General features: G+C 44.3%; 1 protein-coding gene across 1 annotated transcript; it reads right to left on the minus strand.

Moving 5' to 3' along the window:
* Positions 1–20667: 20667 nt before the first annotated feature.
* LOC139583989 (zinc finger protein 469-like) lies at positions 20668–34465 on the minus strand. Its single transcript, XM_071415490.1, has one exon. The coding sequence runs from the start codon at positions 34280–34282 to the stop codon at positions 21791–21793; it is 12492 nt and encodes a 4163-aa protein (XP_071271591.1). The 5' UTR covers positions 34283–34465; the 3' UTR covers positions 20668–21790.
* Positions 34466–72089: the final 37624 nt, after the last annotated feature.

The following is a 72089-nucleotide window of genomic DNA, read 5'->3' on the forward strand; positions in this document are numbered from 1 at the left end:
CAACATACCTCGTTGTTGTATAATTGACTTGTTACGTTATTGATCAAGATGAAACCCCTATTTGGCTACATGTTGCTACATGTTGCATGATTATGCTCAGTCTTGAATCCTCTGTAATCTTGCTGAAATGGATCTTGGTCCTGTTTTTATGCACCTGTAATTGTCCTTGGCGTGTTTTATACAAAATATTAGAGTATTATGTTCAAAAGGGAGTTTAGCTGTATTCAGATTTTCACCATGCAATATAAACAAGGTTAACATCTTGTGACATGCTCAATTACGCTCCACACAAAACAATAGAGCTGTTGAACCTAGGCTACAGCACCCACCATGAAGCAGCAGAGACAGACAGACTGAGAGGGAAGGGAGATACGTTAAATTAGGCAGAGATGTCTTTCTGTCTTCCTGACAAGTCCGAGACTAGCCGGAGAGAAAATTGTAAAAATTGTAAGAGTACAAGTCTGAGCGGACTTCACAAATACCACTGCCCCCCCCCCCCCCCCAACCCCCCAGGGGCAGCTTAGTCCGAGGCCTGTCAGTCACAACCCCCCTCCCTGCTCTGTAATCCGGGGACGGCACTGAGAACCCTGCAGGTCTGATAAAGCACTAAAAAAGATGACCAGACACCAATCCTTGGCTCTCTGGGCCCACTCTGGGGTAGGGGGATAGGTAGAGGGGTGAGGGGGCAGAGAAATAGCAAATGTTCCCAAATTGATAACAGCCCAAGTCCTCAGTCTGGTTCCACCCAAACTCTCTCAACCCAGACCAGCAAATCCTCCATCCCCTACTTCCCTGTCTGTGCCCTCGTGCCCACTATCAAGCACAACCACATAGCACAAGCAGAATGCAGGGTGAATCCACAATTGTCTGGCCTCTGCCTTGCTAGTAGAGGGAAAAGTGAATTTGCTTCTTGTTTTAATGAAGCGTGTCTTCCCTGTGCCCGTGAGGCAGCTACTATGTGGGGAAGATACCAGTCAGTAATTAGGGGTCGCTAGGTTCAGGTGTCTTTCAACAGAACACCACAGAAGAAGACATTATACAGCCACATTTCCATACAACCCTGAAGGCAGAAAAGGAGCTTAATGATAAATATTCATGCAAACAGTGATAAATCGCATTGCCTCCAGGTGCTGTGGCACTTTGAAAGCCCTTCATGCTGTCTCTTTTATCAGAGGGTGGCCTCTCGACTAAACCCTCACAGACCACGGCACAGCATCTGGAACAACCAAACTACCAATTATCATCTCAGATCATTTACTGATTATGCTGAAACAAACACTGCTCTTTTAAAAAGCCTTGTGTTTTCTAATGACCCTCTCAAGGAAGACTGGCTTGATTGAGTTTATTGGGTTGTTTTTGCCATCAAAGTTGCAATCACTTATCAAGTGATATTTGAATACAAATCTAAGAAAGGTAAACAGTCCTTAGTTAAATTGCCATTATGCTGGCAATCATATAACAGTCTGCATAATGGTATGCTTTTGATCAGGGGTAGGCTACTAGATTTCTTGTCAGAGCGAATCATCGGGGGGACGGAAAACTATAATAAAAGTTTGTACACTGCAAATTGACCACAATTAAGCCTAAAAAAAGATTATATTTGAAAATGACAATCATTTCATAAAACTGGTCCGCGGGCTGCCCGTTGCCAACCCCTGCTTTAGGTCCAGTGAAACTTTGCAGTTTGCACATCAGTTTCAGTATGTAATAGAGGCAATAAATGTACACTTGTCATCTTGTTGAATGTGTATACTTTGGCGTGCTGCCTGGATGGTTATGGGAAGTCACGATTGCGTGTGGTGGAGAGGTCGAGGTTGGAGGGATAGAAGGATGACGGGGTGGAGAGACTGATGGATAGAGAGGGATGCAAGTATGGATTGAAATGGAGAAAGACCCGAAACTCTGGGACCTGCCGAAGCTCCTCTCCTGGATCAAAACATTGTATTTATTGGACTAATTAAAGGTATGTGGTGGAGCAATCGTGTGCTGGTCCTACTTTATTTCTAGAAGTTGTCGTTGGCCTAGCACCCCTTAACAAGTGATGTGTGTTGACTATAAAGACTATTGGGCTGTGGACTGAGCAGCGGCATGTTGAGAAGCAGCCCCCGACGGGTGATTCATACCAGCCTCATCACGGGCAACAGACAGGACATCCAGGCCTTTATTACCTCCATCCATCACCATCACTTCATCAATCTAGGGCCCTGTGAGCCAGCTCTCCTCTCCAGCCAGTCCCTTAACAGCCATCCTCACACGCTGCCGATGGAGAGAGATTTACACACACGCACGCACGCACGCACGCACGCACGCACGCACGCACGCACGCACACACGCACACACGCACACACGCACACACACACACACACACACACACACACACACACACACACACACACACACACACACACACACACACACACACACACACATACACACGATACAGAGGCCATTCTGCAGCCAGGCATGGTGTGGTGCTAGCCCCCTAAGGGCCTCTCTCTGACAGACCATCCGGCATTGTGGAAGACACAATCCAGCCACACTCATAAATACTCCCTACTGTTATTAAACAATGTGTCTGTTCTCCTCTGCGATATGGCCAGTATGGATTTGATTTAGGAAAGGCAAGGCACAGTAATATGTAAGATGATAGGATTTACTTGACTATTTCTGATAGTATTTGTGGTGCACAGTGGTTTCATTTTACATGTGCGAAAGAAAGTTTCCACTTGAATTAATATATTTCTGAATTACTGTCTGACTTATTCCTTCTTGGTATGGAAATACATATTTCATTTCAGATATATGCGAAGGGGATATAAAGGACAAACAGGAAACCAATCACCTTTGGAAATCTATGGATGCTATTATATGTCTCCAGTGTGTATTTTATTTGTCCAAACTGGTTTGTCTTATATATTTGTCCCTAAACGGACATACATGGAATATCATTACAATGCATAACTGGAGTCAACTGGAGAGTGGTAAATCAATGTTCTATTTGGGGTGGCAGGTAGCCTAGTGGTCAGAGCGTTGGACTAGTAACCGAAAGGTTGCTAGATTGAATCCCTGAGCTGATAAGGTAAAAATATGTTGTTCTGCCCCTGAACAAGGCAGTTAACCTACTGTTCCTAGGCTGTCATTGTAAATAAGAATTTGTTCTTAACTGACTTGCCTAGTTAAATAAAGGTAAAATAAATAAAACATTTGGAGAATTATTGTATTTTCAAACTAGAAGCAGTATTGAATCATGTACTGTACCACATAGTGTTATGTCACTGTTATTTTAATATACGTTTGAGTGAATGAATGCTGAATAATATGAACTTTTCCTTTTATCTTATTTGAGTCATCCAAATGACTAAATTGATCCTCATATATGTATGGGCTTCTCCTCGGGAGATTAAACATTGGGCTGTGAAGTTTACACAGGTGCTTTAACAGAACTGGACTGATAGAAGGAGAGAGGGATGGGGGAGAAAGAGAGAGAGGGAGAGAGAGAGCGAGAGCAACAAGGAGAGAGACAGAAATACAGAGGGAAGGCGAGGCAGAGAAAGAGAGAGAGAGGGAGGGAGGGAGGGTGGGAGGGTGGGAGGAATGGTAAAGAGACAATGCTTTTAATGTGTCTGTCAAAGTGGAGATGTTTGGGTAATGGTGGTTTCCCTTGCGTCAAAGCAAACAGCAAATACATTGACGCAGAAACTTTTTGTGCTTTCAGAGCGTTTTTCTGCTTGGAAAGTTGAGATTGCTGTTTCTTTGTTTACTAATGCTCCCTTGAGGTCTGTTTGGAGATGGATTCCCTGTGTTTTGGTTCACAGTCTCTCTGTGTGTGTGTGTGTGTGTGTGTGTGTGTGTGTGTGTGTGTGTGTGTGTGTGTGTGTGTGTGTGTGTGTGTGTGTGTGTGTGTGTGTGTGTGTGTGTGTGTGTGTGTGTGTGTGTGTGTGTGTGTGTGTGTGTGTGTGTGTGTGTGTGTGTGTGTGCGTGCCAGCGTGTGTGATTTTGTCAAGCTATAAATATCTAAGCTAGAATAACTAAACAAGTTAATAATAATTTGTTATGCTGACAACTGTTCAAACTTACACTCTGCTTCACAGTGTCATTATACAGAGCAAGCATTATTCTATTATTTTCTGACAAATGTCCGGGGTCTTGCAAGTGATACAATTTATACTAAATTCATTTTTGTGTAGTTAGATAAAGGAGCAATGTTATTTTGCTCCGGAGAGTTGTGATTATGTGCAGCTCACCCTGCACTAACATAAATAACATGAGCATGTCTACTTCTGCTAAGTTCCCAATAAAGCAATGAAAACAATCAAGCATGCCAGAAAAGTGCTAAGAAATAGGCCACGTTACAGTTTTTTCCAACTGCTTACACACAAAATCTTTTCATGTCACATGATTTTTGAAACCTCTCACTCAAAGTGCAAAACTACACACCAAATATCCAAAACCATAAGCTATTTCTCAGCCTTTGACTCAGTTGTCAATTGCATAAAACACTTTTTTCAAAACACTACACACAATTCTCTACCTAAAACACAAAAATCTAACAGGAAGTGACTTGCTTTCCTTTTCCAAACACAACCAATCAAAATGCTACACTTATTCACCAGGTCACACACACACTCCTCACATGTGCAAACACTAATAGCTTAACTGATCACTAACCAATCACTGCTTTACTGTAGTATAGGCCTATAAATAGGTCAAAGGTCAGATTACCTGTTTTGAACAATGGATGCCAACAATGGACAGAGAGCAAGAGGAGTAGGAGGAAGAGGAAGAAGAGGACGAGGGCAAAGATGAGAAGGAAGGAGAGCCATCTCTGATGAGATTAGGGCAACACTTGTTGATCATGTGATCAACCACGGTTTGACCATGAGAGAGGCTGGACTGAGAGCCCAACTTGAGTCGATTTACAGTGGCGTCCATAATTCGAACCTTCAGAAATGAGAACAGGTATGCAACTATCTAATGACTATTTTAGCATTACAGTAATGTACTGTAAAATACGTATGACTGCATAGTATTGCATAAACTTTTGTAACTCTAAGCCATCCATTTACTGCACTGCATTGAATGAATGAGGTTGGTTATCATGCTGTACTACACTTTTTGGTACATTGTTTACAGTTCCTATGCTGAACACATACTGTGTTTGAATTCTGTACAGATTGGAAAGGCAAAGACATCATGGAGGACGAGGATGCTTGTTTACAGATGTACAAGAGACTGCAATTATAAATATGGTTTTGGCCAACAATGCAATTAGGATTCGAGAGATAAGAGAGCATATCTTGAATAATGACACCATATTTAACAACATCAATGCTGTAAGCCTGTCGACCATACAACGCATCCTCCAACGGCACCGAGTGACGATGAAACAACTTTACAAGGTGCCATTTGAGAGAAACTCTGACAGAGTCAAGAATATGCGACATGACTTTGTAGAGGTATGTACGCAACACTACTTCCAGTACTTCAGACATACCATATTTACTCATCTGTATATCCTTTTGTCTGTTACAGAGAGTATTGGAGCTGGATGCCCATGTAATTCGCCATGAATTTATTTATGTGGATGAGGTTGGCTTCAACCTCACCAAAACCAGGCGCCGCGGAAGAAATGTAATAGGACAGAGGGCAATTACCAATGTCCCTGGACAGCGTGGGGGTAATATAACTATGTGTGCTGCCATCACTCAAAACGGGGTCCTCCATCACAATGCCACACTGGGTCCGTACAACACCGGCCATATGCTCACTTTTCTGGATGCAATTTACACAATGCTTGTCCCTGATCCAGATCAGGAGCCTGCTAGATTTGTGGTTTTATGGGACAATGTTAGTTTTCACCGGGCTGTTCTGGTCCAAAACTGGTTTGCCACCCATCCACAATTTGTAGTTTTGTACCTACCCCCATATTCACCTTTTCTAAATCCCATAGAGGAATTCTTCTCAGCCTGTCGCTGGAAAGGTTATGATCGCCAACCCTATGCCCGCATGCCGCTTCTCCATGCAATGGAGGACGCATGTGGGGACATAGAGGTTGCCTCTGTCCAAGGTTGGATATGCCATGCTAGGAGATACTTCCCTCGATGTTTGGCAAGAGAAAACGTATCTTGTGTTGTGGCCAGACCCAGGCCGGAGAAGAGATGAAGCGTAGCTTAGCACTGGTGACTGCCCCCCTACCAATTCCTCGACTGCCCCCCCGGGGCCCCACACACACAATTGTGTTCTTTACTGTATTCTAAAGAATATACTTTTGGTTTACATATGTTTATGGTTTTGTTGTATGCTACTGTATACAACAGTAATGTTTGGCCTAATAAATATTTTCTGTTTCTACATTGCATTGGTGTTTACAGTGTACTTGTTACCCCTCTCAGCAGATTACTTTCACTGTAGAACATTGTATTGAAATGTAGATATAAGCCTATGAAAGACCAAAGAGCTTTAGATTTAGAACAACAGTGTTTACATGGTATATCCAAAAATGTACTATTATGAAAGCAGTGTTTGCCATTTGATGCAAATGCTTCATTCTGACATGTGTTTATGGCATTTTGAATGCAGTGTTACATTTTGAAGGAGATGTGAGGCATTTTGCATTTTGTGTGTGCAGTTTTGGGAATTGTGTGTAGAGTTTTGAAAAAAGGAGACAGTTTTGAAAACGTGTGTAAGCAGTTGGAAAAAACTAACATATGTAGCCTAAGAAACAATGTTCATAAAATCAATAATTTGCTAGTAACAGATGACATTCATATTCTGACAATCTCTGAAACTAATGGGGATCGTTAATAAATACATATGATATCACTATCTGTGTTATTTCTACCTTCTCTTTTCTACCAAACTTTCTCTCAGTTTATGGCCATCGACTTTTGTGCAGGTATGTAAACATGTAATTGTTCAGGTGTGTGTGTGTGCCCTTGTGTGTGTCTGTCAGTGAGTGTGTGTGTGCACCAGCACTGCTATCTTCTCGTCATTCTAGTCATGTCACAGGCCAGACACTCCATTATCAGGAGATTCTTTTATCTGCTGACTTCAGATGTGCCTGTCATCCAGTCCAATTATACACAGAGAAATAGGTATTGTTACACTCCGGGGATTGATTCAAGACACAATAGAAAAGTGGAGAAAGGACTGTAGGCTGCAAAATGATCTGTAGACACATATTCAAGCACGCACACATGCAGAGACACCCACACACAGACAAACATACACGCATGCACACATACACCTGAACAATGATATGTTCACACAAAAATCTTCAATCAATACTGAGGGAAGCTACTGCATAATTAGGAATGCAGATAGTGATATGATCATTGTTTAACTTCACTAAACCTACTGTAGTTGATGAATACTGTACCTACCACCCATGCATGGAGTGTCTGCATGACCAGAAGGCTGAATCTTACAGCCATACACTGTCTTATTGGACTTTTTAGACAGTTAGACACAGCGTTTCCCAAACTCGGTCCGGAGAACCCCAACAGGTGCATTTTGGTTTTGTCCTAGCACTACACAACAGATTTAAATAATCAAAGCTTGATGATGGGTTGATAATTTGAATCAGCTGTGTAGTGCTTGCCTGGCTACCCAGACCCCTTGCTACGGCCAAACGCTACGCCACGCCCACAAACATTAGTCTCTTCTTCGCAATGAGTCTGGATCTGAGTACCTCCTTGACTCTTCACCGAATACGAACACATTCGTGGCCGTCTGATTGGTCCAGAAACCGATGGGTTGGGCCAGAGCCTCACACTGTTTGGGATGGTGCTTTTAAAGAGATGGCCAGGTGGAGGAGTGGGAAGTTGCTGTATCTCAGATAGAAAGTCTGAGTCTGCCCTGCTGTTTGGATTGCAGTTTAGACAGTCATCAATCAAGACTGACACGAGCTGTCCTATTCCACTGCTTTTCTCTCACTCGGTCTCTTTGATGAACTGACAGTTCATGTCAGGAACCTCCATTTACCTACTTCTACCACTCAAAGAGAAAATATCAAATTGAATACAATAGCACAGCTGAATGTCACATTCAGATATTAGACAGCTTGCTGTGCAGACTAGTTTCTGACAGCACGAAATGTAGGGAAGAGTTGACAGTTTCTTAGTACATGGATTTGTTCATTGAGGAAATTACAGCGAATTTACAGTGTAGCCCTGACTGGAACTCAAACCTGGGTCCAGCGACTGACAGTCTAACATCTTAGCCGCTACGCCAAGATACCCGAACGTCTTGACAAGGTTTAAGGTCACTGTTATATCATGCATGATAGACAATAAATTAATTCTTACTGGAAATTACTTAGCTCATAAATCATTCAATTACAGATGTCAGGTGTAGCAAGAGCCCAATTTTGTGACATGCCAAGAAGGTGGACGTCTCCGTTTAGACCATACTGCCATGATTTGTCAACACACTGTGTCACTGATGGCTGCCGCATGATGTCCTTGCTCCTGATATTGATTCACTGATGTGGAACCTGGCTGGCTGAGATGGTGGGGGCTACATGGGGATAGAGGATTTTCTCTCCAGTTAAGCTTTTTCTCTGTGCATATTCCTACTGGGCCATGAGCAGAGACGTACACACACGTACACGCACACGCACACGCACACACACACACACACACACACACACACACACACACACACACACACACACACACACACACACACACACACACACACACACACACACACACACACACACACACACACACACACACACACACACACACACACACACACACACACACACACACACACACACACACACACACACACACCTACCTACCTCTTTATCCCCAGCCAACTGCCTATGTTTTCTAACGTGACTCTTCCCAATCCACCCAGGTAGCCTACGTTTGAAAGTGAATAAATTCCCTCATCCAACACTGATCATGAATAATTAATTAAATTGCAGCATGCTGTCAGTTTAGAGTAGGTAGCACTATCTAGGTAATAGTTCTGCTGATTGATCCCTTGAGCCAGAGGATAAATATCGGTTTCCTGGATAATTGCATTTTTCTTAGATTACTGTTCATTAAGTATGTAAAGAAATGCTGTGAAATCGTTAGGATGGGTACAAACCAGACCTGGGTTCAAGTACTGTTAGAATTTTTTTAACATTTGAGCATGAAATGCCAGATCAGCAGGGTTTGCAGTTTAGGGACTATTCTGCTGGTCCATTAAGCCAGGCAGTCTTAACCAAGCACAGATAAAGTTTTTGAACTGATTTCAAATAATAATAGTTTTTTACCGGTTTGGTACTATTTTAAAAAGTATGTGGTACATTTTTACAACTCAGTACAAAACTCGAAACTGGTCACACTTCATTCAAAACCTGACATTGTGCATTCATTTGGATAGTAAACATCTCTCACCACACAACTATTGATTCAACATATATGTTTATTTTGAAACGTAATGAGTACATTGGTTTAATCACCAAAACATAATGATATCTTTTCAATTTAGTCGTTTTAACTACCAGTTCATCTAATAGCAAACAATGCAAGATATGTATTTCAAATCGCCCTTAGACAGTACAGTACTGTAATTTACAATAAATGACACCGTTTTCACATTAGACAATACACAATAGACAATACATTACCCAACAGAATTGACAGAACATCGATAATTTCCATAATACAGTATCTTTCCAATGTGTAATCAAAGGTGTGATCAATGAAGATATCCTCTACAATATTTCATGCAATATTTCATTGTATTTTTCAGATATAATGTAAGAAATTAAATTAAACAAATTAAAAGAATGAAAACAAAACATAACGTTTAGCACACATTCATTTGCATCAAGCCTTTCTTGAGCATTTGGCCATAAATTCTCATCCACATCACAGTGACTGTCCTCATTGTTCATGCTCCTAAGGAAAAACCTTTTGGCATGGTGAATCCAAGCTTGACTTTGGTCTGCATTGATGTCGTCGCATGCCTCATCCATGGCCAGAAGGAGGGTGGGGGATTAAGATCGTACACACTTCCACCTCCATGCTGAAAAAAATCCTCAATAGGGTTGAGGAAAGGAGAGCACGGGGTCAGGTATAGGGTCAAAAATCGGGGATGGGACAAAAACCATACCTGAACTATCTCTGCATGGTGGAACCTGACATTGTCTCACACAATGACATAGGTGACACCTTCACCTTGACTGGCCTGCTCAATTTCATTGAGAGACACAATGAGGTGTGCAGCACTGAAGGATCCAAGTAATGGCCTACATCCTACCACACCATCTTCAGAGATAGCTGCGCACATGGAGATGTTTGCCCCACGTTACCCAGGCACCTGGATGGTCGCCCTTTGGCCAATGAGATTCCACCCACGGTGCCGAGTTTTTGGCCAGGTTGAAGCACGCTTCATGAACAAAGATATACTTGTGATGGTTCACAGCAGCATCAAGCACCATCACCCTCTAAAAATATATTTTAGTCAGTTATTTTTACAGTATAGTTCCAACATGATATTGTGAAGTAGCATGTGCATCAAATGGTAACAGTAATACAGTATACAGTATAGTGCTGTACCTGAACATACTCGGCCCGCAGTTGTTTTACCTGGTCACTGTTTCTCTTAAAAGGCACCAGGTAAATGTGTTTCATAGATACCTGGTGCCTCTTCAAAAGGTGGGCGATTATTGGTAGGCTGATGGATGCCACATTGTCGAAGGTGTCATCGTTCTCCTCAATGGCCTGCTTTATTTAAGACAGCCGTATGTCATTCCCGGCCCTCACCATTTCCACCACTGCCCACGGCCACCACCACCATAGGGTCTTCTGTCAATTCTGAGGATAGAACAGTAAGAACGCTGTAACATGTTTTGTGAATTTACATGCATTACAAAATGTAATTTACTGTAAATGTAATGGTCAAGCATAATGCATATCCTGCAGACTTACCGGTTTTCTTGGAGAAATGTTCTCATGATCGAATTGACAGTTAATCTTTTCAGATTGGGGTGAACTAATATGGCAGCCTCTGCCATGGTAAGGCCTCTGTTTATCACATGGTCAACGACGATGGCTCTGACTTCATTAGACACAACAGTTCCCTGCCGTCTGCCTCCCTCTCTCTGATGTCCACCTCCTTGACGGGGCCCATACCCACCTCTTTGACCTCTTTGATGGGGCCCATGCCCACCTCTTTGACCTCTTTGATGGGGCCCATGCCCACCTCTTTGACCTCTTTGATGGGGCCCATACCCACCTCTTTGACAGGGCCCATGCCCACATCTTTGACCTCTTTGACGGGGCCCATGTCCACCTCTTTGACCTCTTTGATGGGGCCCATGCCCACCTCTTTGACAGGGCCCATGCCCACATCTTTGACCTCTTTGACGGGGCCCATGTCCACCTCTTTGACCTCTTTGATGTGGCCCATGCCCACCTCTTTGACCTCTTTGACGGGGCCCATGCCCACCTCTTTGACGGGGCCCATGCCCACATCTTTGACGGGGCCCATGCCCACCTCTTTGACCTCTTTGATGGGGCCCATGCCCACCTCTTTGACCTCTTTGATGGGGCCCATGCCCACCTCTTTGACCTCTTTGACGGGGCCCATGCCCACCTCTTTGACGGGGCCCATGCCCACATCTTTGACCTCTTTGATGTGGCCCATGCCCACCTCTTTGACCTCTTTGACGGGGCCCATGCCCACCTCTTTGACGGGGCCCATGCCCACATCTTTGACGGGGCCCATGCCCACCTCTTTGACCTCTTTGATGGGGCCCATGCCCACCTCTTTGACCTCTTTGATGTGGCCCATGCCCACCTCTTTGACCTCTTTGACGGGGCCCATGCCCACATCTTTGACGGGGCCCATGCCCACCTCTTTGACCTCTTTGATGTGGCCCATGCCCACCTCTTTGACGGGGCCCATGCCCACATCTTTGACGAGGCCCATGCCCACCTCGTTGACCTCTTTGATGGGGCCCATACCCACCTCTTTGACCTCTTTGATGGGGCACATGCCCACCTCTTTGACGGGGCCCATGCCCACCTCTTTGACCTCTTTGACGGGGCCCATGCCCACCTCTTTGACGGGGCCCATGCCCACCTCTTTGACCTCTTTGACGGGGCCCATGCCCACCTCTTTGACGGGGCCCATGCCCACATCTTTGACGGGGCCCATGCCCACCTCTTTGACCTCTTTGATGTGGCCCATGCCCACCTCTTTGACCTCTTTGACGGGGCCCATGCCCACATCTTTGACGGGGCCCATGCCCACCTCTTTGACCTCTTTGATGTGGCCCATGCCCACCTCTTTGACCTCTTTGACGGGGCCCATGCCCACCTCTTTGACCTCTTTGACAGGGCCCATGCCCACATCTTTGACGAGGCCCATGCCCACCTCTTTGACCTCTTTGATGGGGCCCATGCCCACCTCTTTGACCTCTTTGACGAGGCCCATGCCCACCTCTTTGACCTCTTTGACGAGGCCCATGCCCAACTCTTTGACCTCTTTGATGGGGCCCATGCCCACCTCTTTGACCTCTTTGACGGGGCCCATGCCCACCTCTTTGACGAGGCCCATGCCCACCTCTTTGACCTCTTTGACGAGGCCCATGCCCACCTCTTTGACCTCTTTGACGAGGCCCATGCCCACCTCTTTGACCGCTTTGATGGGGCCCATGCCCACCTCTTTGACCTCTTTGATGGGAACCATGCCCACCTCTCTGATGGGCCTCTTGTATATGAGCTCTTTGATTTCTTCCTCTCCCTTGCTGTCTATCCTGCTCCATGTTGAAAGAAATCGCAAGTGTTCACACACACCCTTTTATATGGTGACCAATTGTGGTTTCTACTATGTGAAATCAATTAGCAATATGGAGTAGTCGTTATGTATGGTTATCATGTATCATACATATCATTTATATGTTTATACTTTACAAACACACATTTTATTTCTGTAGTTCTCTAAATCCATATATAGTAGACAAACCAGTTTGAAATCTATAGGTTTACCAAACGGTTAAGTGATGAACCATTAAGCCCAGTTGGATTAAGTGATAGTCAAATGTATTTAAATAAATGAGAAGAGAATCATATGAAAAGTATTGTGAGCATTGCATTATGAAAGGTATTTTGATTTGAAATCAGGTCTGGTACAAACACACACACACACACACACACACACACACACACACACACACACACACACACACACACACACACACACACACACACACACACACACACACACACACACACACACACACACACACACACACACACACACACACACACACACACACACACACACACACACACTCACACTCACACTCACACAAAGGAGGAGAAGTGTCACTATGGAAACGAGGAGGAGAGGTTCTAAAAGCTACCTCTTGAGAGGAGAGTTATTACAACAAAAAGCAGTGTACGGTGTGACTGGCAGAGCAGCCAGCAATAATATTCAGAAGGTCATCTCAGTCTGTCCCTCTGTCACCCCCTTAAACACCAACATCAAACCAGACCTGTCAGGCCCTCACTGCCTTTTTTATCTGTCTACTCCTTTGTGTGTGTGTGTGTCTCTCTGTGTGTGTGTGTGTGTGTGTGTGTGTGTGTGTGTGTGTGTGTGTGTGTGTGTGTGTGTGTGTGTGTGTGTGTGTGTGTGTGTGTGTGTGTGTGTGTGTGTGTGTGTGTGTGTGTGTGTGTGTGTGTGCATACACATGCGTGTGTGTGTGTTTGTGCTTCTGAGAGAGAGAGTCTGTGTATGTGGCTCTGTGGGCAGCTGTGTATGTGGCTCTGTGGGCAGCTGTGTATGTGGCTCTGTGGGCAGCTGTGTATGTGGCTCTGTGGGCAGCTGTGAATGTGGCTCTGTGGGCAGCTGTGAATGTGGCTCTGTGGGCTGCTGTGTATGTGGCTCTGTGGGCAGCTGTGTATGTGGCTCTGTGGGCAGCTGTGTATGTGGCTCTGTGGGCTGCTGTGAATGTGGCTCTGTGGGCAGCTGTGAATGTGGCTCTGTGGGCTGCTGTGTATGTGGCTCTGTGGGCAGCTGTGTATGTGGCTCTGTGGGCAGCTGTGAATGTGGCTCTGTGGGCTGCTGTGTATGTGGCTCTGTGGGCTGCTGTGTATGTGGCTCTGTGGGCTGCTGTGTATGTGGCTCTGTGGGCAGCTGTGTATGTGGCTCTGTGGGCTGCTGTGAATGTGGCTCTGTGGGCAGCTGTGAATGTGGCTCTGTGGGCTGCTGTGTATGTGGCTCTGTGGGCAGCTGTGTATGTGGCTCTGTGGGCAGCTGTGTATGTGGCTCTGTGGGCAGCTGTGTATGGGTGAGTTTTTAATGTAATAGGCACCACACATTCCTGTAATAGGGCTAATCCATTTTAATCCAAGCTGCCACTGTTACCTTACCATGATGAATGTAAGCCTAAATGAGTTGCGACATAGAGAAATGCACGTTGGAAATAGGGGAGGTTGTGTGTGTGTGTGTGTGTGTGTGTGTGTGTGTGTGTGTGTGTGTGTGTGTGTGTGTGTGTGTGTGTGTGTGTGTGTGTGTGTGTGTGTGTGTGTGTGTGTGTGTGTGTGTGTGTGTGTGTGTGTGTGTGTGTGTGTGTGTGTGTGTGTGTGTGTGTGTGTGTGTGTGTGTGTGCGTGCGCGCGCATGTGCATGTTCATTAAGGCTCTGCACCACCTAAAACAGGTTTTCTGCTAATTGGTGCAGGTCTGTGCAGGGTCACCACTGTCCTTCCTGATGTCTCCTTCAGCTGTAATCAGCACCATGGACAGCAGCACCACTAGAGTCCCCCCCCCCCCCCCACAATGGCTGAATCTAAATAGTCTACACAGGTTTCTTCTTCAGGGCTGAATCTTAATAGTCTACACAGGTTTCCTCTCAGGGCTGAATCTTAATAGTCTACACAGGTTTCCTCTCAGGGCTGAATCTTAAGTATACACAGGATTCCTCTCAGGGCTGAATCTTAATAGTCTATGAGGCTTCCTCTCCTCAACTCTTGTCCTTCATTCACACTGATTTGAAAGATTAAGAGAAAACAGGTTCTCTAGTCAACTTACCAACCTCCCATATTGTTTTCATCTAACCTAGTCATTTTTAGATTTCTGCAAATGGCAGTTAGGATTTAGGAGATGAGGAGTGGAAGTCACTTTAGACTTTTGAGGTAATATCCCAGACATGCTCTTCTGTATTTTAAACCTGTGAGCTATTAGACTACTTTAGGAAAGCTATGCCTCAACCATTCAGATGACTGGCTTAAAATACCTAAAAGTCTGACAGGCAGTGTAAAGCATTGGTTTAGTGTACCACCTGCCTTGGAAGACTTAGTATTAATTTTTGCGCCATTGTGTCTCACAGACTTAGGCTTTGTTAAATCTGATGACACTGAGAAAAGAGCATAAAAGAGATAAAAGGGGAAATAGAAAGTGAAAATACAAGGGAGAGAAAGAGAAAGAGAGAGAGAAAAAGAGAGAGAGGGAGAGAGATGAGAGAGAGAAAGAGAGGGGTGCAGATAACGGGAGGGGAAAACCTCCTCACCAGTAAAGATGATGTCAGTCTCTGCAGCTGAGCCCCCAGTACCCGACACACAGAGCTGAACACTCCAGCCCCAGTCTGACACACAGACAGAGAGAGAAGGAGAGGAGAGAAAAGGGGAGGAGAAAACCGGATAGACAGAATGAATGGAATCAAGCAGGTGCGTATACAGAGTCACTGTCTACCGGTATTTTATTTTGTGTTCATTCATTGACATGAATGCCTTTTGTTTGTTGTGTGTTGATGGTTTGAAGTTCTCAGACCCTGGCACAGATTGACAGGAGTGGGATCTGGAATCTGCCTCATCTATGTTATCTTCAGCGTTACTGTAATTATTTTCTGTCACAGTATAGCATTGGCTTGTGTGTGTGTGTGTGTGTGTGTGTGTGTGTGTGTGTGTGTGTGTGTGTGTGTGTGTGTGTGTGTGTGTGTGTGTGTGTGTGTGTGTGTGTGTGTGTGTGTGTGTGTGTGTGTGTGTGTGTGTGTGTGTGTGTGTGTGTGTGTGTGTGTGTGTGGGTGTTTGCACATGTGTGTGTGTGCATATACAGTATGTGCCTGTGTGTGTGTATGTGTTTTGCACAAATGAATGTGTGCGTGTCTGTGTGCTTGTGTTTGAGCTTGTGTGTGTGGCTATTCACCTTAGAGTTAAGGGCACTGTCATTAACAGAATGTTTTCAATTAACATATGACTCATTTGCCTCTATTTCAATCCTCTAAGGGGATTAAAGAGCTTGAATAATTCATGTCTAATCAGATACAGAGTCTTAAAGCTGAAAAAAGGACAATGAGAAGGATATCATAGCCACCCATGCTGTGTGGTATTTGTAAGAAGGGGATGGTTAGTACCAGAGCCTTATATTATCTATCAAAGGCTCTGGTTAGTACTGTGAATGTGCACCAGTGGAGGAGAGTGGATTTTAGAGGTGTTGTGTCACAGAGCGTGTGCCGTAACAGGTCGTGGATGTGTGGGGTGAGAGAGTGCTGTGCGTTGTGGGATACTGCTGGTCAGACAGGTGTCACAACTGTAGTGGTGAGTCATCTTGTTGCACATGGCATTTCATCCATTGCTCGCAGCCTCTCCTGCTACAATTTCTGTTTGCAAAAGTTTGCGCCTGTTCGAAGCATATTGAACGTATTAAACATAGACTTGGGAAATCTCACAGTCAGCCAGACAGTCAGTCAGTCGTCCATTCACAGTGTGTTGGTAAACCATTTAGTTAGTCACAGCATACAGTACATTACACTTTCTGAGAGGCTCGGAGAGAGATTCACGCGGAAAATCCTATCATGTCACATCACATTTCCGATCCTTTGCGATTCTCTGTGACGGCCATGGAGAAACAGTGAACAGAGAATGTGGGTTGTGGGTGCCGACGGTAGAGTGGTGTGTGAAGGGAGGAGGTGAAAGGGGAGTGGAGAGGGGTGGGTGGGTGGGGCAAGGGAAGAGGGGTGGGTGGGGCAAGGGAAGAGGGGTGGGTGGGGCAAGGGAAGAGGAGTGGGGGGTACAAAGGAAGAGGGGTGGGTGGTGCAAAGGAAGAGGGGGGGCTGGTGCAGGGATTGATGTGGGCACACTGACCATTAGCGCAAGTAATGAAAAGGACAGAAGGAATCCCAGTTGTCATTTAATTGACATAAGACAGTCCTGTGTCAGTTAATAAAGTGTAAATACGCATATGCACATTTTGAGTAACATCACCAGTAGTGGTGATAGTGGTGATGTTCTAAATTTGGAGGCTTGTATAGAGGTTCTAGACTGTTGAATTATCACTAAATACCAGTAGTGCTAGCCTAAAGGGGAGAAACTTTAAGTAAATATTCAAGAGTCATCCAAACATGGTTGTTTTGGACAGCTAAACTGTTAATAAACTATTTTAGAAACTTTTTAGAAACTATGTTGGATTAACATATTAGAGCAGTACTTCTGTTTCAGTCAGGCACACACACACGCACGCACGCACGCACGCACGCACGCACGCACGCACGCACGCACGCACGCACGCACGCACGCACGCACGCACGCACGCACGCACGCACGCACACACACACACACACACACACACACACACACACACACACACACACACAGAGGCCAGCTGATGTGCAAGAATATTGGTTTGTTTGCATAGCCCCTGCAAAGGGACCCCATTTATTTATCCTGCTAAACCTGGAACAACAAACAACCACTAGTAGCTACTGTGCACCGTCTGTTCCTCTGCTGTAAGTAACTGACAAAATAAAAAATAAAGGCCACATAGGCAGTAAAGGACCCCAGGCTCCCCACTGAGAAGATCCAACAGATATCTGGCTGGGCTCCAATGTGTTTTATTATTCTGTGTTCTAAGAAACTATGCTGACCTGATGTTGCTCCATTTTTACAACCTTCGTCTATTTATTAATCTCCTTGTTCATTTTGATGCTGTTATACTGCTGTAAACACCCTACTTACTTTGAATCCTATTTTCAGACGTGAGTCCCAACGGAGCTTTTCCTGTGTAGTTACTCATCTACTCCCTCTGTATGAAGATTTTACCGGGGCAGAGCGAGTGTTTTGATGGTTGTTGAGCTGAGTTCGTTTTACGTCTTGATTTCAAAGACTCCTTTGTCTCCTTTGTTCATGCCGGGGGAACTTGTTAGTATTGCATTATTCATACTTTATTCTTTGTGTGTTTTTAATACACTGTAGTGATTTCAGAGACATCATCCTTGTAAAGAAACATCATAAACCTCTGTGATGTAGCACGGAGGGTTCTCCCTTATGCGGAGAATGATTTGCAAATCGATCGTTCAGTTCATTCGGTCCTTCACGCTACAGCTCTCTCTCTCTCTCTCTCTATCTCTCACTGTACCTGTAAAAGCTGGAGCCCCAAAATCCCAATAGAGGCGACCTCTTAGCCCTTCAGCCTTCATGTCATTACCGCTGACCAGCAGCTCGCCTCTATCTAGCCCTGATCTCCCGACCTCCCTCAGTGGCAGCCAGCCAGCAGCCAGCAACATACCACACCACACTGCCAGAGAAACAGGAGAGGAGAGGGGGAGAGAAGGGAAGAGAAAATAAGAGGGGAGAGAGAAGGGAGAGATAGAGAGGGTAGGAGAGGAGGGAGAGATAGAGAGGGGGAAAGAGCGATAAAAGCGAGGTGAGTACGAGACGAAAGGATTAGGAGAGAGAAAGGAGAAAGAGGAGGAGAGAGGGAGTGGGGCAAGAGGAGGAGAAGGGGAGAATGAGTGAGGAAGAGAGCTACAGTAGAGAGAAAGGGAGATCAAGAGAATTGGGAGAGGTAGAGAGAATGACATACTAAGGGAGATAGAGAAAGGTAGGGAGAAAGGAGAGTGGCAGATCAAATGAGAAAGGGAAAGACTGAGCGAGCGAGAGACAGAGAGAAATATCACGCTATTTCAAGGCCATGACTTACTGATAATGTCACTCTACTTCAAAGTGCAAAGCGCTCCTGCATGACTGCGCCTGGAGAATTCCCTTCCCTCCTAGTTCAGACGATACCAGGAAGCCTGACAACAGGGGGTGTGGTGCTTGCACATTCTATTTGACACGTTTCTAGGCTAAATTGTGATGAAAAGTACTTGGTTTCTTTTTAATTGTGTTTATCGATCCACAGATGATACAGAGGATACCTGTAGATGCCTAATGAGTCCAATGAATCCAAAGAGGTAATACAGTGAGTAAGTATATTGTATATACATATACATTTACATTTTACATTTACATTTACATTTACATTTAAGTCATTTAGCAGACGCTCTTATCCAGAGCGACTTACAAATTGGTGCATTCACCTTATGATATCCAGTGGAACAACCACTTTACAATAGTGCATCTAACTCTTTTAAGGGGGGGGGGTTAGAAGGATTACTTTATCCTATCCTAGGTATTCCTTAAAGAGGTGGGGTTTCAGGTGTCTATACACTGAGGTAAATACAGACCGACAAAAATAACAGCCGAGTATGACGCATGTCAGTGTCCTGCTGTTACAATTTTGAAAGCTCAATTTGACAAACACATTTCCTTGAATATAGTTTTCGTCTGTCTTGTTAAATTACTCAAGTCGTGATGACATTCAATATAATTTATGTTTTTGTGTGGATCATTCCTTATTAACCTTTGGATACACCTACACATAGAGAATGAATTACTCGGCATTCTGACTTTGCAGGATTTTAATGCTATTTTAAGATAGAGCATATTGTTATGTTTTGAATGGACCACCTGCAAAGTGAAGAAGGAATGTTGAGACGAGCACTGATTGAGTTCATATGACTCACTGACCTACTGAGAATCCCATTGGATGAATGGTAACAGTCCACTTACAATAGGGACGCATACCCATAGACAATGGATTGCAATCCATCTAAACACACTGACCTTCCTGCTCTTACTCCTTACGCTGTGAATGTCTACGATGGTAAAGTCATCACATTCTCCTCTGGGACACATAATGGTGTGTGAGAGAACCATAGCCTCTTTAAATTGCTCAGAAGCATTTCTATTGTGTTCCCCAGAAGCTAGCTCCTTGAGCTGGAGATCCTTGAATGAGAAAATAACCTCTCACTTTTCTCCTTGTCTGTCTACCTTCCTGCCCTCCATCTATCTATCATGATTCTCTCGTTCCCTCTACACTCTCAGGTTGCTGGGTAATTCCGTGGATGACGTGAGGAGGTCAGAGGAGCCCCTCTCCACCCCGCCCCTGTGTCCCTCTCAGCCTATCTGCCGCTGTGTCCTATGGCTTTTTATTCCTATGTGATGACAGAATGGGCTCATGTAGGGATAGAAGCCACTTAACACACGGCGAGAGAGCTACATGAAAAAAACTGGAAGTGATCCAGTCCTAGTTGGCCCATCCCATTCGCCTGGTACATATGGTTTGATTAATGTTTCCTGCTTCTGATTTCATGTTCCCTGAAGTTAAGCTACATTTGTGCTCATCATTCAGATAACGAGTTAGCTCATTGAAGTGCTCAGAGAAGAGGGAGTAAGACGCTGTTATGGTTGTCAGTGCACCTGTTTTTGCTTCCAGGCACAAACAGCCATTCCTGTTTCCAATTTCTGATGCGTTGGTGACAGCGGCGGTCTCCAGAGATGGATGTTGAACATTTTTCAAAATACGTCATAAACCAAAGGAAGAAACAAGCAAGGAGAGACCAATGCAGATTTTTAATAACCACTTTAAAAGAGGCACTAAGTGAACCACTTTACAATACAAGAGGCATTGTATTTCCATTTCTTTTCTCTCTTTCTCTCCCACTTTGATTCTGTTGCACATTATTAAAATAAAACTTTAACATTGAGCATTGCACCAGAAAATTATCTACCTACAACAACATACTATATAAGATACATATAAACAAGATAAAGCACCTTTTTTGTGCTAGTAAATAATATTCATAATTAAACAGTTGGAGGACAGACACGGAGGACTGAGTGTGTGTTTTGTGTGTGGTAGTATCAGTGCATGGGAGGAGCTCCTAAAACAGGTCTCAGGACTGTGAATAGTCCTTGGATGCACCTGAGTTCGTACAGATGGAAGCTTTCCTAATTTCCTTTCCTAAAGACCTACAGATGAATACTTTGTTGGAGGAGGTTTTACACAGTCGTTTTACCATTCTTTTAAAAGAAACTACAGAGAATCAGCACAAACAGTTGGCTACAGATCTCATGTTCCCTTCAGATAGAGGACATTGGCGTTCACATTACAATAACAAATAACATAGCACCAGTTAATGTTTATACAAAGGCTAATACAATGAATGTCAATGCAGTACAGTAAGGTAAAAATAATACAAAAGGAGTAATTTTTTGAGAAGCATACACAAAAGGTGCACTAACATAGTTTAAATCAGTTGGGATGAAATTTGGTCCTGTTGCATTAAAAAAAACAATATCCTCCATGAACACTTTGTGATTGTGAAACTTTCATGCATTATTTTTGAAATATTATTAAAAGTAAGGTTTTATTTTCAAGTATAATTTTTTTCTTTCATTTTCCTAATGAAATATAATCTCTGAAAAAGATAATGTTCAACATAAGAATAGCAGGGATTAGTCAATGATTTGCTAGCATTTTCATTCTAGATTCATAAAATCATCTCTGCCATTAGTCCTCACATTTGTGTTATAACAACACATTTACAAGAGAAGAAGACATAAAGTGACAACATAAGTATTTAGACAAACATTTCACAGAGGAGATCCATGCAATCTCATTCATGGTCATGAAATGTCTTTTCAGTCTTTTAGTTTTTTTCCCTACATCCCCCCCCACTCAGTTTATTGGTTCTGAAGTGTCCTTCCTCAAAGGAATCTTAAAGCTGGTGAGCTTTTGGCCAAACAGCTGGCTCAGAAGGTTGTTCTGAGACTCTGCTGTCCTATAGGAGTGGCTCTCCATGGACCTCACCCCTGTCCTTGGCCTAGACTTATTCAAGGAATTGTTCATAGGAGGCGCTGACACTTTAGAAACTGGGGAATGAAGAGCCCGTCCAAGAGTCCCCTTTTTGGGTTTGTAATCCCCATGAAGATGATGCACGATCTCTGCTTTCTTTGTCGTGCAGTTATCGAGGAAGCTTCTCTTTGGTTGAAGGCCTAAACTCCCTGATGTTTTGTGCTTAGAGACTATTTTGTTGCTGACCACATCATCTCTAACGGAAGAGAGCACCGGGTAGTCACTGGGGCCGTCTGATTTCCTGTGAACCGCCGGACTCTCGCACTTGCTAGGTCGGAACTTATTTCTGGCCTTGACGTCGACACCAAGGTTCTCCCGTGTGGCAGGAGAGGAGACCCTCTGTAAACTGTGAGGTGACCTCATCTCCTTTCTCTTCTTCTGTTCTTTTCTCACAGAGTCTTTGTCCTCGCTGGAGGCCAAGCACTGGGAAGTGAGCTTGGTGTGGTGGACTGGTGTTGACTCCATGGCCCTGGGGCTGTTGTTGGAGCTGTGTTTATTAACTCTTTCACTGGGCTTGGGTGTGGAGGCTTTGTCCTTTTGCTTGTTGTCATGGCTGTGAGTGCTGGTTGACTGTTGCCCTTGCTCATCCTCCCTCAGTTGGTACATCACAATGGTAGATGCCTTATGCTTTGTAGGAGGATGGTGGAGGTCATGTGAATAGGGTGTCTTTGAGCTAACATACAACTCCTCATCCGATGCTGTGGCATCTCTCCTCTGTATCCTTTTCCCTTCAGCTTCTGCAGTGCTAGTCTGTGTGCTGCTCTCCGGAGTGCTCTGTTTATCATCTGCGAAACACTCCCTCTTCTCTTCAGGTGTAATGCTCTCAAGTGGATTGTCCTCTTCCTTCACATCACATTGATCTGTGAATGATTTGCCATCCGCCTCACCAATGTCTCTAACAGGCAGCTTTGACGAAGGACTGGGAACAATGTCCTCTGTTTTGGGTGTAGCAGTGGAGAGACCTTCAGAGCCCAGGTGAAACGTACAATGCTCCAGCTCTACCAGCATGTCAGAGTAGTCCTCAGCCATTTCCTCAGTCTTCACACTGGCATCATTTTCATTGTGATATTCACCTGCACTGGTCTGTGTAGAGCCCTCTGTTGTGTGTACAGAGGGTTTCAGAACTGGCATCTCAGCACTCCGATTTAAGTGCAGTGAGGTTATGCTGGCGATGCCACTGTCAGAGCTGTTCTCTTGTAGACTGTCAGTGAGAATCTTTCTCTTTTTGCTTGCTGGCAATTCACATTCATCGTTCTCTTTGGAGGCAGATGTTTTGATAGGTCTGAGAACTCCTCTGAACTTGAAGATCTTATTCCCTCCTGACAAGTGCTTTTCCATGTGTCGGTCAAACTGCTCTTTCTTAGAGAAGGTGTAGTTGCAGGTGCTGCAGATGAAAGATTTCTTGATCACATGCATGACGTCTGCACACAGCTCACAGGTGTAGAGGGTTGTATGCTTTGAGTCAAGCTCATCCATCTCTTCATGCTCACTTTTCAGATGTTCTTTTAGTTCCTGTGGCTCTTGGTAGGTCACTGGGCATTTGTGGCACAGGAAAATTTTACTTAAGTTGTGCACAACCAGATGTCTCTGAAGCTTGAAGGGTTTGGGGAACTGCTTGCCACAGTGGTGGCAGTCTCTCGAGGGGTCTTTACAGTTGGGGTGCATCTCCACATTCTTTGGCGCCATCTCTGTTTTGTGCAGAACCTCAACTGGCATCAGCATGCTAGATTTCCCCACTTTTTCAATGTTCCCTTTAGGCTTGCCAACTTTGGGCTGAGCTACCTCTGTAATTTTCACCTCCTGCCCAGTGGTTTCTACTGTGGCTGGTTTCTCCTTGTTGGAGACCTTATTGGACTCTCTGCTGGCCTTGCTAGGGCGGCGTTGCATGATGGAAGTGATGAAGTTCTTCACGGCTGACTCCTGCATGCCAGAGCCCGGCAGACTCCCCAGGATAGCGCTGTGTGACTGGCCCTTGCGGGCAAACTGCGTGGCATGTTCCCGTAAGTGCTCATTGTACATCCACACGTCCGATATCTCCTTCAGGCACATACCACAGGTCCAGATGCCGGCCTTGTTCTTGGCGTGTTTCTCCCTCAGGTGGTCCCTCAGCTGCTCCCGGGAGCTGAACTTGCGCTGGACGCACATGTAGCAGGTGGGAGGTGGAGAGGGGTTGTGGGATAGCTTGTGGAAGTTGAGCTCCCCCAGGGTTAGGAACCAGGTGAAGCACACCTTGCACTTGTAATGTTTTTCCTTGATCTTTAAGCCGCCCTCTTGTCGTTTTCTTCCTCTGCGCTCTGTGAGCTTCTTGGGCTTTGCAGTGTCTCTCGTCTGTGCATCATCAGTGCCAATGGGTCCAGCTAATGGGATGTCCTTGTTGGAGTCAAATAATTGAATTTCGGGTAGCTGGAATGTGGTATTGAGGTTTGGGATGTCAATGCTGTGGAAAGAAGACACGTTTTCTGTAGCACATGGCTCTTCGGGATAAGGTGCAGAAGGGGCTATGATAGGAAGAGGACGTTGTGGGGTTGGGACTTCTGCTTTACAGGATGTTGGGTCAGAGGAGATCACAGCATCTGTAACAAGGTCGTTGGAGGCACTCCATGCCAATGATGCTTTGTCGATAGTGCTCTCAGGTGGGCATAGGAAGTCACTGCCAGGCTTCACAGTATTCTCATGAATGTCTTTGTGATCTGTTGTGTCTGGTTTCATGTTACATACTTTCTTGGAATCACACTTTAAAGTGCTATTATGACACATGTTCAACATGATAGCATCATCAATGGATATTGTTTCATATTTACAAGGTTCATTTTGATTGTTGACAAACGTTCGGTCCAACTGATTTTCTCTATAGTCATCTTTCTTTTCCAGATACAGGTCAGGATGGTCTTGAACTAATGATGAATCGGGTGATAGTTTCTGCTTCTTGTTCTTCTTGCCATAAACCTTTGCACACTTTTTCCTTTTCAGTTCCACGTTTCTAGAGGGAAATAACTGTGAGAATGTGCTTTCATCATCAAGGAAAGCATTCAAATTAGGGATTAGTCCAGGAGGGCTTGCAGGAGAAGATTTAAAACAGGTGAGATTCTCCACCTCATCTGTTGGGCCACTGTTTTTCTCACATTCAATCTTTACTGCAACCTCTCCCAGTATCTCTGTGGAAAGACTCTGGTCTGAAGTCTGTTGCTCACATGCCTCTTTTGTGTCATACAAATTCTCTCTAGATGTATCATACTCCCTACTAATATCCTCACTTACAGATACTCCATAATCGCTTCCAACATCCATACTAACTTCTGCTAGGCCATTGACGATCTCTGACAAATTTGTGCCTTTCCCCTCTTCTGTATCAGTGTTGCTTTGAATCAAGTCCATATCTTGGGTGAGCAGATTTGTAACCTTTATTGGAGTCATGGGTATCTGTTCAATGCCACTGTTACTTGTTACAGCAAATGGGACTTCCTGTTGCTCTGTAACTTTGTGTTTAACACTAGAATTGATTATGTCTTGTTTCTCAGGTGACTTGCAGTATTCTTGCTTTAGCCGGGTTTGGAATTCAGGAGTAATTGCCTGTACTATGTCTGTTTTCTCGTTCACCTCATTGTTTTTGTTCTTCTGTGGTTTGTAGCTTTTCTTGGCTTTTGTCAACTGAGGAGGCATTTGCTGAACTATGTCATCAACTGACATTGCCATATTTGTTTCACCCGTGGTGTCCTCCAGGATTACATCTGTTTCTCCTTGTTTGGTTATGAAGGAGCTGTTACTTGTCTCAGAGCAGTGATTGTCAGAGACATCATCGCTTTCTGTTTGCAAACAGGTCTGTGGAACCAGGAGCTCTAGATCATCTGTATTTCCTGTTTCTATAGACTGGGATGTTTGGTAACTGTGTAGACTCCCTTGATGATTAGCATTTTCCAAATGTGGGCTGCTTTCAGTCCTGATCAAATGTTTCATAGCCTTGTGTCTCTTTAATCCTGGCACCGTCCGGAAAAACATGGCGCATATCTCACACAGATTTGTCTTTTTCTGTGTGGTTTCTTCCTCTTGCTTGTGGGTTGCTGAGCACTGACCTTCCTCCACTGTTAGAGATTCTGTTTGGTCTGATGGTAATGGGGTTGGCTCATTCTCACAGATGATCAGTGGTTTGGGAGTGAGCTGATCATCTGAGATCCCCTTTATCAAAGGACAGGTGTTCTGCTCACTATGGACCTCAGTGACATCTAGGACTTCTGGCAGCACCTCTCGATCCACTCTCTTTAGCAAGTCAACATGTAAGTCCAAACAGTCAATAGTTTGAAGGGGAACCGGGCAAATGTCCAAATCCTCCTTTATATCGCCAATGGACTGAGCAGTGCTCTGAGAAGGGAGAACCAATAAAATTAATGGAAATGTTATGTCATTTTGGATGCTGCTCTTGTTCAAAGATTCATCTGGTGGACTTAGCTTGGCTGTATGGTGTGGACTCATAGGTGACTCTGTGTATATGTCACACATTCTTTTGTCTGACGTCAATGCCGTGTCATCGCTTAGATCAATGTCACACATTGTTTTGTCTGACATCAATGCTGTATCATCACTTAGATCACAAGGTTCACAGTCATCCTTGGGCCTCTGCTTGGTGGCTGGCTCATCCTCATCCACGTTGGCTGGGGAGATAGGAGTGTAATGAAACTGACTCAGTTGTGGAGGCTCATCTGGAATGTAATTGTAGTTCAGTGGGCTTAGTTTGAAATCATACAGTGATACGGAGACTCTCTTCATAAGGGCCTCCATTGCTTCAGATGGCTCTGTTGTAATGGTCAAGGGTAGGGGAGAGGGAATGCAGGCTTCAGTGCTAGAGATGTTATCCTCTGTGATTCCCAAGTACAGTTGAGGAGGACTTACTAAAGAGTACTCCATCTCAGCTCTTATGGTCAATGGGTTATCAATATGCAGTGCTTCTTCGGCATTTAGGTCATCACAGTTTTCCTTCTTAAGAGATTGTGTGTCATGGATTGAGGCTGGGATAGTATCCATATTATTGCATGTGATTGGCTGTGATTGTTCTTGTTCTTGTGTGTCAGGGTTCACCACAGGTGTGTGTGGAGAAGCTGGTAGAACAGGACTGGATGGAGGAGCATCATCTGGAATATTATCCAGCCTTTCGTCCATCTGCAAATCCTCTTTGCATGGTGAGTGCTGGGAAAATGCCATGAGATGTAAAGGAACTTGCTCCTGAATGTTTTCAACATCTGGAATCTCTTCTATTTGTCTGTGGTTGGCCTCACATTCAGGTTCCTTTTCTGTTTCTGCTTTTTCCTCAAGTGTATGTTCCATGTGTGCATCACTGTCAAGGTCACTGTCATGCTCAGCAATGACCAACATGGTGCTTTCATCATCTGACTCAATGTTGGAAAAGGTTGAGCCGTGGTTACCATGATCTGTATTGGTTTCCGTCAACAGTGAACTGCAAGGCTTATCTGTGACAGTCTCCAAGAAGACATGGGTTGATTGATTGGCAATGCCATTCTCAGGGGTGCTACACCTCAAATAAACTGTACAGCTTATCACCTCATCCTGTATTGTACTGTCAGATTCAATGTTGTCTTCCTCTGTTACACATGCTGTATTGTCCTCCGTCTGTTCATTTGCAGATGGCAAAAGACATACACTATCAGAGTGACTTTGGACATCTATGGATTGTTCCTCAGATGCATTTTCTACCTCTTCAAGCATATTATCAAGCATATTATCCAAGTTATCATCCATTTCCTGCTCTGCTATGTTGGAACCGTTGGAGGGCTGGCTCACATACTTAGTATTACAAGTGATGTCCTCCACTAGCTCTTTTGGCTCCTGATGCTCATCAATGGTAGTGTCTAGAAGCTCTGTATGCTCATCAATGGATGTATATAGAAGCCCTCTATGCTCATTAGTGGAAGTATCTAGAAGCTCTATATGCTCATCAATGGAAGTATCCACAAGCCCTCTATGCTCATCAATGGGAGCATCTAGAATCTCTGTATGCTCATCAATGGTAGTATGTGGAAGCTCTGGAGGCTCATCAATGGTAGTATGTGGACGCTCTCGATGCTCATCAATGGTAGTATGTGGACGCTCTCGATGCTCATCAATGGTAGTATGTGGAAGCTCTCGATGCTCATCAATGGTAGTATGTGGAAGCTCTGGAGGCTCATCAATGGTAGTATGTGGAAGCTCTGGAGGCTCATCAATGGTAGTATGTGGAAGCTCTGTATGCTCAAGGAGGGCCCTTTTGGCGTCAATGATTTCATCCCCACAGTCCTCTAGCTTCTGGTTCTCAAAGGTCTTCTTAGTCATTGGTGGATTATCCATTTCAGTGTTTGAGCAGTAATCAGTTTCTATAACACAACTGTCTTCAGTGACTTTGTTCCTGATTGGCAAGTCTTTTAATTCTGACCCACTGTCATTGTAAGGTATAGACTCACTTGGCTGCAGAGAAACAATCTCTTTTACAGCAGGTGGGAGCTCTGTGTTTTCAGAGAGAGGAGGCTGTAATTCGAAGTGTGTGGATTCAACGTTCGCCTCATCAGGAATAACCTTTTCATTATGATCTCTACTCTCAGCAGCATCAGCAGATGGAGCTTCGCTTTCATTGAGTAAGTGTTCTGGGCTCTTAGGTGAGGTGAGCTTTGGCTCCTCCACTTCAGGTGTGATGGGATCGTTTTTGAAAATGGAATCTGATATCACCTCCAGGCTTTTTGTCAGGTTTTCTGCATAGGTCTTACTCTCTAAAATCTCTTCAGATTTCTCTATGGCAGTTCTCTTGTCAACACCCATGCCTTCATCTTTGTGGTCGTCCTGTTGCAGTTGCTCTTTCTCTGCATTTGAGGTTGTGGTTATCATACTGTGTTCACAGTCATCCATCTCTCTAAACTGTTCAAGGATACTGGGTACAGCATGGGTTGGAGTATGATGACCCTCCATCAACTCAAACTCAAATGGACTGGACCATGGTAGACCAGGCTCAGCAAAGACCTCTGAATGTGGGTCAGATGGCATACTTGACATGCTTTGCACAGGGCAGCCCATATCCAGACCAGTGTCTTCATTCTCAGATTTGTGGTCCAGTCGCAGAGGGCAGAATTTTCTCATCTTCAGCTGCTTTGGAGACTCAGTAAGCAGAAGCGGACTACTCAGCTTGGCTGTCTGGAGCTGATTTTCCAACTCTGTCACAATCCTCTTTATCTCTAGATCATCTTCTGACACATAACTGTTGAGATTCGCCCTGTAGTCCATTATTTTGTCTGGCAGAGACAAAGGAACATGATTATAATCTGATTTCTTTTCATTTGATTTATCAGAATTGTCTTTGTATTGGGATATCTCATCTGGTAACATGGTGAAATCAACCATTAGGCCCCAGTCCCTCTGTTCCAAGAAAGGAGAAAGTAAGGATGATGAGCTAAACACCTCCTTTTTGTCATTGGTGGTATCTAAGGAGTTGAAACCTTCTTTGTGTAATGGAACGTCAGTGTAGAGGCCATTGTCATATCCTGCCTCTGAGAGGTCACCGAACATTGACGATGTGTCAAATGAGAGTGGAGACTTCATAAGACTCTGGTCTTGCTCTAGGGGGTATGGGATGAGATGTGATGTCTCTTTCTGCGTCAGAGGCTCGTGAAATTCAGTTGGAGACAGGCACACTTTCAGTGCCCTGAAAAGAGGTGTGGACTTGGGGACTACCTCATTGTTGAAAGTCAATGGGTTTTTAATGGAATGGACACTCTCATTGTGTTCATCAAATGTAGAAATGTCTGATATCTTTGAATGTGGCTGTGTAGATTGCTCTTCTATTCTTTTGTGTACTGATTTTTCATTTGAGGTTGTTTCATTCTTTCTGAATTTATTATAAGAATGTCCTTCCTTGTTGTTTGTGGCAGGATGTGATGATTGAAGCTGGTGTGATTTGAGATCAGAACTAGTAGATTGAAAATATATTGATTCCCCTTTGGAGGTCTTGTTGGCTGTCCTTAGTGGTGTGTTTTTGTCAGAACTTGCTATTGTGTGAGTTTCTCTATTAAATGAATAATCTTTCTCCCTTGAGGGCACATCTGTGTTTCTGCATTTCTCAAGGTTTTTGACTGCACTCCTCACCTTTGGTAGTGCTGATATTGGATCAACATCTTCAGTATGTGAGTTAGTGATCCTTGAGGCCACTGAATTGTCTTTGTTAGTAGAGTGGAGGGTCTTATCAGCGCTATACCTCTGAGTAGATTTGGTGAATGTCAGTGCTAGTTGTGTGCTAGTCTCTTTGCATATCTTTTGTGGAGATCGCTCATAGGTTCTCTGCTCGGAAGAGTCTTTCCTCCTGATCTCCACTCTTTTCTCCCAGTCTGAGTCTGTGTGGTCAGTGCTTTTGGGGCTATTGATGCTATCGCTGGAGAAACTCACAGACGTGCTGACTTCACTGCTTGTGGATGACCTGCTGCCTCTCCTCCCAAGTCTCTGGTTAGAGCCAGGTTTCTCTGGAGATAGGGAGACTTCTTCAGTTTTCTTCACCTGAAAGCATTCTTTTGACTCGTGCCTCCATGCTGCACTGTCCCTGTCGCTCCTAGCCCGCCATTTGCACTCCTTTGTGTAGGTGTACTTGCAGCGGCCACTTTGGCTCAGGCGACCTTTGCTTGCTATCTTTACAGGCTCACACTCGTTATCTGAGTCTGAGACATAGTCATACTCCCCAAACATTGGGTTTGGCACCGTGGGCGTAAGTCTCTCCATCACCAGCGAGAACTGGAGGTTTTTGGTGCCTTTTACATGGAGCTTGTTTAACTTGTTTTTCTGTTGAACTATTTTGTGGATGAGTTCTTTGCTCCAGGTACCGGCACCGGTCCTTTTCCTTTTACTCTCCCTTGCTGCAGTCCTCTGGGTTGGGGAACTCCTGTTTGCAGAGGAGACTTGGGAAGAGGTTGAGCCACTCAACAAAGAGCTATTCTGGAGATTTCGAACTCCACAACGTTCTGAAAATTTGCTGGATAAGAGGAACCTTGGAGTGTTATTGTTTTCCTCTTCACTTTTGGAGTGTTTTCTTATATCTTTCACTTTATTTTCTTGCTCCCTCGGTTTCTCCCCTGAGGTGATCCTTGAATTTTTATGAGACACTTCTTTTTTTATGTTAATTCTCTCTTCCTGCTCAAAATTCAGAGAAGTCTTCTCAAGTTTGCTTTCTGTGTGCTTGCTGTCTGTCTCAAAGCTCTCAATGTCTGAGTCATAAATATATTTTCCTTGTGTCAGAGACCTGTCATCTTCAGTAGATTGTTTGCTTTTGCTCTCAAAGACCATTGAGTCTTTGGTTTTTAGAGTATGCCTGTTCGACGATACTTTGACAGTGCTTAGGTCATCATCTGCAAATGCATCAATGAAGCTGCTGTCAATCTCTGCATTGTCTGACTGATACCCCAGTCCATTTAGAGCCTCAGTGATTAGGCTATCTAACTTTGCATCCTCTATCTCCAAGTCAGGAAGTGAGACAGGAAGGTTACCTACCCCAGAGAACAGGTTGAGTTTCATGGGGTCGTCCTTAGAATCCCCTTTAATTTCGCTGTCAGACATGAGTTCTCCGTTCTTATTGAGCCCCAGCAGAGACAGGTGAAGGTCAGATGGACACCTTGCCATGGAGACACCTTGACATAAACTGGTCCCAGAGGATGAAGCTTTTATCATGTCATTGTGAAACTGTGTTGAACTTCCTGGTGTTCTTCTGGTGTCATCCACCTTTTGAGCAAATGCATGCTGTCCACAGTATTGCTTATGGCCAAGGAATGCGGCCAGGTTAGTAAAGTTCTGATCACACTGCTTGCACGTGAGAAGCACGTCCAGTTGGTCAAGGTTTGCCGTGGCTAAAGACGTAGCTAACAGTTGATGTGCAGAGTATGGTGGTGGAGGTGGGTGATGCTCCAACCCAAAGCCCTCCATATAGCCCTTGTTGCCATCCATACTAGGCTTTGGATGTCCGTTGTCGTGCAGGTAGCTCATCATGTCACCTTTTGCCCTCTCTGGGGTGTAAGGCAGGTTACGGGAGGTGTCTGAGTGGAAATGATGAGAGTTAGTGCTGAGGTTATCTGTAGGTCCTTGTGCCTTCACTTGGTGCTGGGGATAGAATGGAGGGGGATGCCCAGTCTTTGATATCTGGCTGTCCTCAGAGAGGTTGACAGGGCTCGTTGAGGCTGGGGAGAGTGAAGAACATGTGCTGCTAGAGGCTGGGTTATGGACTGGGGAGGGCGAGGGAGATTCATATGGTGACACCATTATAAGCCCCATTGGTGGGACCTGTAATGGTGGATATCCATGTGTTCTTGATGATGCCCCAGCTACTGATTGATTCATTCCAAAATATATGGGCTTATTCTTGGACTCACAGACCTTTGCGTGACTTGTCTCAACTTTAAAATTTGGTATTGTACTGCAGCCATGTTTGACACTCTCTTGCCTTGGGTTTGAGAATCCTTTACTAGGTCTATTGTTTTGGAAAGAGCTGGGGCTTTTCTGTGAACCATTCTTATGTGATTTAGTGTCATCCTGCCAGTCAGAGGGTGCTACCAAATAAGTGAGCTTTTGGTTGCTTAGTTGCCTAGACAACTCAATCCTGTTTTGGTTTGGCATGGCAGAAGTGAGGCCTATCTGCTGCCATGGCATCCTACCGCTTTTGGATGTGTTTGGCCTTTGATCTGGCTGGTTCTGAAACTGAAACTTATCATTCATATTAGGATAAGGCATAGTGTTTTGGTCAGCTGGTGAAAAGTTCTTATTCAGTCCCTCCCATGAGTGTGGTAAGCTATTATGGGCCTTGGTGTTGATTATTTTGTCAAAAGGCATTGAACCCATGTGGATACTATTGAGTGGAGGGCTGTTGTTGTAGGCTTTGTTTGGAAAGTGCATTTGGGAGCTTGTACCTTGTGCAATATTTTTGGCATGGTGTACACTGCCTTTAATAAGTGTTCTCTGGCTGTCAGCAGCAATGTCTTTGGAGGGGCAGCTCCTCTTGCTCCCTGAAGCGAGGGCAGCATCCCTATGGCCGAATGTGTCCACGCTCTCTGGCAGGGCACTCTTACCCTTCTCCGACTGCTGGGAGCTGAAGCCAGAGCTCTCACTACTAGCCGAGTCCTCACTCAGGCCCCTGGGGCAGTCCATAGAGGATGCCGCCCCTTGTCGAGCTTGCAGGTACTGCGGTAGCTGTGGAGGATGGGGGTAGGAAGATCTGTCCTCTGGCTGGTCACTATTGAATTGAGTGTTATTCTGAACCCCCTCCTTTCCCTCCCCAGATGGCTGAAAGGAAAAAGAGTTATGAGTCACCTGGGAAGAAGCCAAAGAGGAGGAGTCTATATATTCCTGGGATTGGGGGTTCTGATCAAAGGCAAAAGGGTCTGGGTTTGAGTCCTCTGACAACTTGTATCCGTACTGAAACAGAAAAGACACAGAGCTACCATTCGCCTTGTTCGCCTCCTTGAGAACAGTGGATTTTTGTGAGGAAATGCCATAGTTAGCACCGTTAAAAGTCCTCTCTGGAGACTGCCAGTCATTGGAGCCACTCAACTGAAAGTCTGGGAAGAGCAGCTGGCTGCTTGGCTGTGAGTTATTATTGTTCTCAATTGGGCCTGGTTGCTGCTGCTGGGGTAGGAGTTGGTGGGTGGATGTCCCACCTGTGGTTCCCAGTAGCTGTGAGGTATAGCTTGGGGAGGTGAGGTTGGAAGAGGTCTCCTGGAAGCAGCGACTGTAGTTGAGTTCCTCCTGCTGCAGCTCGGCCTCTCGCTCTGGTATACTGGGCACGTGGAACCTGTAGCTGCCCGTAACTTGGCTTCGGCTGTCCTCCATCTTTTTGGGTGGCGAGACCTTCTGCTGTGGGTAGGCAATGCCGATAGTAGGGTTGGAACGTGGATTGGTGATGCTGAGTCTGTACAGCTGCTGTGGGTTACCGCGCTCCGACTTCCCCAACCGCTTGCCCTTGTCTCTGCTCCGGCACTTCCCACTGGGGGACTGGGGGCTGCCTTTACCACTGGGCCATGTCCTGTTGCTGGAGAACTTAGGCCGGTTCTGCAGTGACTTGAAGTCTATTTTTCCTGCCTGCTGAGGTCGGATCACAGCCTCGCGCTGCTGAGTATAGTCCCTGTCCTTGTCTACAAACTTGGCTCCTCTGCGGATTGTCCGGGCCTCTACGCCCACACCTGAGAAGTGCTCTGAAGACTCTTTTGTGGCTTTCTCACTGCTGCCGTACTGCTCCAGTGCAGTGCCTTCATCCTTCAGTTTGGACTCAGCATCCAGCTTTTTGACAGCATACGTGCGCTGAGTCTCTCCTGCCATGGTGCAGACAAGAGGTGCTGTACAGGCCTGGTCCTCAGAGGCGTTATCTGGGAAGCAGGAGCATGATGAGTCTGGGAGTCTGGAACAATATGCTGCTTCCAGTGGCACAAACGACAGAGATGGGAGGGCGGCTCTCTGCACGATTATCTCTCCGCTCTCATCGTGGACCACTGATCTGGCAGTTTACCGTCTGGGAGTCCTGCAGAGACAGACAGGAAAAAGAGTGGATCAGATTTCTGAACATCACCACATTTCACATAAACAGTTTTAGCACTTTTGCCATTAGAAATGCATTTCTATAAATGTATGTTGTATCAAGAAGAATAAAATGCTTCCACCTGAATAAAGAAAATACATTTAAAATACTGAATCATTAAAACAACCTATTCAATCAATCACCAACCATCCAAGAATAAAGTTACACATAACTATTTGTATAACAGAGAAAAGAAAAGTTACATAAATCAGCTGGGATATTTGCTTTACTAAACCAACAGAGCAGGATGGGAGGTGAGCGATTTAGTAAAAAAGGTTAACAATTTTCAGCTGTTGCCAGGAGAGAGCAGTATTGCCACAGTTTTGCTTCACAGTACTGCCACACAAGGCACAAATACAGTGTACAGTTTGCAGGGATCCTAGATCAAATGTACTTAATCACATTAAAAAGTAGTCCAGATATATTTGAAAACAACATCAATTCAACTGTTCAACTCACTCAGTGCACTGTCATGGTCAATAGATATGAATCTCCTATAGCTATGATATAAATCAATATGCTTTTATAGACAAGGCTTGCCTCCGTGCATACCATAAGGTAGTGCCTACTGAGTGGATCTGACTGGAATAATATCACACCAGGTATATCACACACTAAACGTACATGCAGAGCAGAAATGCATCTAACCATGCTACTGTAACAGTGAGGTCTTGTTCTGAGGAACACTGTGGCTCTTAGGAGGAAGAGGATTCAACACTGGACACACATTGCTAATGAGTAAATCATTAAAAAAGCCCCAAAAAACAGCAACACAATGCTAGACTGTTTGGCCGGTTGAGAAGGGATGCAGGTTTAGATCATGGAGCAACATCAGGGGATTAGTCATTGGGCCTTTAGACAGTGAGGAGGGCGGCGGACGTTTACGCTTGTTGCCTTTCCCTCAGGCATGCCAGACACTGCTTATATCCTGGTTTACTTTGGCCCTCTGCTGCTTCGTTTGAGATCAGACCAGAAGCAGCTCAGAGTTAGCGGCAGAATGTTCCCCCCTAGGTGAAGTCTGTGACTCTCCTGCTCCACAGCGTGGTACCACAGACAGCAGGTGAAAGTCACACACACACCCACAGTGACTGTGTACGCTCTTTGTACTTAGGACCTTTAAGATCATTTGGGGACAGGGAGAGAAAATAATCACACGCCAACGCTTGCTTTGCGGTAGGAAAAGGCAATGAATGTGGGTCTTACCCATTCAAATAGCTCACTGTTCCTCTTGATGAACAGTCCCCACTGTTGTTCATGTTCATTTGTCTTGCAATAAACAATTTTTGGCCATTAACAGATAGATTTTTCCCCTGTCACTAAATAAGTAAGTAAGAGCAGCTGAAATGGCCAGTAGGTAAAGTTGATAGTTGCAGATGATTGGTTAAGTGGAGGCTAAAGGAAGTTTAATTAATGAGCTAATGGTCTTAAAGACATGAGAGGAAAAACATCTGGCTTGACGTTGTTATGCTTTAGTTCCTTTCCTCTGTCTGTGTGTGTGTGTATGTATGTATGTATGTGTGTGTGTGTGTGTATGTGTATGTATGTGTGTGTGTGTGTATGTGTATGTGTATGTGTATGTATGTGTGTGTGTGTGTATGTGTATGTGTATGTATGTGTGTCTGTGTGTATGTGTATGTGTATGTATGTGTGTGTGTGTGTGTGTGTGTGTGTGTGTGTGTGTGTGTGTGTATGTGTATGTGTATGTATGTGTGTGTGTGTGTGTGTGTGTGTGTGTGTGTGTGTGTGTGTGTGTGTGTGTGTGTGTGTGTGTGTGTGTGTGTGTGTGTGTGTGTGTGTGTGTGTGTGTGTGTGTGTGTGTGTGTGTGTGTGTGTGTGTGTGTGTGTGTGCATTTGCAGATATGCAAGAAAGTTCACTGAATTGATATATGACTTGATTTTACCCTTTTCTCTCATTCTCAAATTCACAAATTCACTAAAAACATACACGTATGCACACACAGTACAGTGCAACCCACAATTAGGGACGCCTGGCTTTCCCTGCTCTGTAAAGAGCAGGCCTATCTATTGACCTCCATGGCCCTGTGACACACATGGTATGGCTCTGTCCCTGTATTCTTAACAGCACAGGCCTGCTCTTTAACTACACATCTCTGACAATGGCTGGGGATGGGTGTGGTGGATGTACAAAGAAAGAGAGAGTAGGAGCACAGACAGGGACAGACCACTTTCACTAGCAGAATGACTCTTCAAATGCAGGGGACAGGGACAGACCACTTTCACTAGCAGAATGACTCTCCAAATGCAGGGGACAGGGACAGGGACAGACCACTTTCACTAGCAGAATGACTCTCCAAATGCAGGGGACAGGGACAGACCACTTTCACTAGCAGAATGACTCTCCAAATGCAGGGGATAGGGACAGACCACTTTCACTAGCAGAATGACTCTCCAAATGCAGGGGACAGGGACAGACCACTTTCACCAGCAGAATGACTCTCCAAATGCAGGGGACAGGGACAGACCACTTTCATTGACAGAATGGCGCCTCCAGGGAAAGCTGTACCTTTAGAGAGAGGAATTCCTCTGTTTTATCTCATTACAACACTTACCAGCTGACAACAGAATCTACTTTCAATCCAACGTTCCTTTTTATTAATTAATTTATAGCACTTTTGAGTGCTTTCACCAATTTGTTTGTGTTTGTCTTTTTGCTTGTGATGCCTGTATATTGTTGCGTCTAAAATGTATCTGCAATCCAAATCCCAAGATTAAAACAAAAGGTCTCTTGTTTATATAGCCTATTCACATGGTACAGAGACAGACTTTAAACAGTCAGAATATATCTACTCTCTCCGCTAATGCACAAATAAAAAAGCTTCTGATGCATCCCACAGGTTTGGTAGAAAATAATCCAATATCTGTCAGAAATCTGCCAAACTGAAATGGACAACTGGGCGTGAGGCATGTGCTTAATCCCACATGAGGCATGTGCTTAATCCCGCATGAGGCCGTATTAAGCACACTGCTATGAGACAAAGTTAAACCCCAAGAATATAGCTACAAAGGAGTGCCTTGAAAAGTCTTCTGAATTCTTCTGTGCAATTCCAGTGAATTTGTTCGATAATGAATGTACCACTCCCAGTGCCAGTACATATAGTATGCAACAGTTACAAATAGACTCAAATTAGTTCGGTATGGGAATGAATAGAACAACACATGTGGCTTGCATGTGAATTGGCAACACCCTAAAGCCTGTACCTATGTAACATGAGTCTTTACATCTGCCAGAAAACACACCCACATTCCTTCCCTTCAGATCCTATCAGATCATCTCAGCATAGTGGATCTGATATGGACATCTCTCATACCATTAGTGCTGACATGCCTGACAATCATGACAGGGATCCCCCCCATGAACTCTGCAGGCACCACAATACCCACTAGCACGAGAGTTAAAACCAAATAAGATCATGATGAAATATAGCCGTGATGAAATGTGGTAATGCCTCACCTCACTTTTGACAAGCACAATGGAAAATGTCTAGTTGGTTTATGGCCTTGGGGGCAACACTAGGATAAACTGTGTGGAGTGTGGACTACTTTACAGAGAGTGTGAGACACTTTACAGTGCAAGTGAGAGGCCACAGTGAATTGAAGAGGGCCTGTTATTCAGCCTGGGGTCAAAGTCCTGTCTCTGCTACAGAGAGGAGGAAAGACACCAGGTGAGAGAGAGGTGAACCTGGAGGATACAGACCCACAACCAGGACCAGAGGTGCGCAGCAATGTTGCGTGTCGATTCCAGTCAATTCAGTCAACTGAGGAGATACATTGGATTTCCAATTCAAATCAAATCAAATCAAACTTTATTTGCCTCATTCGCCAAATACAACAAGTGTAGACTTTACCGTGAAATGCTTACTTACACGCCCTTAAGCAACAGTGCAGTTCAAGAAGAAGAAAATATTTACCAAGTAGGCTAAAATAATAAAAAGTAACACAATAAGAATAACAAGAACGAGGCTATAGACAAGGGGCACCGGTACCAAGTCAGTGTGCAGGGGTACAGGCTAGTTGAGGTAATCTGTACATGTAGGTGGGGGCGAAGTGACTATGCATAGGTAACAAACAAACAGCGAGATGCAGCAGTGTACGGGGGGGGGGGGGGGTGTCAATGTAAATTGTCCGGTTGCGATTTTTATGAATTGTTCAGCAGTCTAATGGTTTGGGGGTTGAAGCTGTTGAGGAGCCTTTTGGTCCTAGACTTGGCGCTCAAGTACCGCTTGCCGTGTGGTAGCAGAGAAAACAGTCTATAGCTTGGGTGACTGGAGTCTCTGACAATTTTTTGAGGGGCTTTCCTCTGACACCGCCTATTATATAGGTCCTGGATGTCAGGAAGCTTGGCCCCAGGGATTCACTGGGCCGTACGCACTACCCTCTGTAGCGCCTTACGGTCAGATGCCGAGCAGTTGCCATACCAGGCTATGATGCAACCGGTCAGGATGCTCTCGATGGTGCAGCTGTAGAACCTTTTGAGGATCTGGGGGCCTATGCCAAATCTTTTCAGTCTCCTGAGGGGGAAAAGGTTTTGTCATGCCCTCTTCACGACTGTCTTGGTATGTTTGGACCATGATAGTTCGTTGGTGATGTGGACAGCAAGGAACTTGAAACTCTCGCTCCACTACAGCCCATCAATGTTAATGGGGGCCTGTTCGGCCCTCCTTTTCCTGTAGTCCACGATCAGCTCCATTGTCTTGCTCACATTGAGGGAGAGGTTGTTGTCCTGGCACCACACTGCCAGTTCTCTGACCTCCCTATAGGCCGTCTCATCGTTGTCGGTGATCAGGTCTACCACTGTTGTGTCGTCAGCAAACTTAATGATGGTGTTGGAGTTGTGTTTGGCCACACAGTCATGGGTGAACAGGGAATACAGGAGGGGACTAAGTACACACCCCTGAGGGGCCCCAGTGTTAAGGATCAGCATGGCAGACGTACTGTTGCCTACTCTTACCACCTGGGGGCGGCCCGTCAGGAAGTCCAGGATCCAGCTCCAGAGGGAGGTGTTTTGTCCCAGAGATCTTAGCTTAGTGATGAGCTTCGTGGGCACTATAGTGTTGAACGCTGAGCTGTAGTCGATGAACAGCATTCTCACATAGGCGTTCCTTGTGTCCAGGTGAGAAAGGTTGGTGTGGAGTGTGATTGAGATTGCGTCATCTGTGGATCTGTTGGGGCTGTATGCGAATTGGAGTGGGTCTAGGGTGTCCGGGAGGATGCTGTTGATGTGAGCCATGACCAGCCTTTCGAAGCACTTCATGGCTACCGACGTGAGTGCCACGGGGCGGTAATCATTTAGGCAGGTTACCTTCGCTCCCTTGGGCACAGGGACTATGGTGGTCTGTTTGAAGCATGTAGGTATTACAGACTCGTACAGGAAGAGGTTAAAAACTGTCAACCAACTGTCAAGACACTTGACAGTTGGTCCGCGCATGCTTTGAGTACATGTCCTAGTAATCCGTCTGGCCCAGCGGCTTTGTGAATGTTGACCTGTTTAAAGGTTTTGTTCATATCGGCTACGAAGAGCGTTATCACACAGTCATATAGAACAGCTGGTGCTCTCATACATGCTTCAGTGTTGCTTGCCTCGAAGCGAGCATAAAAGGCATTTAGCTCGTCTGGTAGGCTTGCGTCACTGGGCAGCTTGCGTCGGGGTTTCCCTTTGTAGTCCGTAATAGTTTTCAAGCCCTGCCACATCCGACGAGCATCAGAGCCGGTGTAGTATGATTCAATCTTAATCCTGTATTGACACTTTGCTTGTTTGATGGTTCATCTGAGGGCATAGCGTGATCTCTTATAAGCATCCGGATTAGTCTCCCACTCCTTGAAAGCGGCAGCTCTAGCCTTTAGCTCGATGCGGATGTTGCCTGCAATCCATGGCTTCTGGTTGGGATATGTACGTACAGTCACTGTAGGGACGACGTCGTCGATGCACTTATTAATGAAGCCAATGACTGAGGTGGTGTATTCCTCAATGCCAAGAGCATCTCCTCCCAGCTGCCCACTGCAATGAGGCTAGGAAACACTGTCACCACCGATAAATCCACGATAATTGAGAATTTCAATAAGCATTTTTCTACGGCTGGCCATGCTTTTCACCTGGCTACCCCTACCCCGGTCAACAGCCCTGCACCCCCTACAGCAACTTGCCCAAGCCTCCCCTATTTCTCCATTCACCCAAATCCAGATAGCTGATGTTCTGAAAGAGTTGTAAAATCTGGACCCCTACAAATCAGCTGGGCTAGACAATCTGGACCCTCTCTTTCTAAAATGATTTGCCACAATTGTTGCAACCCCTATACTAGCCTGTTCAACCTCTCTTTCGTATCGTCTGAGATCCCCAAAGATTGGAAAGCTGCCACGGTCATTCCCCTCTTCAAAGGGGGAGACACTCTAGACCCAAACTGTTACAGACCTATATCTGTCCTACCCTGCCTTTCTAAGGTCTTCGAAAGCCAAGTTAACAAACAGATCACCGACCATTTCGAATCCCACCGTATCTTCTCCGCTATGCAATCTGGTTTCCGAGCTGGTCATGGGTGCACCTCAGCCACGCTCAAGGTCCTAAACGATATCATAACCGCCATCGATAAAAGACAATACTGTGCAGCCGTAGTCATCGACCTGGCTAAGGCTTTCGACTCTATCAATCACCACATTCTTATCGGCAGACTCAACAGCCTTGGTTTCTCAAATGACTGCCCCGCCTGGTTCACCAACTACTTCTCAGACAGAGTTCAGTGTGTCAAATCGGAGGATCTGTTGTCCGGACCTCTGGCAGTCTCTATGGGGGTGCCACAGGTTTCAATTCTCGGGCAGACTCTTTTCTCTGTATACATCAATGTTGTCGTTCTTGCTGCTGGTGATTCTCTGATCCACCTTTACGCAGACAACACCATTCTGTATACTTCTGGCCCTTCTTTGGACACTGTGTTAACTAACCTCCAGACGAGCTTCAATGCCATACAACTCTCCTTCCGTGGCCTCCAACTGCTCTTAAATGCAAGTAAAACTAAATGCATGCTCTTCAACCGATCGCTGCCCACACCTGCCCGCCCGTCCAGCATCACTACTCTGGACGGTTCTGACTTAGAATATGAATACCTAGGTGTCTGGTTAGACCGTAAGCTCTCCTTCCAGACTCACATTAAGCATCTCCAATCCAAAATTAAATCTAGAATCGGCTTCCTATTTCTCAACAAAGCATCCTTCACTCATGCTGCCAAACATACCCTCGTAAAACTGACTATCCTACCGATCCTTGACTTCGACGATGTCATTTACAAAATAGCCTCCAACATTCTACTCAGCAAATTGGATGCAGTCTATCACAGTGCCATCCGTTTTGTCACCAAAGCCCCATATACTACCCACCACCGCAACCTGTATGCTCTCGTTGGCTGGCCCTCGCTTCATATTCGTCGCCAAACCCACTGGCTCTAGGTCATCTATAAGTCTTTGCTAGGTAAAGCCCCACCTTATCTCAGCTCACTGGTCACCATAGCAGCACCCACCCGTAGCACGTGCTCCAGCAGGTATATTTCACTGGTCACCAACAAAGACAATTCCTCCTTCGGCCACCTTTCCTTCCAGTTCTCTGCTGCCAATGACTGGAACGAATTGCAAAAATCACTGAAGCTGGAGACTCATATCTCCCTCACTAACTTTAAGCATCAGCTGTCAGAACAGCTCACAGATCATTGCACCTGTACATAGCCCATCTGTAAATAGCTCATCCAACTACCGCATCCCCATATTGTAAATTTTTTTAGTGCTCCTTTGCACCCCAGTATCTCTACTTGCACATTCATCTTCTGCACATCTATCACTCCAGTGTTTAATTGCTAAATTGTAATTACTTCGCCACTACGGCCTATTTATTGCCTTACCTCCCTAATCTTACCTCAATTGCACACACTGTATATAGATTTTTTCTATTGTGTTATTGACTGTACGTTTGTTTATTCCTTGTGTAACTCTGTGTTGTTGTTTGTGTCGCACTGCTTTGCTTTATCTTGGCCAGGTCACAGTTGTAAATGAGAACTTGTTCTCAACTGGCCTACCTGGTTAAATAAAGTTGAAATTAAAAATTAAAAAATAAATCCCGGAACATATTCCAGTCTGTGCTAGCAAAACAGTCCTGTAGTGTAGCATCCGCGTCATCTGACCAGTTCCGTATTGAGCGAGTCACTGGTACTTCCTGCTTTAGTTTTTGCTTGTAAGCAGGCATCAGGAGGACAGAATTCTGGTCAGATTTGCCAAATGGAGGGCGGGGGAGAACTTTGTATGCATCTCTGTGTGTGGAGTAAAGGTGGTCTAGGATTTTTTTCCCCCTGGTTGCACATGTGACATGCTGGTAAAAAATTGGTAAAACTGATTTAAGTTTGCCTGCATTAAAGTTCCCGGCCGCTAGGAGCACCGCTTCTGGGTGAGCATTTTCTTCTTTGCTTATGGCCTTATAGAGTTGGTTGAGAACGGTCTTAGTGCCAGCTTCGCTTTGTGGTGGTAAATAGACGGTTACGAATAATACAGATGAGAACTCTCTTGCTAGATAGTGTGGTCGACAATTTATCAAAAGGTACTCTACCTCAGGTGAGCAATACTTCGAGACTTCTTTAATATTAGACATCGCGCACCAGCTGTTACCGACAAAAAGACACACACCCCCACCCCTCGTCTCAACAGAGGTAGTGTCTCTGTTCTGCCGGTGAATTGAAAATCCTCTCTATATAAGCTCTATATTGTCCGCTTCTTAGTTCAGCCACGTCTCGGTGAAACATAGGATGTTACAGTTTTTAATCATTAATAATTAAAGTTGAATTTGTTTTCAGTTCTTCATAGAAATATCAGTTAACTTCCTGTATTGACTGTAATGAAATGGGTATGACCGCCAACCCTGTCTAAATTTCTCTGTTTGTAACGACGTTTCCATCCACAGTTTTTATGCAAGTAAAGTCATACGGTATAAAAAGAAATAACGACAGCTGTGATGGAAACAGGTAAGAAAAATTAAATGCCGACAGACAATTTGTTCGTTCGACATGGTGGGATCTTTTTGTGTCAGTAAAATGTATTGTGTGAGAAATGGAGGTGGAAATACCTTTGTGAAAATATTGATATATTAATCCTCATATCGACGTAAACTTGAGTCATGCGATGATATGATGTGTGATCCTCCAACTACGACTCGGGAAACCATGCAATTCATTAGGCTACAGATTAAATAAATGATGAACTTTACAAGGTGGTGAAAGTGCACGGTGATCTTGATGCTCCTTTACAATAAATATTGAGGGTCTTATTCTGGTGATATGATGATCAATGCTTGACTGCCGTTTGAAAAATAAAAATATTCTTGCTCTTATCAATAATAATCTCATCATGTAGACTAGCCTACCCACACAGTCTACCCGCGTTGTATCTGCCAGCTGTTGGCTAGAACACACGTGCCAAGACCAGAGTGGGCACATTTGCTATTTAACGTATCAGTTTTTGTGACAAAACTGGCGGTAGAGATGAAAATGCGATGGAAACACATTGGACTTTAGATTTTTATTTGGTACATGTAAACTTAAACGAAAAAGAACATTTTGTGTGCACCATGTTATCACGCACTGATTTTTATCCGCAACAAGTCCGTTTGGTGGAAACACACCACTGGTAGGAAAATGTGCATATTTTCTTTCGAATATTTGCATGAAAATCTGTCGCTAATTGGATGGAACCTTAGCTACTATGACAATTGCAATGGTGAGTTAAGGCCCCACTAAATGTGGAAGCCCCTCTATCCACCAAGTCCCTGAGTGTTACTGTTAGGTCACTGGTATATGTTTCCATATTGTCCAGCCTGGTCCAGCCTCCAGCCAACCTCTGAGTGGTATTTAGCAGCTTGGGAGGGGATGCCGGGTGCCTGTGGTCCTGGCTGGGTTGGGGACTGGCTGTGAAAAGTCACATCCCCTTTCCAGCTCCGCAGGGCTCTGAAAGCCGGAGTGTCTACTGTGTCTGCCGCACTCTCCATCAATTGCCGGCCAGACGTGTGTGTGAAGCGGGCCCCAATGAAGGTTCTCCCTAATAGGCCTCATAGTGCTTGATCTGGCCCTAGAGGGTCTGGAGCGTCAACAGCCAAGCCCATACATCATGTCTTCGTTTGGTGTTTGCCCCTGGGTTCACGCAGTAGGGGTGAGAGGGTGCGGACAATGCGGGCCTCCAAAAACAAAAGCGAGCAGTGGCGGGATCGCGGGGGCCTCACAGAAGTAGCACCCGAGTCTGAGCTGTCAGACAGACTCATTTATATCTTTACAACTGCCTGGTTGACTTCCAGGGCAGGGCCTGACCAGCACACCAGCCCTACTCCATCCACAATCCACAGTTAGTCAGTCTCCTTTCAGACTCAGAATGACTTTCACACACCAGCTCTATCAATCTGCCAATGTGGTGGACGTCTTTGATACGGCTTTTAAGTATAAAGTGGTCTTGGATCGGGCATTAAAGCAGTGTGGCTGTGACAGGATTGTTAGCCGGGCATGACTCGATATCAAATCCTGTGTGACTGGTCTGAAATTTGTCCCATAAAAGTGCATCTTAGTGGGTTTTACGAGTCAATTAAGGCAGTGTGTGTTCTGCAGGCCTGGTGTCAAATCACTAAGCCTCACTGCCACCATCAGCAGCAGCATATAGAAGCATCATACCACAACACCACCCAGACACATTAGTGCTGAGGTGGGAGTTTAGATGAGGTTTGATGTGTGTGTGTGTGTGTGTGTGTGTGTGTGTGTGTGTGTGTGTGTGTGTGTGTGTGTGTGTGTGTGTGTGTGTGTGTGTGTGTGTGTGTGTGTGTGTGTGTGTGTGTGTGTGTGTGTGTGTGTGTGTGTGTGTGTGTGTGTGTGTGTGTGTGTGTGTGTGTGTGTGTGTGTGTGTGCAAAACCCATTTTTAGTATATTTTTTATGCATGACTACCTGTGTATGTGTGTCATTCAGTCATACACAGACACATTTGTTTGTGTGTCTGTGTGTGTGTGAGAGAGAGAGGCAGAGATAGAGACAGAGTGAGAAAGAGGAAAAGATAGTGTCAGTATTTACGTGAGCGAGTGTATGCATGTGCATATGATTCACAACTAGTAGGATCATTTCCATGTAAAAGGACACATGAGCACCAACATGTGAAGTTCATAGGAACATATCAAATTCGGTCAAATTAAAGCTCGGAGTCTTTCTTTTTGGGAAATGAAGGCATAGATAAATTTTTCAACCATTTTCCATCTTAAAAATTAGGAATAAGTAAAAGCTTTGATTCCTGATCAAACAGATCACAGGTCATAGAAAACATCTACCCTAAAAAGGATTAGAAATACTTCAAAACAAATTCATGTTGAAGTAAAGGCCCCTGCCAAATAATATCAACACTCATTTTTAGTGAAATGATTTGCCCTGTGCCTTGTAATTCTGTTACCAAAAACCCACGTATCTTTAAGATATTTTCTAATTTCTCTCCCTCATGAGGAGGGAGGATAATGAACATTCACAGAAGTAACAAGTAAAGGTAGACCTACCAATTAGTTATATTGTAAAAATGTATTATTAAGTAATTAAAACTCATAATTCTGTACCAAATCGGCTTTTCGGTAACACAATTACTGCAATTGAATTGGCTACAAAGGGAAAATCTTAGTAGGCAAAAACCACAGGTGGGTCACCTGCATACTGTTATGTTCAGCTCATAACTGTTTTCTTTATCTTTCTGTCATCTGGCGGTCAAAGCAAGAGTATGAAAACGGTCTGGACAACCCCTCCCTCACTCTCTCTCTGCCTCTCTCCTCTTTCTCCAGTTAATGTTACATCTCCCGGATCTCCCGGATCTTCCTGACACCTACCCATGAGCCCCCTCTCGTTCCATTACTGTAACCAGCATCCGCACCCACTGAGCACCGATCGATACCGGAAGTACATGGACGTTGAAAAGTAGTTGAAATTTGGTAAGTCCTCCCTGGCCTTGATTTTAATGTCCACAGATGTCGTTTTTTGGGCTGGTCAGGACCGGCCTTAATTTCAACATCCACAGATCAAAGTCCATGGACCAAATCTGAACCAGTCATAGACATCTATGTTTCACAAGTTTGGACAGCACACAGTGCAGTATAGTGAAGCACAGTAGAGTATATCACATAGTTCAGTTCAGTACAGTAGAGCTCAGTCCAGTTCAGTAGAGCACACTAGAGTAGAGTACAGTATAATGTACTGTATTGTTATGTACTGAACTATACTTTACTGTACTATATGACTATATTGTACTGTACTTTACTGTACTCTATTGAGCTCTACTCTACTCTACTGGGATGTGCTGTGCTGTACTCTACTGGGATGTGCTGTGCTGTACTATACTGTGATGTGCTGTGCTGTACTCTACTGTGATGTGCTGTGATGTACTATACTGTGATGTGCTGTGCTGTACTCTACTGTTATGTGCTGTGCTGTACTCTACTGTGATGTGCTGTGCTGTACTCTACTGTGATGTGCTGTGCTGTACTCTACTGTGATGTGCTGTACTCTACTGTGATGTGCTGTGCTGTACTCTACTGTGGTGTGCTGTACTCTACTGTGATGTGATGTGCTGTACTCTACTGTGATGTGCTGTGCTGTGCTCTACTGTGATGTGCTGTGCTGTACTCTACTGTGATGTGATGTGATGTGCTGTACTCTACTGTGATGTGATGTGCTGTACTCTACTGTGATGTGCTGTACTCTACTGTGATGTGATGTACTCTACTGTGATGTGCTGTGCTGTACTCTACTGTGATGTGCTGTACTCTACTGTGATGTGCTGTACTCTACTGTGATGTGCTGTACTCTACTGTGATGTGCTGTACTCTACTGTGATGTGCTGTGCTCTACTGTGATGTGCTGTACTCTACTGTGATGGGCTGTGCTCTACTGTGATGTGCTGTGCTCTACTGTGATGTGCTGTACTCTACTGTGATGTGCTGTGCTCTACTGTGATGTGCTGTGCTCTACTGTGATGTGCTGTGCTGTACTCTACTGTGATGTGCTGTACTCTACTGTGATGTGCTGTGCTCTACTGTGATGTGCTGTACTCTACTGTGATGTGATGTGCTCTACTGTGATGTGCTGTGCTGTGCTGTACTCTACTGTGATGTGCTGTGCTCTACTGTGATGTGCTGTACTCTACTGTGATGTGCTGTGCTCTACTGTGATGTGCTGTACTCTACTGTGATGTGCTGTGCTCTACTGTGATGTGCTGTGCTGTACTCTACTGTGATGTGCTGTGCTCTACTGTGATGTGCTGTGATCTACTGTGATGTGCTGTACTCTACTGTGATGTGCTGTACTCTACTGTGATGTGCTGTGCTGTGCTGTGCTGTACTCTACTGTGATGTGCTGTACTCTACTGTGATCTGCTGTACTTTACTGTGATGTGCTGTACTCTACTGTGATGTGCTGTGCTCTACTGTGATGTGCTGTACTCTACTGTGATGTGCTGTGCTCTACTGTGATGTGCTGTGCTGTGCTGTACTCTACTGTGATGTCCAAACTTGTGAAACAGATATATGTCTATGATTGGTTCAGATTTGCTTCGCTCCGGATCAACCAAATGTGGTCTTGTTTGGGGGCAGAGCTCATTAGTATAACAGCCATTGTGTAGAATAATACCCATTATGCAAAGGATGATATTGAACATTTAACCTTTGTGTACCTGTTCGGGGTACATCACCATGAAGAGAATGACATTCATGTTCATAATGATGCATTTCTGTGTAGTACAGATCAGGGACATATGATGTCATTCCGTTACCTTGAAGTGTAAATCCACTTCACTTACTGTAGTTCCATGACCAAAAAAAGAGATTTCTTCAAACTCAAGGTGTCATATCATAGCTGACAGCCCATTCTTTCTGCAGACATTGTTGAATCTTAATTCAGAGCAGATATTTAACAGTATTTTTGCATAAAAAACGGAGGGAGATTTTACCGTAATTCTGTTACCAAACTTTGAATCTGCACAGTTCTTCCAGTAAATGTGTTTTTGAGAAATGTTCTGTGTAAATTGTTCAAAGTAGTCCTTGTGCATAGAGTTGTATTTGCGTTAAAGTGGAATTGCCCATAGGCAGCATATAAAGTTTTGTATTTTATAGCAGAGGGGGAGTGAGTGGGGGAAAAGTCAAAACTCCCCCGAGTGAAAACTCTATTTCCTGAACGTCTTTCCCTTGTCCTTCTGGTGCAGGATGTATGTGGTGTAGGTTGGAGTGAAAATACGCTGGTAGCACTTTTCTCGTACCGTGAAAATCTCTGTCGATCCATCACATCAGTGGCTTTGTATTGCAGTGTCTATTTACCAAGAGGCCCCAACCCTCCCATGAGCTTATATCTCCCAAGGTGTAGAAGACTTCTTTCCCAATAAAATCTGTTTATCAGCATTTCATAATGCAGAGTAATGTACATAAATGTACAGTCCAATTGAGCTCTTTCACAGACATAGGGTCTATTCATAACATTTTCCCACCACAGTAAATGTGCTATACTTTTTTAGATGCATCATACTGATAAATCGAATCAAATCACATTTTACTGGTCGCATACTGTCACGACTTCTACCGAAGGTAGCTCCTCTCCTTGTTCGGGCGGCGCTCGGCGGTCGGCGTCGCCGGTCTACTAGCCATCACCGATCCCTTTTTCCTTTTCTGTTTGTTTTGTCTTTGGTTCTTTTTCACACTTGGTTTCATTTGCATTCATTTCTGTGTGTATATATGTACCCTGTTGCCTGCCTAAGTTTGTGCGGGATTAGTCTTTCTTTGTGATGTGATCGGTGAGGTTATGCCGTTATTTGTTTTCACCGATTCTTAAGTGTGTGATTGTCGGAACGTTGTTTGTTCCTCCGTGCGTTTGTACGGGTTGTCGAGGGCGTTGTACCTTTTCGATTGTGCCATTCCTGTGTTGGTGGACTTTCTTATTAAAACACGCTTCTCAGACATCCTTGCTCTCCTGCGCCTGACTCCTACACCTACCACCTAGACACAACATTATCACACATACACATATTTAGCAGATGTTATTGTGGGTGTAGAGAAATGCTTGTGTTCCTAGCTCCAACAGAATGGTAACAAGAGGTTATGGATTAAGTACATGCTATTTAATTTCAATTTAATTCTATATCGACAATTTTATTCTGTCGAATGTCATCTATGATTAGTATCGCTTGCCATTGGCTGTGGGCAGAGATTAAGCTCTATTCACAGCAATGTCTTTAAGATAGAATCTTTGGTGAGGGAGTGGCCCCAAACACCGAGTGGTATATCAGAGACATAACATTATGCAAGTCACACACTCATACGCACACACACACACACACACACACACACACACACACACACACACACACACACACACACACACACACACACACACACACACACACACACACACACACACACACACACACACACACACACACACACACACACACACACACACACACACACACACACACACATATAGTAGACTTAGAGCATAAAATACTACAGCCAGTCTCCCCCAGAGACAGTGAGTAGTGCCAGAGCCAAGGGAAGGCCAGCCACCAGCAGAGCAGTCCACTTCTACACACAAAGGCTCCCTTTATGACAATGTAAATCAATAAGTAGCATTAGGTAGCATTTTGCAACAATTTCACTTTTTCCAGACACTCCCTGTAGTGACATATCACTTCTCAGTAGTCTCCAAGACCTGTCAAAGGAGTGTGGCGAGAGAAGGAGAAGAGAAGAAAGGAGGGGAGGAGGAAGGTGACAAGAAGTGTGACAGAGAAAGAGAAGTGAGAAGAATAAAGAGTGAAGATGAGGAAAGGAGGGGATGAATGAGGAGAGGAGATTAGAGGAGACAAGAAGAGGAGAAGGAGGAGAGTGAATCTCCAAGGAGGAGTAACAAAGTTGTAATGGAGGTATAGAAGGAGTTAGTCAGTGTGTGTTAGTACGCAGGAAGTGTGTGTATGTGTGTCTGTGCGCTAGCTGGGTGCTGTGAGCGGAGGGATCGGGTAGCAGAAGAGAAGGCTGGCTGGCTGACAGCTCTCCTCACACCTCTCCCAGTGGCAGTGTGATGGGCTCAGGCTCAGGCTCAGGGAACAGAATGCTCACCAGCAAGTAGCCAGGCGCTAGGCCAAACCTGCAGTCAGTAGGCCTGCCTACTCTCTATATTTTTGGAAACATCCATTATCCAAGCAATTTGCCTTAAAGGTCTCCTTTGTGTTTGGGCTGCTTTAAACGCAGGATTCGGGAAGAAGAGATATGGCAGCATTGTGAGGTTTGCGAGGACAGAAGGGTGGGGAAGACAGAAATGTTAGCATAGTTTAGATTGTGAGTACAGCCAAGGCAAAACTTCATCAGAAAAGGCTTCCTATGCACGTCTCTGATTGGACAAGGCGAGAAAAAGCCCTAATACTGACATATACCAGTAATAATACATCTGGCGCTGTAGCTAGCTAGCTTTGACATATTTGTTTTGTTAGCAAGAGCTTTGGATGTTAGACGTGTCAACACGGTTGTAGCCCATTTCGTTTATTTGATAAAAAAAAACAATTATTTAGCAGTTTAGCTTCACAGAGAATAACAATTAATTTGTCACTCTGCCAAGTTGTGGGTGACAACAAGAATGATCCCAGTGGGGGAGATGGTAGGAGGGAAGGATGTGTGTGTGTGTGTGTGTGTGTGTGTGTGTGTGTGTGTGTGTGTGTGTGTGTGTGTGTGTGTGTGTGTGTGTGTGTGTGTGTGTGTGTGTGTGTGTGTGTGTGTGTGTGTGTGTGTGTGTGTGTGTGTGTGTGTGTGTGGGGGGCTTTAGTGTGTCATTTCAGAAGCTCTCTTACACCCTCCCAAGTTTCCTTTTCTCCCTCTCTCAGACTCGTTCTTTTCTAACCGCTGGATTTTTGTCTCCGTCTGTTTCCATATTGCTAACCACAACATTCCACAAACATGATGGAATCTTTGTTTCGGGGTGTTTGAAAGACATTTATTTTCCTTCGTTTTGACACAGTTTTCCTAATTTCTGCAAGGCAATGGAATATTACTCATATGTGGCAGTCGGTCGGAGAGAGAAACGAATGGGGAAAGCATGCAAAATAAACCTGGGATGTCTGCATGTACAGGATATTACTGAGGGAAAGGTAGACAACAGTTACTGACTCTGGCCCAAAGCTGTGATAACCTAACCCTTAATGAACAAAGTCCTCTTTCACAGATCTCATCCAAATGAATCCTCCAACATTCCTAATTTCAGCGTATCAATATTAGCTAGTCCATACTTCTAGCTAGGTCAGAGGATTTGGTTGCTGCTCAAATGGAGCAATGTTTAATTAGCTGTAAAGAACGCTTTGCTGAGGAGACAGAGAGAGAGAGAGCGAGAGAGAGAGAGAGAGAGAGAGAGAGAGAGAGAGAGAGAGAGAGAGAGAGAGAGAGAGAGAGAGAGAGAGAGTGCGAAAGAGAGAGACAGAGAGCGAGAGAGCGCGAGAGATAAAGAGCTGGATTCATTAACAATAGTCATCTGTAACCTCAGCCATAACGACCCCAGCCATAATGACCTCAGTGTATCTGAGCGTGTGTGTGTGCGTGGGTGTGTGTGTGTATGTGTACGTGCATGAGTGTGTGTGTCTGAGTACGAGTGTGTGTTCATGTTAATGTGGACAATCGGCTACAGCTAAATATAACTGAATAAACTGACGGTTCATATTAAAGCTCAGACTGACTTCAAGTGGAAGATATTTGGAAGGTAAGAACACACTCCATCAACATTTTCTTGACCTGGCTGCACACCTCAAAAGAGACTCTTATATATCACTTGACCCTTCATTAAGAAAGGATTGGTTAAGTAGACTTCTCAAAGTACACTGCATTTAGTTTCCCTCAATTGATTGGAACAATATTGAGTCTAGGTCTAGATATGGACCCCCCACATACACACGTAAACAGGAGAGCCGCATATGGCGAAGGAAATATGGAGACGGTGATTTCCTCATCCTGACTCCTCAGTATTTGTGAGGAAATCATAAAAGAGCGGAGGTAATTACGCTGAAAACTGCTGATAGGAGCCAAATACGATGCTATGAAACCCAAATCTTCGTCAGAAACGCACCTCAATCATTACCATATGACTGTAGCGAGAAACAGAAAGTGTTTGAAGCAATACATATGTACCTATTTCACTAAGTGTAAGTGAGCGAGAGTCTCCCCCCAAACACATCCTTAGGAAAACAAAGTCTGGAAAAAGTGAATTTTTCTCTGGGAGGATATGACATATATTATTTTAACAATTTATCTCTCTCTTCTCTCTCTCTCTCTCTCTCTCTCTCTCTCTCTCTCTCTCTCTCTCTCTCTCTCTCTCTCTCTCTCTCTCTCTCTCTCTCTCTCTCTCTCTCTCTCTCTCTCTCTCTCTCTCTCTCTCTCTCTCTCTCTCTCTCACACACACACACACACACACACACACACACACACAAGCACATGCTTTCACACACACCAATATGCATGCACACACACATACACAGGCATGCAAATACTGCTTTCCTCCACTTTACTCTACACACTAGTCCAGCCTGTAGTTGTATGTCAACATCCCTGCTTCTGCTAGCCTAGTTAGTGGATCCATTGAAGAGCGAAAGCTACTAGGTCGGTTGGGTGAACTGTCTCCCATTTACGACTGCATTACAAAGGAATGGTCCTTATTGACACAAGGAATCCCTGCTCTGCTCCATTAACATATCCTCTAACCCAAAGTAAGCCGAGCGGGCTGCGGGAGGTCCCCAGAGCGGAGCTCCACAGTGGGGCCCATTCCCACAGACACAATGGGCCAGAGGGAGATGCCAGTGACGTAGTTTAGAGTTAGGAGATAGGGCCTGCTGGAGCAGGAAGCATGCCGACCCTACCATGAATCAGGGAGACGGAGTAAACACAGAGAGGAGCATGCATGGACAGGCAGAGGGCCGTACATAAATATGTCTTCACGTCATTCAGAACGGTTGTTTTGAAAGCAGCCCAGGTAACCTGGATGTGTCCGTTTGCACTGTTCCACAAAGCTCCTATTTCCCATTTTCTACACTCCTGCCGACTCTAACCGCCACTTAATCAAGGATAAAGTAAACACACTGGTGGTGGAGGAGCTATGATGAGGTTCAGTTACTGTCTGTAATGCCCAGAATGCTTTTAGAGGGTTACAAAGTTACAATGGGACCATAATGGTCTTTATAGGTGGCATTAGCATGGCCGTTTTGGTTGAAATGATAATCACTCCAACAGTCAAGGAAATTCAATCTATCTTCATATATATTCTGCTCTGAAGAGCTAACGCAAACATGTTGGCGTCTGAAATCTAAAGCATTTATTAAGATAGGAACTTCTAAATATGATAAATAGATAACATATACACTACCAGTCAAAAGTTTTAGAACACCTACTCATTGAAGGATTTTTCTTTATTTTCACTATTTTCTACATTGTAGAATAATAGTGAAGACATCAAAACTATGAAATAACACATATGGAATCATGTAATAACCAAAAAAGTGTTAAACAATTCCAAATATATTTTATATTTGAGATTCTTCAAATAGACACCCTTTGCCTTGATGACAGCTTTGCACACTCTAGACATTCTCTCAACCAGCTTCACCTGGAATGCTTTTCCAACATTCTTGAAGGAGTTCCCACATATGCTGAGCACTTGTTGGCTGCTTTTCCTTCACTCAGCGGTCCGACTCATCCCAAACCATCTCAATTGGGCTGAGGTCAGGGGATTGTGGATTGTGGGGGCCAGGTCATCATTCCATCACTCTCCTTCTTGGTAAAATAGCCCTTACACAGCCTGGAGGTGTGTTGGGTCATTGTCCTGTTGGAAAATTAATTATAGTCCCTCTAAACGCAAACAAGACAGGATGGCGAATCCCTGCAGAATGCTGTGGTAGCCATGCTGGTTAAGTGTGCCTTGAATTCTAAATAAATCACAGACAGTGTCACCAGCAAAGCACCCCCACACCATAACACCTCCTCCTCCATGCTTTACGGTGGGAAATACAATGCGGAGATCCTCCGTTCACCCACACGGCGTCTTACAAAGACACGGCAGTTGGAACCAACAATCTCCAATTTGGACTCCAGACCAAAGGAAAGATTTGCACCGGTAAAATTGGCCCAAGCAAGTCTCTTCTTCTTATTGGTGTCCTTTAGTAGTGGTTTCTTTGAAGAAATTCAACCATGAAGGACTGATTCACACAGTTTTCTTTGAACAGTTGATGTTGAGATGTGTCTGTTACTTGAACTCTGTGAAGCATTTATTTGGGCTGCAATTTCTAAGGCTGGTAACTCGAATGAACTTATCCTCTGCAGCAGAGGTAACTCTGGGTCTTCTATTCCTGTGGTGGTCCTCATGAGAGCCAGTTTCATCATAGCGTTTGATGGTTTTTGCGACTGCACTTGAAGAAACTTTCAAAGTTCTTGACCTTTTTCAGATTGACTGACCTTCATGTCTTAAAGTAATGATGGACTGTCGTTTCTCTTTGCTTATTTGAGCTGTTCTTGCCATAATATGGACTTGGTCTTTTGCCAAATAGGGCTATCTTCTGTATGCCCCCCCTACCTTGTCACAACACAACTGATCCACTCAAACGCATTAAGAAGGAAAGAAATTCCACAAATACACTTTTAAGAAAGCACACCTGTTAATTGAAATGCATTCCAGGTGACTACCTCATGAAGCTGATTGAGAGAATACCAAGAGTGTGCAAAGCTGTCCTCAAGGCAAAGGGTGGCTATTTGAAGAATCTCAACAAAAAATATATATTTGATTTGTTTAACACTTTTTTGGTTACTACATGATTCCATATGTGTTATTTCATATTTTTGATGTCTTCACTATTATTCTACAATGTAGAAAATATTATTATTTTATTTTTTTACTTGAATGAGTAGGTGTTCTAAAACTTTTGACTGGTAGTGTAGGTTTCACATCCTATATTCAAGTGTATTCAAACCTTTTCAGCGGGGACCCAATTTTTTCTGCTAGAATTTCTGGGGACCTCATTTTTTTCACAAGATTTTCTCGTGACCCCACCCCAAATCTAATGACACAACCTTAAAATCGTTAAATTTGTTATTTTTACATCAACAAATAACCTTGAATTTATTAAATTTTCATCTCTTATCAAAATGAAAAGAAACCAATTAATAAATGTACCCAATACATTTTTTTCCCAAATGATCTTTCTCAAAAACGTTTGTATATTGTCCCATAGAATAATCTGTACTCCTAATTCTCACTTTTTTAAAATTTATTGGCGACCCCACTGCAGCTCCCCCGCGACCCCACTGCAGCTCCCCCGTGACCCCACTAGGGTTAGTGACCCTGACTTTGCATACCACTGCTATAGTCTCTTGTGACAACCTTAACATTTAAACATTCAAATCGAGTAACTGATTTCTGTCTCTGTGCCAAGATTACATCCTACAGGATAATCAAGTCTTATCCTGTTCGGGTGGAATCTGTAATTGGGGTTTGATTTTTGGCTCTCGTAATGCAATTGCGCTGGGGCACTAACACTAAGGGAGGAGGATAGGATGATATACTAGCCTGGAAGTTTTGTGAGGCTCGTTAATGATGAGGAAGAGTGATGGCACTCTGATTGCGTCCATGCCTCCGGTGTTCCTAGTCTGGGGAAAATATCCTCCGGTGTGGAAGGTTGGGATTAGACAGGTTGGGAAAGGTTACAGGTTAGGAATGGGGAACAACACAGTCACGTAACCTGGGATACCAGTAGGGACGGAATTTACAGCGAGTTTTGTAAGAGTGTAATGGCCCCTGCCTACAGGCCACACCATGACCTTCGGCGCTCTGCTAGTGACTGACTGGCAGTGAGGGAGGGAGGAATCCCTCGAGAGCATCGAGTGCCAACATGTCTGGACAGGGTGTTATCTACAGAGCCCAAGTTTCATAAAGTCCGTTGGGTAACACCCTACACTAAACCTGCAGGTGGACTGCTTCAGTACTTGTTATAAGCACGTATGAGAATTCTGTTTGTTCATTTACGTGTATGTCATACTCTGTCTTATGTATACAGGTCTTGTGGATGTGAATGCAAAAGTACACACATATTTCTGAATGGGTTTTTAATGTGGGTTTATATTTGGCAGCATGAGAGCGGGACCGTGTAAGTATTTCTGTCTGTGAATGTGTGTGTTTGTGTGTGTGTGTGTGTGTGTGTTTGTGTGTGTGCGTGCGTGTGTTTGCATGCGTGTGTGCACGCATGCATGAGCACTTTCCTGTACTTCCCAATACCCAGCGAGTGTGAATTCCTCATACAGTAAGAGTAGTGTATGAGTTAGTTCAGTTTGTACAGTATGAGTGTCAGGGTGTTTCCGGACCTCTGTAGATGAATTAATGTGTTTTAAAAGGTGGAAGAAAAACATGGCTAAAGGGCACGGCACAGGCTGGCTAACAGACAGACAGACAGACAGCCCAGGGAGAGAGCGGATTGGCTGATTGATGGACAGGAAGTCCTACATTACCTATTCATGGAAACAAAGGGAAACTACAAGTCTGAGGCCGGGGCTGTGTCCCAAGTGGCAACCTATTTCCTATATAGTGCACTACCATCACCCAGTCAGCATTCTTCCACCTCTGAAATATTTCCAGGCTCTACCGCTCACTGTCACACTCCAGCACCGAAACCCTCATCCCCACCTTCGTCACTTCCAGACTGGTCTACTGCAACACTCTCCTCACTGGTATCCCCACCAAACTCCAATTGGTCCACAACTCTGCTGCCAGAACCCGCACCAGATTAACTGAACACATCACACCAATCCTCATCAAACTACACTGGCTCCCTATCCAATACGGTATTGACTTTAAGACACTCCTCTTCACCTACAAAGCCCTCCACAAGCTGGCACCCACCTACCTCTCTGACCTTCTCCCAGTCTATGCAGCCTCCCACTCCCTCCACTCCTCCTCTGCTGGTCTCCTTGTCAACCCTCCATTCTTCACTGTGGGTGCCCGAGCTTTCAGCAGGCTCTGGAATACACTCCCCCCACACATACGAAATGCAGGCACTGTCAACTCATTCAAAAAATACCTCTTCCAGGATGCATATAGCCTATAGCCTACGGTTTACTTTGAAGCAGGCAGAGAAAAGAATAGTAGCACAGAAAAACATATCGTCATAACACCCCTTCGATCTAGGTAACTTCTACCGCTACTGCAGACCCAATACCGTCAGTCTCATCCTCTAGACATTCCCACATTCCACCATCTTTCTCCCTCGCTCTCCCTCCCTCGCTCTCCCTCCCTCCCTTTGCTGCCTCTCTTGTCCATACAGTATTATACAAATCCATTTCTCTTCCCTCCTACTCTGAAGTCTGCTACTAGCCTCATACTGTATTCTTGGATACACTTAATTGTAACTTCTATCAGTCTCACTTTTTTCTCCTCTGTTGTTCTACTACTTTTCCTCTGCCTACTGCGTCAACCACATAAATAGATTTGATGTCTGTTCTAGTCATTCTATTTCTAAGGACTCAAGACAGTCCCAAGGCAGAAGCTTCTTCTTCAAAGAAGAAGATGAAGGGGAGGGGCTTAGTGGAGACACAGTGTTCCGCATGAGGTCACAGGAGCTGAAGGGCAGTGGGGGTCGATGCCTGGAGGAAGGAAAATGGTTTTGAACGAGTCGCGATGAACGTTGAGAGTTGTAGTGATTTGATTGACAGATGGGGCCTGCTGAACGCCGGGGGCAATTGTGTAAAACTTTAAGGAGCTTAAAGGATAGGATGAGGTCAGGTAGGTTGGGTTATATTGAGTTTAAGAAGTAGTAAAGGAGGTTCACTGGATGGTGCATGTCACGGCTGACTAGGTGTGTTGGTAGGAATCAGGTGCAGAGACCAGAGAGTTCCAAGGGAAAAATACACTTTATTCCGGCACCGAAAATAGTAATGCCCAAAACACAGGGCGCAAAACACTGACCAACCCAAACACAGGGTCAACACGGTCCGGAGCACAACAACACCTACGACACAAACGTGAACACAAAAACATAGAAAAAAGAACATAGACTGCCCACCCTAGTCACACCCTGGCCTAACCAAAATAGAGAATAAAAAGCCTCTCTATAGCCAGGGCGTGACAGTGCAGATCTGCTGTTGCGCTACCTTGCAGTCCAAACAAGGTGCACGAGAACATAAACAGACTGGATATCTGAGCGGGGTTAACTGTAACAATCCAGTTTTTTTATACAAACTTAAATTTTTCCTCCAAGAGTAGCAATATACTAAATCTGACATATCCAGTGCTGTTTAGAGCAAGCAGGGGTGTCCAACAATGTAACACTGCATACTAACTTTTAAACGGTAACACACACAGAGTCAAAGCTGAGTGTCAAAATGCAGTCGTCATTATTGTATTTATTTTTCACATTCTATTCCAATTTGTGTTCAATTTGCAAACACCAAAGAGAGGGTATTCTGGGCACTGAACGCTAGTCACTATGTACCAGCATTTTCCTAGTTCACCCTGCCTTCCTGCCTGCCTTCCTGCCTGCCTTCCTGTCTGCCTTCCTACCTGCCTTCCTGTCTGCCTTCCTGCCTGCCTTCCTGTCTGCCTTCCTGCCCACCTTCCTGTCTGCCTTCCTGCCTGCCTTCCTGTCTGCCTTCCTGCCTGCCTTCCTGTCTGCCTTCCTGTCTGCCTTCCTGCCCGCCTTCCTGCCTGCCTTCCTGCCTGCCTTCCTGTCTGCCTTCCTGCCTGCCTTCCTGCCTGCCTTCCTGTCTGCCTTCCTGCCCACCTTCCTGCCTGCCTTCCTGCCTGCCTTCCTGTCTGCCTTCCTGCCTTCCTGCCTGCCTTCCTGTCTGCCTTCCTGTCTGCCTTCCTGTCTGCCTTCCTGTCTGCTTTCCTGCCTGCCTGCCTTCCTGCCTGCCTTCCTGTCTGCCTTCCTGCCTGCCTGCCTTCCTGCCTGCCTTCCTGTCTGCCTTTCTGTCTGCCTTCCTGCATGCCTTCCTGCCTTCCTGCCTGCCTACCTGTCTGCCTTCCTGCCTGCCTTCCTGTCTGCCTTCCTGTCTGCCTTGAAATAGTCAGAGGAAACATCCAAATAACCTAATTACGACTCAGCCTTTTCTAAGTCTATCAATGCATGATGTGGTATTCTGTAAAAAATAGAACCCCGGGAACCCTTCAGAGGTGTTTTTATTTTGTTCTGTTGTTTTTTCTCTTAGTGGGACGGTGAGCGTTGAGTCTGGGGTCCATCTTTGTGTCTAAGTGTTTCTGTCTGTTGAGTCTGGGTCCTGAGAGGTATCCTGGACTGGGCAGACCTTCAAAGCCTAGCTGAATGCTGAGTGCTTTGCCAGAGGCCCAGACATGACCAGGTCAGTTCCTAACACGTTCATCTATGTCACAATACCACAAGACTTCTTCTCTGTAGTAGTCTGTCTCTGTCCTCCAACATGGTCTGGGCTCTCCCTCAGCACCCGCGCACTCCAGCCACTATTTCAGTGCCACTCACATGCACTCACATGTGTGCACACATGCACAGACAAAGGCATACACACATTCACACGGACACACACACACTCCTCCACCACCTCCCTGTACAAACCGTGATACTACCATCACATTACCATTCTGCCATCACATTACACTTTGGTCCACCTCTATAGCCCAGTTGCACATTAACTAACGCCTGGAAACAACGAAAAAAAGCTTAATTCATCCCAACCATCGCTCAACTCTCACTTTGAGACGTTTCGTCCGCTATTCTAACTATATCCTTTTATTGTGTTTGTTTATTTTGTACTGCGGGAGAGACGAGGTGGTACGTGTCCTGTTCAAAACCACTTTATGGTAATGGTTTGGAAATAGCCAACGCAATTAAAGCTAAAATGAAGTGACCCATACACTAAAGAGAAGTCCTTATCTGTTTTATGGGCATACTGTAAGTTGCCCATATGCAGCCAAAACAGAAAGAGGAATGTGGACAGAGAAAGCAGCACAGCCTGGAAACACTGACTGCAGTAACCCATGGGGAGGGGTCACACTCGGACAATCAGAGAGAGGGCATATTATTGTGACCCTGGTGGCACAAAATAATCAAAGGTATGACTGCACAGAGATGCTTGGGAAAATGGTCACAACGGGGGACCAGTGTGTGTGTGTGTGTGTTTCAGGGGAAGGGGGTGTGTCTGATCATCACCTAGGACTTGACATTGATTAATCAAATCTCCCCATTTTTGACAATTTTGCTCAATCTTGCATGCTTTCTCAAACAGCTTTAAATGTATATACATTGATAAATCAAGTCTTTCTTGAGTTGGGCTCTGGGATGTAACAACCGTTGACCATCTGAGCTTATAGTTGTTTGTGGGGGAAAGGGGTCAGTGTGTGTGTGTGTGTGTGTGTGCGTGCGTGCGTGCGTGCGTGTGTGTATGTGTCTGTACAGTTGATGTCGGAGGTTTACATACACCTTAGCCAAATACATTTAAACTCAGTTTTTCACAATTCCTGACATTTAATCCGAGTAATAATTCCCTGTCTTAGGTCAGTTAGGATCACCCCTTTATTTTAAGAATGTGAAATGTCAGAAAAATAGTAGAGAGAATGATTTATTTCAGCTTCCCACAATAAGTTGGGTGAATTTTGGCCCATTCCTCCTGACAGAGCTGGAGTAACTGAGTCAGGTTTGTAGGCCTCCTTAAAAAGAAAAAGAAAAAGCACATACTTTTTCAGTTCTGCCCAATCTACAGGATTGAGGTCAGGGCTTTGTGATGGCCACTCCAATACCTTGACTTTGTTGTCCTTCAGCCATTTTCCCACAACTTTGGAAGTATGCTTGGGGTCGTTGTCATTTTGCCACAACTTTGGAAGTATGCTTGGGGTCATTGTCCATTTGGAAGACCCATTTGCGACAAAGCTTTAACTTCCTGGATGATGTCTTGAGATGTTGCTTCAATATATCCACATAATTTTCCTGCCTCGTGATGCAATATATTTTGTGAAGTGCACCAGTCCCTCCTGCAGCAAAGCACCCCCACAACATGATGCTGCTACCCCCGTGCCTCATGGTTGGGATGGTGTTCTTCGGCTTGCAAGGCTCCCCCTTTTTCCTTCAAACATAACGATGGTCATTATGGCCAAACAGTTCTATTTTTGTTTCATCATTTCTTTCTCCAAAAAAGTACGATCTTTGTCCCCATGTGCAGTTGCAGTTGTCTTTTTATGGCAGTTTTGGAGCAGTGGCTTCTTCCTTGCTGAGCGTCCTTTCAGGTTATGTTATATAGGACTCGTTTTACTGTGGATTAAGATACTTTTGTACCTGTTTCCTCCAGCCTCTTCACAAGATCCTTTGCTGTTGTTCTGGGATTGATTTGTACTTTTCGCACCAAAGTACGTTCATCTCTAGGAGACAGAACGTGTCTCCTTCCTGAGCGGTATGACGGCTGCGTGGTCCCATGGTGTTTATTCTTCCGTATTATTGTTTGTACAGATGAATGTGGTACCTTCAGGCGTTTGGAAATTGCTCCAAATGATGAACCAGACTTGTGGAGGTCTACACATTTTTTTCTGAGGTCTTGGCTGATTTCTTTTGATTTTCATGATGTCAAGCAAAGAGGCACTGAGTTTGAAGGTAGGCCTTGAAATACATGCACAGGTACACCTCCAATTGACTCAAATGATGTCAATTAGCCTAACAGAAGCTTCTAAAGCCATGTCATCATTTTCTGGAATTTTCCAAGCTGTTTAAAGGCACAGTCAACTTAGTGTATGTAAAAAACTTCTGACCCACTGGAATTGTGATACAGTGAATTGTAAGTGAAATAATCTGTCTGTAAACAATTGTTGGAACAATTACTTGTGTCATGCACAAAGTAGATGTCCTAACTGACTTGCCAAACCTATAGTTTGTTAACAATACATTTGTGGAGTGGTTGAAAAACATGTTTTAATGACTCCAACCTAAGTGTATGTAAACTTCTGACTTCAACTGTATGTATCCCACATCCTTTGCTTGGGGGTAAGGATGTTAGGGACAATATAGGATGAATCACAATAATTGTTTGCTAAAATAATAATTGCTTGACAAAAATGTAATGCAATGGCAATCCTGGTTATAGGTAACAATCCTTCGCATGAACTATCGACATTATTACGCATATTCATTGTAAATGATGGAAATTAAGATACGCAAGATTAATATATATTTTTTAATCAGGACAACAGTTTTCAGCTGTGCTAACATAATTGCAAAAGGGTTTTCTAATGATCGATTAGCCTTTTAAAATGATAAACTTGGATTAGCTAACACAACATGCCACAGGAGTGATCGTCATTTCCAGCTACAATAGTAATTTACAACATCACAGTGCTAGCTGCGCCACCAGAGTCTCTGGGTTCGCGCCCAGGCTGGGCTGGGTTCGCGCCCAGGCTCTGTCGCAGCCGGCCGCAACCGGGAGGTCTGTGGGGCGACGCACAATTGGCATAGCGTCGTCCGGGTTAGGGAGGGTTTGGCCGGTAGGGATATCCTTGTCTCAGTATGTAAAATGTAATAAAAAATGTACGCACTCTACTGTAAGTCGCTCTGGATAAGAGCGTCTGCTAAATGACTAAAATGTAAATGTAAATAAAAAATGTATACACTGTATTTCTGATCAATTTGATGTTATTTTAATGGTAAAAAAAATGATTTTCTTTCAAAAACAAGGACATTTCTAAGTGACCCCAAACTTTTGAACAGTAATGTACTCAGAGGACCGTTATTAGCATGTTTTAACAACTCCTATGTGTCATGACGTGGGCCTGTGGGCAAGGTGTATGACCCCCCCCCCCCATAAATAACTTTCTCCCTTCCCTCTCTCTTGACTCTACTAAGGGACTCTTGAATAGCCTTTGTCAAACATAGAGAGTCTGGGAACATCAAACAAGTGGAGGGAAAGGAACCATATTTCGGTAATAGAACCAGTTGAAAATATGCGTTGGTACTTAATGAATATGATGTCAGTTCGGTTGTCATCTGAGACATTATGACTGATGACAGGACGACATAAACTGTATCTGGGAAAGTCTACACATTATAGTTATCAGATTCACATGGAATTGTTGTGCAATTTAAATGCAATTTAAATGAAACTATTTGTGAAAATATTACATGTAATTTTAGCTTCCAAATGAGAGAATTGGGTTTTCATAAGATTAGAGATCTGCTCAATCAGTGGCCCGCCCCTGTGAAGAGACATGGGTTATAAACTATGAAACACACCCTTCTCTCCCTCCACTATATAAGCCCTTGACGAAAATGTAACCTCCTGTTCCGGGTACATTAGGACGACGGTCCGATGTCAGAAGGATTCAGATAATAACTACAGAACGAAGCCAACCTCAGCGTGAGCTTTGGTTGCGAATGGTATGAACTTTGAACTCTTATTCGCTACAGAAGTGATACCCCCTAGCCGTTGAGTTAGCAGCGGCCGCTGTAAACGTGGGCTAGGAGAGGACAGACAGAGTATCCCGTCTACCACACAACGACGACACTACAACGTTTCCCGTTCACCACCAGAGACACTCTTCAAAGGACAAAGGACTCTGTTGGGCAACACGGCCTTCCATCTACCACTAACCTATTGAAGCGCAGCTCAGAGTAAATATTTATTGCATTTTCCTTTTCCAAATGGGCGGTAATTTAGAATGCTCAAGATTCTGTATTTACGATAGAGTAGCTGCCTACGGCCCGATAGAAACATAACTTCTCCCTTTGTTCTTCAGTCTTCCCGCTCTTTCACTCAAACCCAACCCCCTTTTCTTTGTGCAACCAGCTGTCATATCTGTTCCGTCCACTAGGGACGTTTTCCTTCATAACATAATTTGTAATCAAGGTATGATTCATTCTGTGTATATGTAATTTTGTGTGATTAGTTAGGTATTTAGTAAATAAATAAATAAACCCAATTTTGTAATGCTGATTCAACTTGTTAGCCAGGGTTCGTGAAGATAACCAAGAATTTACAACTTTCAGATGAGACTGAAATAAGGTGACGATTAATATTGACTGCCTTTGATGTAAAATATTACTAGGTCTTTAAGAGTTTATTGGGAAGATAACTGCTCTATAAATATTATTTTGTGGTGCCCCAACTTTCTAGTTAATTACATTTACATGATTCGCTCAATCAGGTAATATTAATTACAGAGAAAGGATTTTATAGAATAGCATGTCATATCACTTAATCCGGCATAGCCAAAGACACGACATATGTAAATGGTAGATTATCGGACACTCAACAACAAGGTCTGATTTCATTATTACTGAAACAGGATATAAGTGGTAAATATAAAGATCCAGTCCATTTAAAAAATTGCAGGCCCCTTACACTTCAGTGTTGTGATGCAAAAATTCTAGCAAAATGTATAGCGCATAGAATTAAAAAGGTATTGTCGGATATTATTCATTCTAATCAGACAGGTTTTTAACATGGACAATACATTGGAGATAATATAAGACAAGTACTGGAAACAATAGAACACCATGAAAAATCTGGGAAACCAGGCCTGGTATTCATAGCTGACTTTGAAAAGGCTTTTGATAAAGTATGACTGGAGTTTATATATAAATGCCAGGAACATTTCAATTTTGGAGAATCTCTTATAAAATGGGTTAAAGTAATGTATTGTAACCCTAGGTGTAAAATAGTAAATAATGGCTACTTCTCAGAAAGTTTTAAACTGTCAATTTATTTCTTATGGCCATCGAAATGTTAGCTATTAAAATCAGATCCAACAATAATATTAAGGGTTTTGAAATACAGGGCTTAAAAACAAAGGTGTCATTGTAGGTTGATGATTCATGTTTTCTTTTAAATCCACTATTTGGATCCCTGCACAGCCTCATAGAGGATCTAGATAATTTCTCTAACATCTCTGGATTACAACCAAACTATGGTAAGTGTATCATAGTACGTATTGGATCACTAAAAATCTTTACTTTTACATTAAGTGTAGTTTACCAAGAAAATGGTCTGATGGTGATGCGGACATACTCGGAATACATATCCCGAAATAAATAAATGATCTCACTCCAATACATTTGCAGTACTTAATGCAGCTGGTGGCCACACCAGATACTGACTGTTATTTTTGACCCCCCCCCTTTGTTCAGGGACACATTATTCATTTCTGTTAGTCACATGTCTGTGGAACTTGTTCAGTTTGTGTCTCAGTTATTGAATTCATACAAATATTTACACATGTTAAGTTTGCTGAAAATAAACGCAGTTGACAGTGAGTGGATGTTTCTTGTTTTGCTGAGTTTAGATCGCAAAATAGTTGGGAAGAGATTTTCGACATACCGATTCCATGGCACTTGGTCATGAACTGATACACAAAAGAACGACGGATTCAAAATTTTAATTAATTTTTTAATTAATTAATTAATTTTTCAAGTTCAATTATGATACAATATTCTTGCAACCAATAGAATGTTATATATATGGGGGATACAACAATCCCGGCTCCGCAGAATTTGCTTTGAAGAGACAGAATCATTAGATAATTTGTTTTGATACTGTCCATATGTAGCTTGTTTTTGGTCACAGGTCCAGGAATGGCTGAAGAATTGCAACATTGGGAAAGGTTGAGGTTAGAGGAAGGACAGGAGCACAAACAAACAAAATATAATTATTGTACAATAGACTGTGCCCATAAAATGTATATAGTATGTATAAGCTGGAAGTAGAAGCCTAAGCATTGATGTTCCATAGTTTACTCCAATTAGGGAGAGGGGTGGTAGGGTGAGAAAGTAATAAAGGAAAATATATTTAAAAAATATGTGTGTATATACAGTTGAAGTCGGGAGTTTACATACACTTAGGTTGGAGTGATTAAAACTAGTTTTTCAACCACTCCACAAATTTCTTGTTAACAAACTACAGTTTTGGCAAGTCGGTTAGGACATCTACTTTGTGCATGACACAAGTATTTTTTCCAACAATTGTTTACAGACAGATTATTTCACTTACAATTCACTGTATCACAATTCCAGTGGGTCAGAAGTTTACATACACTAAGTTGACTGTGCCTTTAAACAGCTTGGAATATTCCAGAAAATGATGTCATGGCTTTAGAAGCTTCTGTTAGGCTAATTGATATCATTTGAGTCAATTGGAGGTGTACCTGGGGATGTATTTCAAGGCCTACCTTCAAACACAGTGCCTCTTTGCTTGACATCATGAGAAAATCAAAAGAAATCAGCCAAGACCTCAGGAAAAAATTGTGGACCTCCACAAGTCTGGTTCATCCTTGGGAGCAATTTCTAAATGCCTGAAGGTATCACGTTCATCTGTACAAACAATAGTATGCAAGTATAAACACCATGGGACCACGCAGCCGTCATACCGCTCAGGAAGGAGACACGTTCTGTCTCCTAGAGATGAACGTACTTTGGTGCGAAAGGTGCAAATCAATCCCAGAACAACAACAAAGGACCTTGTGAAGAGGCTGGAGGAAACAGGTACAAAAGTATCTATATCCAAAGTAAAACGAGTCCTATATCGACATAACCTGAAAGGTCACTCAGCAAGGAAGAAGCCACTGCTCCAAAACTGCCATAAAAAAGACAGACTATGGTTTGCAACTGCACATGGGGACAAAGATCGTACTTTTTGGAGAAATGTCCTCTGGTCTGATGAAACAAAAATAGAACTGTTTGGCCATAATGACCATCGTTATGTTTGGAGTAAAACGGGGGAGGCTTGCAAGCCAAAGAACACCATCCCAACTGTGAAGCACAGGGGTGGCAGCATCATGCTGTGGGGGTGTTTTGCTGCAGGAGGGACTGGTTCACTTCACAAAATAGATGGCATAATGAGGCAGGAAAATTATGTGGATATATTGAAGCAACATCTCAAGACATCAGTCAGGAAGTTAAAGCTTTTTTCACAGATGTGTCTGCCAAATGGACAATGACCCCAAGCATACTTCCAAAGTTGTGGCAAAATGGCTTAAGGACAACAAAGTAAAGGTATTGGAGTGGTCATCACAAAGCCCTGACCTCAATCCAATAGAAGATTTGTGGGCAGAACTGAAAAAGCGTCTGCGAGCAAGGAGGCATACAAACCTGACTCAGTTACACCAGCTCTGTCAGGAGGAATGGGCCAAAATTCACCCAACTCCAAATTCACCCAACACCAAACGTTTAACCCAAGTTAAACCATTTAAAGGCAATGCTACCAAATACTAATTGAGTGTATTTAAACTTCTGACCCACTGGGAATGTGATGAAAGAAATAAAAGCTAAATAAATCATTCTCTATACTATTATTCTAACATTTCACATTCTTAAAATCAAGTGGTGATCCTAACTGACCTTAGACAGGGAATTTTTACGAGGACTAAATGTCAGGAATTGTGAAAAACTGAGTTTAAATGTATTTGGCTAAGGTGTATGTAAACTTCCGACTTCAACTGTATATATATATGTATGTATATGTATGTATATGTACGTACGTACATGTATTTGCCCAAAAATATATGAGGGATTGGAAGTGATGCAGACAATTACATTGATGGAAGCTACAATCTATCTGCATTATTAAAGCTGATCTACCCCCTAAAAAATAAACTGACAAAAATTAAGAAAAAATGTCATGATGGTGTAAAATTATGGCGATGGACTGGGCTGGAGTGCTTTGCATTCCTTTCCCTAGCGCAGTGGTTCTTAACCTTGTTGGAGGTACTGAACCCCACCAGTTTCATATGCGCATTCACCGAACCCTTCTTAATTGGAAAAATAATATGATTTTTTTCAAATTCAAAACATAGGTATATATTTTACTGGTGCACAAAATGAACCGTGCATCAACATCAACACCGTGTGTTCAAAGAACAAAATCATCAAAACATGATTTTCACACAAAAACAAAAACATAATAATGAATATTTACTGCAAATCAGTGTGACGTCTGCTGTTGCCTTTCAGAGACCAGTTCAGAAATGCGCGGCTTCACCTTGGCAAGTGCCACTCTCATGTCATTTTCGCAACAAAGTCTGTTCCTTTTCTTCATTTTTATGTCCAGCATCCTCGAAAAGGATTGCTCGCAAAGATATGCTGTAACAAACGGTATGAAAATCTCCAGAGCTTTCTTAGCAATAACAGGGTACGTTACCATTTGTTGACACCAAAACGTTGAAAGCGTTGTTGTTCTGAAGAGTTGCTGTTGAACCTGGCTCTGCTGAATTTCAATGATTTCATATAGGTATTCATCATTGACATCTGTTGTCTCAACACTAAACGTGAACGGCTGTCTCACCCATGCTGGATATGACTCTCTTGTAGGGAAGTATCCGTCGAGAGACTTTGCAAGCTCATCTAAGTGCGTGGCAATTGCTTGCTTCAGTTCCGCGTGTACAGAAATGTCTCCGATTCCAGATACATCTTTGATCTTACACAGTCGTCCAGCAGGGGAAAGTTTGCGAAGTTATCGTTCTCTGTTCGTCGTTTCCATAACGGTAGCTTTTTTTGAAAAGCCTTCAGGTTTTCCTCCGCTTCGATGATGTTGACTCCACCGCCCTGCATCTTTTGATTGAGATGATTGAGAGCTGCGAAGATATCAGCCATGTACGCTAAAATGAGAATGAACTCAGAATTTTTGAAGCAATCTGCATGACAATGTTGGTGGTCTTGCAAAAACAGGGCTAATTCCACACGCACGGCAAAAACACGATTCAGCACCTGTCCCCGGGATAACCACCGAACGTTAGAATGGTACAGAAGTACCTCGAATTCAGAGCCCATTTCTTTACACAGCTCACTGAAGATGCGGTGCCTCAGAGCACTAGTTCGCACATAGTTCACGCATTCCACTACAATTTTTAATACTTCTGCCAGTTTTGGAGGCAAGGTTTTTGTTGCCAACGCATGCCTGTGCAGAATACAATGCGTAACAATGATGTGTGGTGCATCGGCTTTCACTAGCGCACCAAAACCAGACTTTCTTCCCAGCATGACTGGAGCTCCGTCCGAACAAACTGCAGAAACCATATCCCACGAAAGATAGATTGTTGTCTTTGAAGAAGTCATCCACAAGTTTCTTCACATCGGCTGCCTTAGTTGTTGTTGTAAGAGGCTTACAAAATAAAAAATGTTCCTTTATCACGTCGTCTTTCACATAGCGCACGAATACAGCAAGCTGGCTTAGATTGGAAACGTCTGTGGTCTCGTCGAGTTGAAGGCTGAATTTTGCAGGGCTTGAAATCAAATCTGCAACTACTTGAGCCAAGATGTCTTTGCTCATGTCTTCTATTCTGTCGCTGATGGTGTCATTTGAAAGAGGAATTTGGGATAACTTAACTTCAGCCTCTTTTCCCAGCATGATATTCGCCATCTTCAACACAGCTGGTTTTATGAGTGTTTCACCAATGGTGTGTGGTTTGCCCTGCTTTGCGATCAGGTAAGCAACTTCGTACGATGCTGTGAGGATCGGTTTGTTGATGGGTACAAAGCCGAGAACAGGCAGAGTAGCCTTTTCATCGAATCTGGCTCTCTTCACCTTGAATTCAGCGAGCGTTGTGTTCTTGTATTTTCCATCTCCATGCAGCTTAAGGAAGTGTTCTCTTAGTTTTGCCGGTGCTAGACTAGAATTGCTCAACTTGGCATTGCAAATCATGCAGTTAGGACGCTGACTCCCATCACGTTCCGTTATACATGTGAATCCATATTGTACATATTCGTCCGACCACTTTCTTTTTTTGCTCGACATAGTAAGTATGAAGGGATTAAAATATTAAGAAAGAAATCACAAGACGTACCATCACGACAGTCACAAGTCGACTACTGAGCGCACCAAATTCCCTGCAGCACAGATAGGCCAAGCGATGTAGCGTGATCACCTGCAGCCAATGATGGCCAAGCGGGACGTGTCATCACGAATCATATGAGTCGGATGTGTGTCTTGACCTCCGCCGAACCCCTGAGACTGACTCACCGAACCCCTGGGGTTCGATCGAACCCAGGTTAAGAACCACTGCCCTAGCGCTTAAACGAAGTGCCTTGCCGACGGGCCACCTTTGCAAGAAGAAGCCCTTTTTATTTGAAGCTGCAAAAGCTGGGCTATAAATACCTAGTGGGGGGGAGCTAATCTTGACCTTGAGCGGTCTCTGATCTCGTCTGAGAAGAAGCTGAGGGTCAGGGCAGACAGAGAGAGAGATAGGAAGAAGAGTAAGGAAGTATAGAGGTCTTAGGTCATGAGGATGGCCAGAGTACCCACTGACCCACTGACCCACTGACCCTCCATACAGGTCACGCAGAGGTTTTCTTGTGAAAAATAAAGGAGTAATGAAGTGAAGTTCAATGTCCCCTCGCAAACTAGTACATGTTGATTCCTCACTGTCAAATAGTTTCACAGACTGCATCAGTCTTTTGTTGAATAGCTTACCCCACCCTTTCACCCCTGTCCGATCTGATCTAGAAGGGGGATTAGCAGCAGTCTCTCTCTCTCTCTCACCTGGGGAACACACTGTGTGAGCAGCCGGAGGACTGCCTGATGTGCCGCTGCTGTGCGGCATGAGGAACAACGGGGGACGGGACCGAGGAGTGTGTTCGCTCCTCTCCCTGGTTAAAAAGGGTCTCTGTTGCAGTGGCTAGTGGATTGCCTTACACAGCCACTTCCTGCTTCCGACCTGCTTCTCACAGGAGGCCCTGTGTGCCTGCGCAGAAAAAAGCCCAAACAGAGGGGTTCAGTACGCCACGGGGCCGAGCACAGGACCCTTTTCATCCCCCCTCCCTCCTTCCCTCTGCCCCACTCCCCTCCCGCCCCTCTCCAGCCTCAGGATGGCTTTATATATATATTTTTTATATATATACAGTACCAGTAAAAAGTTTGGACACACCTACTCATTCAAGGGTTTTCTTTATTTTTACTATTTTCTACGTTGTGGAATCATGTAGTAACCAAAAAAGTGTTGAAAAATAAAAATAGATTTTATATTTGATGTTCTTCAAAGTAGCCACCATTTTCCCTTGATGACAGATTTGCACACTCTTGGCATTCTCTCAACCAGCTTCACCTGGAATGCTTTTCCAACAGTCTTGAAGGAGTTCCCACATATGCTGAGCACTTGTTGGCTGCTTTTCCTTCACTCAGCGGTCAACCTCATCCCAAACCATCTCAATTAGGTTGAGGTTGGGTGATTGCGGAGGCCAGGTCATCTGATGCAGCACTTAATCACTCTCCTTCTTGGTAAAATAGTCCTTACACCGTCTGGAGGTGTGTTGGGTCATTGTCCTGTGCAAAAACAAATGATAGTCCCACAGCTGAATGCTGTGGTAGCCATGCTGGTTAAGTGTGCCTTGAATTCTAAATAAATCACTAACAGTGTGGCCAGCAAAGCACCCCCACACCATCACAACTCCTCCTCCATGCTTCACAGTGGGAACCACATATGCGGAGATCCTCCGTTCACCTACTTTGCGTCTCACAAAGACACGCAAATGAGTCCAAATTCTCAAATTTGGACTCATCAGACCAAAGGACAGATTTC

This window comes from Salvelinus alpinus, chromosome 9, assembly GCF_045679555.1.
Source record: "Salvelinus alpinus chromosome 9, SLU_Salpinus.1, whole genome shotgun sequence".
In the NCBI taxonomy this organism is placed as follows: Eukaryota; Metazoa; Chordata; class Actinopteri; order Salmoniformes; family Salmonidae; genus Salvelinus; species Salvelinus alpinus.

Coding starts and splice junctions, on each gene's coding strand:
- LOC139583989 (XM_071415490.1), bottom strand. CDS start 34,282: ATGGCAGGAGAGACTCAGCGCACGTATGCTGTCAAAAAGCTGGATGCT.